The 72089-nt window shown below is 41.8% G+C and overlaps 1 protein-coding gene across 1 annotated transcript; it reads right to left on the bottom strand.

Annotated features, from left to right (window-relative positions):
- Positions 1–31581: 31581 nt before the first annotated feature.
- Positions 31582–66004, bottom strand: fbxl18 (F-box and leucine-rich repeat protein 18). Its single transcript, XM_072559328.1, has 4 exons — positions 65545–66004; positions 58115–59694; positions 51176–51394; positions 31582–32430 (listed from the first exon to the last, which is right to left on the bottom strand). Exons 1-4 carry the CDS (start codon positions 65776–65778, stop codon positions 32274–32276), a joined length of 2190 nt encoding a protein of 729 aa, XP_072415429.1. The 5' UTR covers positions 65779–66004; the 3' UTR covers positions 31582–32273.
- Between the last annotated feature and the right edge of the window lie 6085 nt (positions 66005–72089).

Below are 72089 nucleotides of genomic sequence, written 5' to 3'. Positions count from 1 at the left end.
CCCCCGCCCCATGGAAAAGACACCTGCCATTCACATTATCTATACCCCTCATGATTTTATAAACCTCTAGAAGGTCACCTCTCAACCTCCTTATCTCCAGTGGAAAAAAATGTCCCAGTCTGTCCAGCCTCTCCTTATAATTCAAACCCTCCATTCCCAGCAACATCCTGGTAAATCTCTTCTGAACCCTCCCCAGTTTAATCACATCCTTCTTATAACAGAGGTGCCCAGAACTGCACACAATGCTCCAAAGAGGCCTCACCAATGTCCTGTACAACCTCAACATGATGTCCCAACCCCTGTATTCGAAAGTTGGAGCAGACTTTGGTTTCCAAAACAAATTGTTTTGTGTGAGGCCAGCTGTACGTCCAGCCCTACCACCAACTCACAGCATGATAACATTTTTCTCCAAAAGTATATCCTATTCGTAGAATGTATAGAAAGGTTACTGAGACATTTTGACTCGAATCTTACAGAATTTGTCCCTTATATAGCATGTGGTGCTGGAAAAGCACAGCAGGTCAAGCATCATTAGAAGAGCAGGAAAGTCGATGTTTCGGGCAAAAGCCCTTCATCAGGAATGAACCTCATTCCCGATGAAGTGCTTTTGCCCGAAACGTTGACTTTCCTGCTCTTCGGATGCTGCAGCACCACACTCTCGACTCTAATCTCCAGCATCTGCAGCCCTCACTTTCGCCATATGCAGCATGTTCCATTCAATCAGATTGTAGTGATTTTGATATTAATAAAATGCATCTGCTGTCAGACCTACATATTGGGAAGCTGCTGCAGCAAGGCATTGGAGAAAGCTGAGAGACAGAGTGTACTGAGGGCCTGGAAACTGCAGAACCCTATGAGCTATGTGTTTTATAATGAATGTACATTGTCAAGCAATTTTATTGGAAATGTTTTGAGGCACATCAGAGTGGAGCATGGCGTATAGAGGAAATAGAAGAAGCATCTGTGAAGGAAAGGCTGCCAGCATTCTCAAAGATCCATCCCACCCTGGCAATGCTTTTCTACAACCTCTACCATCAGGGAGAAGCCTGAACACACGCATCAGCCAGTTTCAAAACAGTTTCTACTCTACTGTTAGAATACTGAATGGACTCACAATCTCTTAACATTCGCCTGTACCTGTGTTTTTGTTTTTGCCGCTGTTTACCTATCTGTGTTATTTAACTCTGTGATCTGCCTGTATCGCTCGCAAGACAAAGCTTTTCACTGTGCCTCGGTACACATGTCAATAAATTCAATTCAATTCAATCTTTTGATCACTGACACTGCAATGCCACTAGCGATACAACACCAAGGACCACAGACATAATCCCCACTTTAAAATCAAGCATTTTGTCTTTAGCTTGTGGTTTTGATCTTACATCTATTCTCTATACTGAAACAGCAATTTGCGAATCAAACGCTTTGAGGTGAATCTTACCAAAAGTTGGTCAAGTGTCAATTTCGAGCAATTTCCAGCCAATGAATGAACGCTATACCCAGCTGCCATGGTTAGGTCCTGCCTGTTTTATTCTGCCCAATGCAGCTGCACTCTTCCATTCTGATGGTGATGTCCTTCCTACTCAGTGTCCTCATTGTTCTCCTCGGAAGACTGCTGCATCCGTCACTCTCCCAACTCTTCAGTGTCTATCACGTGCCCTCTTCCCAGTAGAGAGCTGTACAGAGCATAGGACGCTAGGATTCATTGGCACACTTTGTCTGGAAGATACTGCAGGAGCCTTTCAGACCATTCCAAGCATCAGAATCTCATCTCCCGGAGGCATATTATCTGTGCCACGATGGCCCTGAGGGAAGAATGGGCTACACCGTAGCCATGTCTGACTTCAGTCAGGGGATTATGCAACAGGATCATCAGCCTTTGTTGCAGAATGTAGCCCCTGTTTACCAGTAACCAACATCATAAGGCATGAAGTCTTCATCCTTGAAATGTAGCAGGAACGTGAGAGACCTCAAGGTTATAAGCAGTCTCCAGAGAACCTGATGCAGACTTCTCAGGTGTGGTACCAAGAAGAGTTAAACATTAATGGAACAGAATCATTTTCTGTTGACGCAGACTGCTCCATTGTGCTATGATGCTCTCAACACAACATAGGTACAGTCTATTGTGCCCTGTACCTGGGAGAGGCCAGCTACTCTGGCAATGTCCACTGACCTCGCCCTGGAGAAACCGGATGAAGCAGTGTGATCTAACACAACCTGCGTTAGCAGCAGCCTTTATAGATGAGTGGGCTGAAGGTTGTGAGATCCCACACAGCTTGCCAGTTGGTCTTTGGAAGCAGCCAGTTGACTGAAAGATTAATGTTGCTGTCACCTTGACAGCCTCTGGAATACGATGGCCATAACCTCCTGCAGTTCCCAAGTACCATTCCAGCAGATGGCTTAGTTCTGTGACATTGTCTGGGGATGTCTCAGTCTGCAGTGAAGCAATGCCTTGGGCCTCCTGTACCTCCTCTGCACCCTGAGGGGACCTTCAGTTGCTATCTCTCCATATGAAGGCTGTTCAGCAACTACTGAAGGTTGCTGCTGGTGCTGGGTCTGCTGGCCTCAACCTGGTCCTCATCAATTTCTCTACACCTGCAGAGCACCAATGTTTCGACAAGGACCTTTTTGAAATAAGGGGCCTTATTCTGATGTATGTGCCACAAGCCAGTACAGTAGGAGATTGTGAGCGTTGCATGATCATTGATACTTTCTCCCCCAAGCCTCCAAATCCTACTTCACCCAAGAAAGGCAGTATTGCACATAAGAACACATTGGTGAATAGTTACAGCTTGACTTCCAGCACTAAAAAAGGCAGGGAAAGAACCGTGAGTGGCATTGCTCTGGTGCATCAGATGGGTACCTGCCCCAGCACCAGCATTACAACACAAATGGGGCAATATTGTTCCAAAGTATAGCATTAAAGTGGGTAAGTGACTGAGTCGGAGATGTGGCATGATGGTGTGAGGTCGGGCATGTCTGATGCCAATGTCTGTGACTGGAGGGTGCAGGTAGTCACTTACCCATGCAGCAGCATGCCCAAGACGGTGCGGACTGCTCTCTGAGCTGGAGGCCAGGAGGAGCAAGTGGCAAGTCGGAATCACCAGGAATTACACTCCAGGAATTGTCACTGTCTAGTTTCTCTCCAATGTGTGGGGGACTAAGAAATTGAATGTGAATGAGACAAGATTGGCAATGAGATGGTAATATGCGCAAATAGACCTCTCGCCACTCACTGGCAGGATTCTCATCTTCCGGTTCAAACCTTGGTGGAATATGGATTGGTCTTTCTTAATATTGAGAATCTCATTTTCCAACCTCACCATATTTTGCCAACTGGTTGACTGGAACCTATGCCATTCAGAGACTGGGAACATGCAGACCTTTGAGTTGTTTGCAGCTGATAAGTTTCTCTGTCATTACTGTTGAGGGGGCTGAGTGATGCAAAGTTGAGTGTTATAGTGCCTCCTTTATGGGTTAGGAGAAAGTGAGCACTGCAGGTGCTGGAGATCAGAGTCAAGACGTGTAGTGCTGGAAAAGCACAGCAGGTCAGGCAGCATCTGAGGAGCAGGAGACATTTCGGGCATAGGCCCTTCATCAGGAATGTTGAGGGGTGGTGGGACAGCTGAGAGATAAATAGGAGGGTGGGGGTGGGGGGTGAGGTAGCTGGGAAAGCGATAAGTAGCTGCAGGTGGGGGTTGATGGTGATAGGTCAGAGCGAAGGGTGGAGGGGCTAGGTCAGAGCGAAGGGTGAAGGGGTTAGGTCAAAGCGAAGGGTGGAGGGATAGGTCAGAGTGAAGGGTGGACGGATAGGTCAGATCAAAGGGTGGAGGGATAGGTCAGAGCGAAGGGTGGAGGGATAGGTCAGAGTGAAGGGTGGAGGGATAGGTCAGAGCGAAGGGTGGAGGGGCTAGGTGGGAAGGAAGAGGGACAGGTAGGACAGGTCAAGAGGGCGATGCCGAGTTGGAGAGTTGGATCTGGGATGAGATGGAGGGAGGGGAGATGAGGAAACTGGTGAAGTCGACATTGATGCCGTGTGGTGAGATGGTCCTAAGGCAGAAGATGAAGTGTTCTTTGGTGGTGGAGGAAGCCCAGGACTTGCATGTCCTTGGTGGAGTGGGAGGGGGAGTTGAAGTGGGCGGTGGGGTTCTTTGGTGCGTGTGTCTCAGAGATGTTCTCTGAAACTTTCCATGAGTTGGCGTCCTGTCTCCCCATTGTAGAGAAGACCACATCGACAACAACGGACACAGTCGATGAGGTGTTTGGATGCACAGGAAAATCCCTGTCGGATGTGGAAGAATTCTTTGGGGCCTTGGACAGAGTTTGTGGGTTCGCCAAATTATAGTTTGACAAGGTTTTATTTAATCTATTCTTCTTATCAACCAATTCAGAGATGTTTTTTCATGCCTCTGGAGCAGATGGGACTTGAACCCAAGCCTCTCTATCCTGAGGTAGGGACACTACCCCTGCACCACAAGAGGGCAGTTTTAATTCTAGAGAGGGACATCAACAAATCTAATGGGTAAAGGTAAAAGGACATGAATAGAACCCATCCATTATCACCATGTTTCTATCACTTGGCCTCTTTATCGTCTTTCCTGCCTTTCTATTCTAAATTCCTGTTTGACTTCTCCTCCTCTGTTTGTCTTCCTGCTTTACCCAGGTCTCCTTTAAGCTGGAGGGAGCAGGGAAGTGTTGCTCTGGTGTGCACATCACTGACAGCTCATCGCTGTCGATTGCAGAGAATATATGAATCTCAATCGCTCTCCAATCGCTTTTGGACCCCAGTGCCCTAATTTCCATTGTGTTCCGTATTCCTTTACCTTCTCACCAACCCTTCCAAACACTCACCAGACTCTTTGATTAACAGCTGCATCCCCCCCACCTCCTCACCGCCACTCCCGCCCTCGACTATTCACTCTGACAAAGGAAGATGGGAAGTGGCCAGGCATCCCTTCATCTCCAGTCATTTCTCTCAGCCCTCACTTCCTCGAAAAGAGGTATTGTTAGTTCTGAAAATTGAACTTTATCAACAAATCAAACTAAAGGAAGTAAAATAACTGCTGCTTTCTCGGTATATGTATCTTCTCTCTGTCATTCGCTATCTTTTCAATCGTGTCACTCACAATCTGTCTGCATGCAGGTTATGTCCCTCTCATTGATGCTAGAAATTAATATCTCTGTTTTCTCGGCTTCAGCTACAGAGAATTAGCAGTGACTGTTTTGCTGATTGTCAACTCAGGTGAGATGATTGGCAAGCATTGATATTCAGCACATTTTAGTGAAAATTAAAGGGATGCCCTTTCTTATCTGTGATCTTAATCTCTCAATCTATCACGGAAATATGCTTTCTGAAGTTCATAGAATACCAAATAAAAATCACAACATTTATACTGCAGTATTTTCTTTGATATTTAGAAAGGCCCAGTGATGAGCTGACAGTCTGGGACATCCTGCCCCACACCCAAAAACACACTGGAGTGCATTGCATAGGTGTGTGTGACCTTTGCCCCTCAACTTTTGCAGCTGCCAGCCAAACAGTGCCAGCAGCTGCAGCACCATGGCTCAGAGATGGACACTACCAGGATGACAGGCTGACCCAGGAATAAGGCCCCCTTACACCTGGCAGGTTTGGAGGCATTTGGCAGGTTTTGTCCATCTTGGAGAATTAGGTAAGGAGGGAGGGGCCTAGGTTTTTAAGTCCTTGGCGTGTCAAAGAGAGAGGGTGTGCTATCTTCTGGGAGGGCAAACGGCACCCTGTAAAAAAAGTACTCCCTGCCTTCCTTCCATCAGGAAATGAAGGGCTTATGCCCGTAACATCGATTCCCCTGCTCTCCTCGGATGCTGCCTGACCTGCCACACCCTTTGACAATAAACAGACTCAGACTGCACAATGTCTGGCACAAAGGAGAGTGGTTGATGGTTTGGAGACCAATTGTCTCAGTCTCCGGTTTTCAGCAGCTTCATCAATGACCTTCCCTCCAGCATCAGGTCTAACAAAGGGATGTTTTCTGACAATTAGTACCATTGGTAACTTCTCAGATACTGAAACACAGTGCCCACCTGCAGCCAAATCTGGACGACTTTCAGGATTGAGCTAATAAGTAGCAATTAATATCCATTCCATATGGTTAAGTAACCACCCCCAACTCAAGATAGTCGAACTACCTTCCAATGACATCCAATAGTTAACCTTCATTGAATTGCCCACCATCATTGTACCAAAGATCACTAAAGATCAGCAGAAATATTGTGACGACAAGAGCATGTTACAGACTGGGAATTCTACAGCAAGGAACTCACATCCTGATTCCAAAGCCTTTCCCTTATCTACAAAGATCAAGTCAGGAGTGTAATGGAATACTCTCCATTTGTCCAAATGAATGTAGCAACAATAATACTCAAGAAGCTCAACAAAATCCAGGATAAAGCAGCCAACTTGATTGGCCCCCATCGACCACCATAAACATTGATTTCTTCCACCAGCAGTGTCTACCATCTACAAGATGCACTGCAGTAACTCACCACGGCCCCTCTGAAAGTACCTTACAACTCAGGACCATGACCTTCTGGAAGGAAAATGGCAGCAGAGGCATCAGAACAAGTTCCCTCCAAGTCGCAGACCATCCTGACTTGGAACTATATTGCTTTCATTGTCAGTGAGTCACATTTCCTGATATCTGTTTCCACATGGATATCCTTACAATACCACATGAACTGCAGCTGTTCAAGAAAATCACTTACCACCACCCTCTCAAGTGCAACTAATGACGGATAATAATTGCTGGCATTGCTCGTGATGCCTACACCTGAAGAGTGAATGAAACACAAAAAAAAAAGTTGAGTTGAGAGAGTCATGGATTTAGTCAATAACATCAAGTTCAAAGTCAGGCCTTTGGCAGAGACTTGGGCCTTTGAGGAAATATTTTAATGTAAGCATTAAAGGCAATTCAATGGATCAAATCATATGGTATATCAAACTATTCTCATATTTTAATTTTTGTTGCAAGTAATATTTTGAGCATTGGGAAGTTTATTTTCAGAAACTGTTTTGGGTGATTTATGAGAATCTGCTCACCAGATGGTGCAATCAATGTGACAAGTTTATTTAGACACAACTTTTTATAAATGTAGACATAGGCATTCATCATACGGGATAAAAATACAAAACGCAACAACAGGAAGTTCATGTAGATTTAAGATTAGTGCAATATTTATCAAAAACTATAAAGTATATACATTTTCCAGTACAAAGTTTATAGTAGGGTTCAGGTTGGAGGTGGGTCAGTGATGCACTGATTTATAAGGATTATAGAGTCACGTTCCTCAAGTAGGTCATTGTAAGAATTACTCCCTGTCCATATTTCTCCCAGTTCTGGGAAAGATCTAGTTGACACTGGCACATGTTTTGTAGAAGCTGGCAATTTTCCAGGTTGCTTGATCTTATGCTTTATCTGAGGAAGCTTGCATGTGGGATCCATTCACCCCTGATAAAAGCTGTTCCTGCCATCCTGTGCTGTCAGTACATTCTGCTACAACCCTGGTAGCAAGGCTGGGAATTCACGTTGTCTTTTCACAGTCATCAGGGGCTTTGAGACCCTCTTTCATGTCCTCCACCTATGCCCACAAGTTGAGATCTGTCCATTCACATCTGGAGATTATGGGCCAGGTTTTTCCTGAAGCCATTTTAACTTGGCCAAAAAAGCAGAGACCTGGCTCTAAAACCCTTTGAGTGGTGCAGGGAGATTTTTCCCAGACTGGCTAACAGAGGGTATGTGCCCAGTTCAAATCACAATGACAAATGGACTCACCAAATGTAGAGCTAATCAGAGATCTCCCTGCTTGTGCAGCACCGGGCAGCAATGGAAAGTAAGTAAAGAGAAGAGTTCTTCAGAGGAGCTCTCTTTTCATTTCAAACAATTTTTAAAAATGGCCTTTGCAGCCAGGCCATCAGAGAGAGAGAGAGAGTGTGTGTTTGTGTGTGTGTTTATATGCGTGTATGTGTGCACGTGTGTTTCTGTGTACAAGTTGGTACTGATATAACACAATAGATCCATTCTTGCGTGCCATTAAATGTAATGGGCCTGGAGCTGCGTTATGGCTAATACACGTACGGAAAGTTCACATACGGAAAGTTCACGTTCTGCATATGATGGTCAAAGTTCTTCAATCGCGTTAAAGCAAATTTGCATCGAAGAAGCACGTGTTATGTCAGAGCTGACTATATGTACGTTTATGAGTGTGTATGTGTACATGTGTGTGCATCTATGTATATGTGTATATCGCTCTGTTCAGTGTATGTAGTTAAGTATGTTTTGCTCTGTTCTGTGTATGTGGATTGGTGTGTGTGATTCTGTGTATGCGGTTCTGTGTTTGTGGCTCTGTGTGTGACTTCAATCTGTGTACGACTTCATTCTGTGTACATGGCTCTATTTCTGTCGCTCTGTGTGTGCAGCTCTGTGTGTGTTTAGCTGTGTGCATGTTACTCTGTGTGTGTGGCTCTGTATGTAGTGCTGTGTATGTGGTTCTGTTAATGTAGCTGTGTGTGTGTAGTTCTGCATATGTGGCTCTATGTATATGGCTCTGTGTATGTGGCTCTTTGTACCTGGCTCTGTGTATCTGGTTCTATGTATACGGCTCTGTGTGTGTGGCTTTGTGTATGTGGTTCTATTAATGTGGCTCTGTGTGTGTAGTTCTGTATATGTGGATCTGTGTATGTAGTTCTATGCATGTGGCTCTGTATAGTTGGCTCTGTATATCTGGTTCTATGTATATGGCTCCAGGTATGTGACTCTGTACAAAGAACAAAGAACATTTACAGCCCAGGAACAGGCCCTTCAGCCCTCCAAGCCTGAGAATGTGTATGTGGTTCTATGTATGTGGCTCTGTTGTCGGTGGCTCTGCGTATCTGGTTCCAGGTATGTGGATTTGTGTGTCTGGTTCTATCTTTGTGGCTCTGTGTGTGTGACTCTGTGTATATGACTCTGTGTGCTTCAGATGGCCTGTGGCTTTGTAAGTAGAGCCTATGGGACTGGCTGGAGCATGGGCTCCCTATTCCGCCAGAGGAATTCCATTCATCTTGTGCCCACTACCTCCCCCCAGAGACCAACAGGAAAATACCAGTCTTCTGAGGCCACTCATGATTTTATATGAAGGAGATACAAAGTTGAAGCTTTTCATCCTGCACTCGTCAACACGAGGACACGAGAATCCAGACTTGAAAAAGGAACAGCAATTTACACAGTGTGAGAAGAGGGTGCTTTTCTAGGGTGGGGATGCGGTGCTGTTGGCATTAAGATATAGCAGGAATTGTTAAATATCAACCTTAATTCTCAGATCCAGCAGTTGGATTCTGACTGATCAGGGCATTGCCATGGGAATGCAGCAAAATTTGGCATTCTCCATGATTCCTGCTTTCCTGATGATAAAGATGTGTTTCATGTAGGAATTCCCATTACCTAAATAAACTAGGGTGCTGAGTATTCACAAATGTAGGTTCTGTCACTTGCAAACCCATCACATTGTGAATCTGACTGATAATCTTGAATTAGTTTCCAGTGTAATTCTTATCAGATTCAAATTATTAAGCAAAGTTGTCCAATAGCAGAATCACACTGAATACACAGTATGGTATTTGTTGCTAGGCAAACAGTCCTAGAGTACAACAAGGACACCCAGGCCTGAAATATAAGCAGATCTGGAACATGCATGTCCTGGAACACCTAAGAGATTTTCATATGCAGAACAAAACGTCTGGTAACATTGTGCAATTTCAAGGTAAATCTTGATATATATTTGTATAAACCCCACAAAGATACTGGAGTGTCAGACTCAACAAACTTGACTAATCATCAAGCTGGGCTTGAGGTTGGTTCTATGTTTATGTCTCTAAATGTTGCCACTGCACATGACCCGCAGCCCACTAGAGGGCAAAGGCTCTTGTTGGACTTGGATGAGGGTGGTAACCTGAGATTTTAGATACAAATAGCCCTCATGGCTCACTGCATCAATGCACCTGTAGGCTAAACAAGACACACAAAACTGCTGTCCATTTATGTGCTTTTTTATTGAGGCCTCAACTCTGCAGGACATGAATTGGCCAAATGGTTCTGTTGCAACCATTTCAAAAGGGTTTTCAGCCTGCACTTTAGAAATTCCCTGATTGTTGTGAATATCACATATTGAGAACAATCAGGTGTCTGTGTGCTCTTTCAGCATTGCTCTGATTTACCAATGTACCACTGAAGGAGGCCATTTGCACTACATTGTGACAACCTAGATGCGCCATCAGTGCCTGGATCTGTCATAGAATCACAGAGTCATAGAGTTCTACAGCACGGCAATAGACTGTTCCATCCAACTCATCCATGCCAACCAGAAATCCTATATAAACCTAGTCCCATTTGCCAGCATGTGGCCCATAGGCCCTCCAAACCTTCCTATTCATATACCCATTCAGATGCCTTTTAAACGCTGTAATTGTACCAGCCTCCACCCTTCCACTGGCAGCTCATTCCATACATGCACCACCATCTGCGTGAAAAAGTTGCCTCTTAGGTCCCTTTTAAATCTTTCCCCTCTGACCTTAAACCTATGCCCTCTAGTTTGGACTCACACACCCCTGGGGAAAAGACCTTGAATTTTTACCCTATCCATGCCCCTCATGATTTTATAAACCTTTATAAGGTTATCCTTCAGCCTCCAACACTCCAGGGAAAATTCCCCAGTCTCTTCAGCCTCTCCATATAGCTCAAACCCTCTAGTGCTGACAACATCCTTGTAAATCTTTTCTGAACCCATTCAAGTTTAACAGCATCCTTCCGATAGCAGAGAGGCTAGAATTGAATGCAGTATTCCAATAGTGACCTAACCGATGTCCTTTACAGCTGCAACATGGCCTTCTAATACCTATACTCAATCTGATTTGATCAAACCTATTAACTTAGCAACTTGTGCAGTTGAGAGTTCAGATTCAGTGACACCATGTGCACCTCTCTAGAACACCTCTTATTAACATTGTCATTGCTTATCATGAGAAATGTATCTTTGATAGAAAAACCACTAGCCTCCTGTACGTTGCACACTTCCAATATGTCAATGACATGGTAATAATTTAATTCATGGCTGCATCAACGATGTTTTTTACACTGTTCAATAAACACTATAAATTTATCATTGAAGTGGAGCTATCACTAAAGCTCCCTTTACTGAAAGTATTTAACTGAGAAATTTTCCAAAGGAACTGGAATGCGAGTAGGCAGGACAACTCCCACCTGCCTCTGTTCTCAGGTCCAGCACAGTCTTGAACCAGGTTGTCAGGTTGTGTTGAACCAGAAGATCACCAAGCTGCTCCCTACCCCTTCATTTCAATCATCCAACATTGACCCTGATGGGTTTTCAAACACGTCCCCTCTGTTGCCCATTCATCAATGGAAAAGTACATTAAATAAAAAAGACACAACAATGATGTAACAATAATATTCTATTAATTTAGACTGACCATTCAACTCCTGTTATTATTATTTGTCTTGCTGTGTCTCTTTTTGAAACATTAATTTCACTTTCTCTGGCATAATTTCTTTTGCCAGATTGGGAGATGCAAAGAAATGGTTATCTTGTCTCTTAAAGTGGTGCTCCATGCTGATCTGTAGTTTTACAGCAAATACGTGGATGTAACTGACTAACTGCATCTTTGACAGATTGATGCCTTCTTGGTGTGGTAGGTTAGCAGCTCTTGTGATGCCGTTCCAGTCACGGTCTTATTGTAAACTGGCAGCTCTACCATGTCTGGTTGAGCATAGGAAGCCAATCAAAATTATAATAAAACATGATTTTTTTTCAGAAGGAATTTCCTAGGTTTTAACAAATTCAGTTTTATTAAAAACAATCTTTAAAGCAGTTGTTTTTAATCATGAAAAGACCACAACTTATTGCCTTGCAACAAGAACCAACTTGTTCTCTGCCTTATTACTGTGTGAAGTGTACCAGATAAATGTAATTTGTCGTGTATAACAAATGCCAATTTGTCACACTAAAGCTTTGTCATATGGGAGTTTGTAAAATGGAGTGCTGACTATATCTTGTTTCCTGAATTTAACTGAAGTCACTGCTTGTATTTTGAATAGGGTGCAGATTGCAAACATGCAATGCAAACATGTGGCCAATGAAAAAGTAAGATTTTATTGCGATCACTAACTGTTAGGATGGTGAAGTAATCCAGAGTCTCTTCCACTGGCGTATTTCATATTTTATTGTTTCTTTGGTGTTATTGTGGGATAAATTCTGCCTTTTGGAACTACAAAACCTGCCTTGTAACTACACTATCACATTCCATTACAATCAGAATAAAGGAATTCCTGTCCGTGCAGTTTGCTCAAATAACTGGCTTTAATAACAGCAAATAAAGCAAATGCATAGGTATTTTTAAGGCAATGCTAGAGTGAACAAGAAGCTAGCCTCTGAATTGCCACAAAGAGTCACCTGCATCTTAAAACATGCCTTTCCCCACTTTTCATGTTCTGACGCATTCCTGTATTTTCTGTTTCCAAGTTTCAAGTGCTTGTGGCTTTTACGTTTGATCCCAGTCGTCAATCTAACACCTGGTACAGGGCATGGATCCAACTGGATTTATTTGTTTGGTGCTTGAGTAAACAGTTTCTCTGATTTCCTGTCACGGGTATCGCGGGACTGCAGGCTGACCAGTTTTGATAAACTACTTGAGGTCTTAGTTCAAAATGAAGATTAATTGTGAGGGACTTTTTATCCCCTGCTCCACTGTCAGACTAAGTCACAGTGTGAATGAGAGTTTGGGGAATGAACCTACTGATGGAGGCTTCCACAACACTGTCCATCCCAAATCTGGACTCAACTGGCTTCCGCAAATGTTTATGTAATAGGACTGGGCAGTCACAAGAGAGACTCTTGAACCCATTGTAGATAAAATTAGTTTCTTGCTGTGCTGCCTGTGGCCAGTTCCTGTTTCGGTTGTATCACTTGAACAGTTTCTGTCGCGCTCCTGGATGATGTTACAGCAACAGACAAGACATTCCTGTCCAAGAATATTTCTGTGAAGTTTCTAGGGAAGCTTCCACTAGGTTCAGCAAAATCTTTTCGCAACACCTTTTGTTGGGGTGGATCATACAGATTAGAGCACAGCAGTTCAAGCAGCATCCAAGGAGCTTCGAAATCGACGTTTCGGGCATAAGCCCTTCATCAGGAATAAAGGCAGTGAGCCTGAAGCATGGAGAGATAAGCTAGAGGAGGGTGGGGGTGGGGAGAAAGTAGCATAGAGTACAATGGGTGAGTGGGGGAGGGGATGAAGGTGATAGGTCAAGGAGGAGAGGGTGGAGTGGATAGGTGGAATGGATAGGTGGAAAAGAAGATAGGTAGGTAGGACATATCCGGACAAGTTATGGGGACAGTTACTGAGCTGGAAGTTTAGAACTAGGGTGAGGTGGGGAAAGGGGAAATGAGGAAACTGTTGAAGTCCACATTGATGCCCTGGGGTTGAAGTGTTCCGAGGCGGAAGATGAGGCGTTCTTCCTCCAGGCGTCTGGTGGTGAGGGAGCGGCGGTGAAGGAGGCCCAAGACCTCCATGTCCTCGGCAGAGTGGGAGGCGGAGTTGAAATGTTGGGCCACGGGATAGTGTGGTTGATTGGTGCGGGTGTCTCGGAGATGTTCCTTAAAGCGCTCTGCTAGGAGGCGCCCAGTCTCCCCAATGCAGAGGAGACCACATCGGGAGCAACAGATACAATAAATGATATTAGTGGACGTGCAGGTAAAACTTTGATGGATGTGGAAGGCTCCTTTAGGGCCTTGGATAGAGGTGAGGAAGGAGGTGTGGGCGCAGGTTTTACAGTTCCTGCGGTGGCAGGGGAAAGTGCCAGGATTGGAGGGTGGGTTGTTTGGGGCGTGGACATGACAGGAACTGTAAAACCTGCGCCCACACCTCCTCCCTCACCTCTATCCAAGGCCCTAAAGGAGCCTTCCACATCCATCAAAGTTTTACTTGCACATCCACTAATATCATTTATTGTATCCGTTGCTCCCGATGGGGTCTCCTCTACATTGGGGAGACTGGGTGCCTCCTAGCAGAGCGCTTTAGGGAACATCTCCGGGACACCCGCACCAATCAACCACACCGCCCTGTGGCCCAACATTTCAACGCCCCCTCCCACTCTGCCGAGGACATGGAGGTCCTGGGCCTCCTTCACCGCCGCTCCCTCAGCACCAGACGTCTGGAGGAAGAATGCCTCATCTTCCGCCTCGGAACACTTTAACCTCAGGGCATCAATGTAGACTTCAACAGTTTCCTCATTTCCCCTTCCCCCACCTCATCCTAGTTCTAAACTTCCAGCTCAGTAACTGTCCCCATAACTTGTCCGGACATGTCCTACCTGCCTATCTACCTATCCACTCCACCCTCTCCTACTTGACCTATCACCTTCATCCCCTCCACCACTTACCCATTGTACTCTATGCTACTTTCTCCACACCCCCACCCTCCTCTAGCTTATCTCTCCACACTTCAGGCTCACTGCCTTTATTCCTGATGAAGGGCTTTTGCCCGAAACGTCGATTTCGAAGCTACTTGGATGCTGCCTGAACTGCTGTGCTCATCCAGCACCACTAATCCAGAATCTGGTTTCCAGCATCTGCAGTCATTGTTTTTACCTCATACAGATTAGAGTTTCAATTACTAGGAGGGGGCAGGAATGGGTGTGGGCAGGTTGGAAAAGGGAGTATTCAGAGGCTGGCTAAGGATCCAACGCCTCAGGGACAATCTTCAACCTTCAAAAGACCAGCACAGGAGAGAGAGTGGAAAATCAACGCTTCGCCAATTAATGTGCTGGTTATAGAACCTGCGTGGAATCAACAGGATTTTAAAACTCTTTTCTCTGGGCAAAGCCAAATGGCTTGGTGTACATCCGGGTGGCACAGTGGCTCGGTGGTTAACACTGCTGCCTCACAGCTCCAAGGACCCTGTGTTCGATTCCAACCTCGGGTAACCTGTCCTTGCGGAGTTTGCACGTTCTCCTCCATGTCTGTGTGGGTTTCCTCTGATTTCCTCCCACAGTCCAAAGGTGTTCAGATTGTGTGGATTGGCCATGGGAAATGCATGGTTATGAGGTTAGAGTGAGGATGTCAGTCAGTGCAGACTCAATGGGCTGAATGGCTTCAATCTACATAGTTTCTCAGTTCGAAGCTCACTCTGAGGCAAAAGAAACGTTGCTTCCAGTTGTGAAATGTGAGAGGTTGATCAGCACCAGTTTGAGAACTACTCCTTGACCCCCTTACGGCCCATTGCAACTTTCTGCTAGCCTGGTACTGTTTTCAGCATCTGCCAGTTGTACTCAGCAAGACTGTCAACATGACTGTCACCGACACCAGTCAGGCAACTCCTCCCTCCCAGAGAAACTCAGCACCTCTCATTGGTTGTTGAGCTCGCCTCATTGAGCTCACCGTGTTTACATTTCAAAATAGTATTGTGCGCGTGGCACGGTTCAGGCGCTGGGATGGACACCTGAAGACCTGATCTGACCTCGAAACATTAGCCTGAGGAGCTCCCCATGTTTGATCTGGGGTTCCTGCCATATTAGGGGTCCTTATTTATACAGTCATAGAGTAATACAGCACGGACACAACTTCAGTCCAACTCATCCATGCCAAATACAGTCATAGAGTTATAGAGATGTACAGCATAGAAACAGACCCTTCGGTCCAACTCAACCAGATATCCCAACCCAATCTAGTCCCACCTGCCAGCACCCAACCCATATCCCTCCAAACCTTTCCTATTCATATACCCATCCAGGTGCCTTTTCATGTTGTAATTGGACCAGCCTCCACCAATTCCTCTGGCAGTTCATTCCATACACATACCACCCTCTGCGTAAAAATGTTACCCTCAGGTCCCTTTTAAATCTTTCCTCTCTCACCCCATACCTATGGCCTCTAGTTCTGGACTCCCTCAGCCCGGGGGAAAGACCTTGTCTATTTATCCTATCCGTGCCCCTCATGATTTTGTAAACCTCTATAAGGTCACCCCTCAGCCTCTGATGCTCCAGGGGAAAGAACCCCAGCCTATTCAGCCTCTCCCTGTAGCTCAAGCCCTCCAACCCCAACGACATCCTTGTACCCTTTCAAGTTTAACAACCTTATTTGTTGAACCAGGGTTTCCCACTACCCCTTTTTGGAACTAAGATGGGATCCGATATGACTTATCGTGCTGGGAAGGCTGCAGTCTGAGAAAACATGACATTCCAGTTACACTCAGTTTCGAGGTTGCTATATTTGTTTGAAAATATTATTTATGTGAAATTTCTACCAGATAAATATGGACAAGGCAATTTACCGGATGACGCTTAGCAAGGTTGGTCAGATCTGGGTCAGTGAAGCGGGAGTGAAGCTTACTGAATGAGTTTGGGAGTGCATTTTCAGAATCTGAGATAGCACAGAGCCAAGAAAGAAGAATATTCAACCTGAGTGGGATCAGTCATTGAGGCCATCTGCGATGGAATGGCACCTGAGAGGCTAGATTAACAAAAGTGAAGAATTGTGACTCCATGTGAATTTTGAGCAGATTCGAAGACCTGCTGTGTCATTAACATTTGGAGGGAACTGCTGAGAAATCGACAGGGTCTGTGTTGATTGCATTTGCTGTGTAATGTTCACCATGGAGTGTTTAATCAAAATCTATCACCCATGTTTATCACATGATAATTCTGAAATCAGAGGCCTATGCATTTTGGGTTCATTACTGCTCTAATATTGTATATTAAAGTTTATTGTTGTTTGTTCAAAACCGTGGAACCTAGTGGTGTTATTCTCTGAGTGAATCCTTTGGATGTCCCACTTTGTTTTCAAAACAGAAGTTATTGGTCCCTGGTCAGATTGTGACACGGACTTGGTGTCTGGTCCAGGATTGTAACACCACAAAATGTCTAGACTTTTTAAAAAAATGTATTCTTTCTCGGGATGTGGCTGTCACGACCAAGGTCAGCATTTGATACCTCTCCGTATTTGCACTTGAGCTGAGCGTCTTGCTAGGCCATTTTAGAGGCTATAGGTTGCTTTAGTCTGGAGTCACGTGTAGGCCAGTACAATCAACTTCTGTCCCTAAAGCACATTAGTCAAGCAAATGGTCTTTTACAACAATTGCCATTACTAAGAATAGCTTTTAATTCAGATTTATTAATTAAATTTAAATTGATCCCGTACTCGGTGGGAGATCTTTCCTTGCCCTCCCTGATTTCTGTACCCTCTATACCTCCACAGATATCTCTGCTGCTCCAATTCTGGCCTCTTGAGCACCCCCAAATTTAATCAACTCAGACTTAGTCATCGTACCAGCAGCTGCTTAGGCCCTGAGTGCTGGAGCTGTATGGCCAAGCCTTTTTCCCTCTCCTCCACAAAACTTACCTCTTGACCAACTTTTCGGCCAATACCTCACACGTCTCAATGTCCAATGTTATCCAGGAACATTCCTGTGGATGCTTTTGATGCATTAATGGCATTAAGCAGAGGATAAATCCTAAGGGGCTGTCAGGGCACTTGCAAAGTATCCCGTTAGAAAAGCCTGCCAACTAGCAGAGTTCTAATTTATTGAAAGAATTTATTTTTGAAAATGTTATAGACAAGTCAAAAGGTAAGGAGTTGGCTTTCCTCCAACTTGATATCATGTCTTAATAATTCTGGTGTTGCAGTTCCAGATTAAAGTGCAGTAATCAAGAGTATTCGTTTCTGAATGTATTATGCTTCATTAGCACAATTGGGGACATTTGCTGAGTCCTGACTATTTAAATGTAAGGTACCTTGCCAGAGGTCTGGGCTAAGAAGGTTAGAACTCACATCTACATTGTGCTTTTCATATCTTGACGACATTCCACAACACTTAACAACCAATGAATTCTTTTTGAGGTGTTCCCATTGTTGGGATATTGGCCAATGTGATAGCTCTGGGCACTCAGCAAGTTCCGACAAACAGCAATAAGATGAATGACCGTCAGTGCACTTTAATGGTGATGGCCACAGAATAAATGTTCGGAAGAACGCTGAAAGAACAGTCATTTCCAATGGCTGAGTGAGCTGTTAGGATTTCCACCACCCATTTTAACTATTCCCCATGTTTCCTCCTCTGTCACCTAAATTTACGAGGCCTCGGATTGACCCTGTTCTGGTCAACCTAAGATGCCTGTGAAGATAATTTGACAGTGTGACCTTTTGTGAGGAAGCCAATTGATGTAAAATCCACCAGAAAGAAGAGCTTGGTGGACTGAATGGTGCTTCAGTTAATGGGTGATTGGGGACGGGGGGGGGGGGGGGGGGGGGGGGGGGGGAAGGATAGATTTGGAATTCCTCAATGTGTGAAGCAGATGTTGAGGTAGAGAGTTCTGAATATTTATTCCTATTATATAACCCACCTGTCTCAGCAACAGAATTATAGAAAAAAAGAGAAAAAGCCATTTAAGTTGATGCAGAAATATACATGTTTCTAATTTAGCTGTTAAGTAATATAAACAATATCTGTGCTAGTAATATTTTAACAGTTGCATGTAAATATATATATACTTTTACTGTGCTTTTGGTATTAGTTTTTATAGTAGTTTTATTTTTCCACTTACTTTTCTCAGCTGTTGGATTTTTTTACATTTCCGTTTGTCTATTTGTATATTAATTCCTTATTCTACTCAGTACCCTTCCTGGCACTATCTTCTAACAGTGTTGAGCTATACTCCCAAGTTAGGTTACACAAACAGTGCTGGAAGAACATTTGATTAGCACAGAGAATGAACCACATTGAACTCCCAAGGGGTTGGAGCCCAGTTTACTCTCTCCATATCGCTGTCAAATGGGCTGTATATAACCTGCTCTCAAATACTCTGTTTAATCTATTTGACTTTTGTAAGGGAGCTGAATAGCCAGCAAGTACAACTTCACATCTGAAAACATCAGTCATGTATAAATGGAGAATGAACAGTTCATCACATCAGTGCAGCTTTCGCTTAGCAAGTCTAACTGCTTGCATTTGACATGCAATATGTGGTTGAATCTTATAATGGGCATCTTCAATTGAGTATGATTTCTGATGAAGGGCTTATGCCCGAAATGTCGATTTTCCTGCTCCTCAGATGCTGCCTGACCTGCTGTGCTTTTCCAGCGCCACACTTTTCGACTCTGATCTCCAGCCCTCATTTTCTCTTTATGGAGCAGGGATACCCAGTTTTTAAAAAATATATAGAGTCCCTACAGTATGGAAACAGGCCCTTCGGCCCAACAAGTCCACACCAACCCTCCAAAGGATATCCCACGCAGACTCATTCCCCTCCCCTATTGCTCTATGTTTAATTCTGACTAATGCACCTAACCAACACATCCCTGAACACTATGGGCAAGTTAGCTTGGCCAGTTCACCTGACCTGCACATCTTTGGATTATGGGAGGAAACCAGAGCACCCGGAGGAAACCCACACAGACAGTCACCCAAGGCCGGAATTGAACCTGGGTCCCTGGTGCTGTGAGGCAGCAGTGCTAACCACTGAGCTACCGTGCTACAGTTAACACTAGTCAGCAATTATTAGGATGCTGGGTGGTGTAAGTGCTTGGATATCCGATTAGGTTGGAGGCCTATCCAACAAAGAAAACCCTCACAGGTAGGAACATTAGCCAAGGTTTCTCCTCTCCCTGGATTCCACTCCAACTGCAGAGATTTAACTGAGGTCAGCTCAATTGGACCAGGGCAGAATTGAACTTGCCACCTCTGTCAGTAGAATGGTCTCTATCTCCTACTCTCAGCTGAGGACAGTTGACATAGATGTGCTGCTAGCTGGGAAACAAATGACTGGAGATGGGTGGGAGGGGAGGAGAGAGGGTAGGATGATGGTAAGAAAGTAAGGAGAGAAGAGGGGAGAAGAAGAGAGGAGAGGGCAGTAGGGCATAAGGAGGGGAGAAGGAAAGGGCAGGAGAATATGGGATGGGAGGTGAAGTCAGGGTATAAGGAGGAAGAGGAAGGTGGGGTTGGAGAAAGATTCAAGGGGAAGGAATTTGGGAAGAGGAGCTGAGTGAGAAAGGAAGAGTCGTACCAGGCAGTTGGACAAAAGAAAGGAAGACAGGACAGCAACAGAAGACAGAATGGGGAGGAAGAAGGAAGTAAGGGGAAAAGGAGAGCGGGTAATAGAGAGGGAGGGTAGATGAGAAGGGTCTGGAGCCCAGAGCAGTGAGGGGAGTACACAGGATTTGGGAAAGAAGAGGCGAGGAAGCAAAGTGAGAGAGTGGGCAAGAGGAAAGTGGGAAGAGACAAGTTAGGAGAGAAAAGCAAGGAGAGTTGAAGAGAGGCAATAGAAAAAGGTGCAAGAGGGAAAGGGGAAATAGAGGGAGTAGAGAAGCAGCAAGGAGTGGGGAGAAGAAACAAGGGAAGAGGAAGGGGGAGGAGAGAAAAATAAGAAGGGAACTGAAGGGCAGGCTTTCATTTTGTTATTCTGATTAGCACTCACAAACTCACTTCAAGTTTGTTGCGTTTATTTTTCCTTCTGCAGCCCTAGCAATATGGTGACTGTGTCTCTCCACAACACTTATCACCTTGATCTCGACTGCCAAGTTTATGTTTTGTTCTCATACAACAGATGCTAATTATAGGGCAACATTCAACTAACCCACCAGTATCATCCCGTTGACAAGTACCTGAACAATTTTCTCTCTAGTCATGGGAACAGCAGATGATCTGGCCTGGGTGGGGAGTCAGGGTGTTGACAGAGGAGTTCCTTTTAAAGTGAACAATACGGCTCCAACCAAACAATCGTCAGCTACGACAGATTGTGATTACAGAACATCAACATTTATTCTCCCCCTGAGAAAAATCATTCTTCCACTGCATGCACTTCTACCACAACCCACGACTGAGTTTGTCCCCTGCAATTTGTTCTATTCATCACCTTCCTCCATTTCGAGCTGTATTCTGATTCTTCAGTGTCTCAAATTGAAAATGCTCGTGTGTCAGGTTAAATCCCTTATTACCTTGCCTCTCTCTATTACTCGGATATCCTTGAATCCTATAATAACAGCTCCTGCACCCCAGATTCTCTGCTCCTCTGCTTTAAGTCTCTTGAGCATTTGTGAGTTCCTGTTAATTTCACTGAATATAGCCACCCAGATCTAACTGTTTGGAACTTCTTAAATCTCTCCAAACCACCCCATCCACCATGCACCCCCCACCCCCTTTATTCTCTGTCTCAGGTCTGTTGTCCTATGCACCCCCATGATGTGCTTTAAGACATTCTCCATTTAAGGCTATATGAACGCTAACTAGAAGTCCTGCGATGATTCGGTAGCCTCGTTGCCTCTGAGCCAGAATCTCTTGCAAGAAATCCCACTCCAGGTCTTGATGGCCAAGGGGATGCCTTCATAAGATGGCCAAACAGGTTTACTACAAATTCTTCCAACACATTGCCAATGACAAGTGGGAAGAGTGGGCAAGGTTCCTGATCAGCCATGTGATGGAAAGAAATTGCAATCGAAACCATCACCATCCATGACTCCAGACTGCATGCAAATAAAACTGTCATACGCCTTGGGGGAATGAAGTTGGGGGGAGCAGGGAAGGGAACGAGTTCCGTTTGTTGGACAGTTGTTGTACTTCAGTTTGGTGCCAACCCCATGAGATTTGGTCTCTGTTCTGGCTGAAATAGATTCAAGATCTCTACATTTCCCCACACAAGGGAAAGTGAGGACTGTTGATGTTGGAGATCAAAGTCGAAGAGTGTGGTGTTGGAAAAGCACAGCCGGTCAGGCAGCATCCGAGGAGCAGGAGAGTCGACATTTCAGCCATAAGTCCTTCATCAGGAGTAAGGCCCACAATACCCCACATATTTGGGTAAGGAGTCAGCGCACTATTGGTGTCATGTAATACATACCTAGCTATTCAACAGTTCTGGTAATGAGTACGGAAATAGGAACCCGGTATTCACGACATCTATACCAAAGCTGTTTCTGTGCTGGGACAAGCACATAGTGTACTGAAAGCAAGAAAAATTATTATTTTTGGATCAAACAGAATTATAATTACAGTCAAGACAGCATACATCCTCTGTAGTCTGCACATGTTCTTGGTAAGGAGCAGCTGCTTTCAGTGTCCAACACTCAATCCAAACAGAAACCTAACTCTGTGGAAAAATAATTTCAGAATAATGGATACCTGGGAATGATTAGAAGACTGTAATCTAATTGAGGGGTTAAATTGATGTCATTAAGCACAAGTGCAAAGCTCATACAGTTCATGAACATCACATCAAACCCTCAATTAGATTACTGCCTTGTAATTACTCCCAGGCCTCCATATATTATATACACACTGTAAAATTTATAGGGTGGTTTGAGTCAAATCTGACCCATTTTGAGTTTACAGTAACTATCACTGTGATTCCAATTGTTTGGATGCTTTTATATTATTGAGTTCCCATTACGAAAGGACCAACAGTTGCGTCATTTCAGTTGAAAAATTAAAGTACTAATCAATTGTTTCTGCTTCTCTTCAATGAAAGCAAGTTGGAATTTTTGTTCAACAATGCAATCCAATCACAAACTCATGCTGTGCTTTACTCAGTGACTTGGAGTCCAAACTATGAGCTAACGATACAATCTCAGAGTTATTGTAAGGGTGCAATCTATACTGTTCATGTAATACTGACTAAGCTTCAGAATTGGCAGATTTAAGAATTCTGTATGAGAGACAGATGCAGTTTTAAATCTTGTCAGCGTGCATTCTGCTCAAGCCTTTCAGAATCAAGAATATCTTTCGTATAGAGCTCAATCGCCATTTTTGTCAGCCCCTCAAAACAGGAATGACATCTGCCAGATTTCATGAACTGTATGACTTCAGATGACTCAGCTGGGCCTATCCTGGAGCAACAGGTCTTTCAGTAGAGCTGACAAGAATTGCCCTGAGGAAGAGGGTTGGGTAGGATGGAGTAGTTCTTGAGCTAAGCTTCTGCCGTTCCTTCCACTTTTGATAGTTCAATGCATCAGAGTTTAAAAGGTTTCAGTTTCCAACTGTGCTGCAGCTTATTGGATGAGGCCCTACCACATGGCATGTTGCTGGCAAATCCCTCCCATTCCCTAGATACATATCTAGCCACCAAATAATTTTGTTCGTTTCTTCCTAAATAAAATATGACCAAGTTGATGTTGACTATACAAGTCAAACGTTTGCCTGAATGAAAAGAAAGATGGAAGCAACAAATCAAAAAAATAAACACTGACAATGTGATTTAAATCTTTTATTTCAAATAAACCTATACATAACAAAAAAATGACATCAATGTGGAGTTACAACACTAATGACACAAACATTAATCTTATTGTGGTGACTGAGCTGTCAAAATAGTGCTTTGGAAAATATGAGTTTTATATTTTGGATAAAAGAACATCACAAATATCTTTACAATGCTTACTGCATGATAAGGATCTAACCTGATGGTAAAATGGAAATAGGGAAATCAATAGAAGCTAGAAAGCTGCAGGAATGTTTGATTACGTACCTGTTTTAAGAACATACATCTCCAAGCCGAGTTTTTATGAAAACATCCCATTAAAAATCTTTAGATTTTCGAGGTTGAATACTGTAGGCTTGAGCAGATTAAAAAGAAAGAGAATTTCAGTTTTTGAAAATTCTATGACTTCATATTTTGGAATTAAAGCCTTTATCTCATTTCAGTGAACTGTTGCATCTAAGTGATTGGCTGGACTCACTCAGAATTTGCTTCTATCCTGCCCACTATTGACAAGGTGTGAGTGAGGAATGTATTGGCATCTCCTTGACTTGTCTGGATGAGTGCAGCTGTAATCACCCCCAGGAAGCTCCTTGTCACCCAGGACAAAGTAGTCCATTGGATTAGCACCCCATCTACCGTGTTCAACATTCACTCCCTCCACAGCAGTGTGTACCATCTATAAGATGAACTGCAGCAATTCAGTGAGGCTCCTTCAACAGTACCATCCAGACCATGACCTCCAAGGTCAAAGTGAGCTATATACCATCCTGACTTGGAACTAAATCACCACTCCTTCACTTCCCCTCAGTCAAAGTCCAGGAATTCCCTCCCTAACAGCAATCTAGTTGCACCTACACCAGATGGTTCAAGAAGGCTCTTTACCAGCACCTCCCAAAGGCTGCTCACAATGTTCACATTCCCACGAAAGAATGAAAAAGAAAGTCACATTAAGATATTAAGGTCAAGTCTGTTACCACAAGGCAATAAATGAGTGAAACTTTATCTTCCTTAAATCCTTTTATGTCAAATGGATAGGGTAAACAGACAAAGTCTTTTCCCGTGGGTGGGGGAGTCCTAAACTAGAGGGCACAGGTTTAAGGTGAGAGGGGAAAGATTTAAAAGGGACCTAAGGAACTTTTTCACATAGAGGGTGGTGTGTGTATGGAATGAGTTGTCAGACAATGTAGTGGAGGCTGCTACAACTACAACATTTAAAAGGCACCTGGATGGGTGTACTAATATGAAGGGTTCAGAGGGATATGGACCAAATGCTGGCAAATGGGACAAGAATAATTTAGGATGGCTGATTGGCATGGACGAATTAGGCCGAAGGGTCTGTTTCCATGCCGTATGCCCCAATGACTATGACTAAGACAGTTGAACACCAACTATAGAATGTACGAGTGTTGACAAAATGAGAAAAGAAACAGAATATTGCTACAAAAATCCTTCAGGGGAACAAATCACCTTGTTGCAAATACTTTAACATCAAATATTCTACCTTCCCCCCAAGCTGAAGTTTTGCCAAATCATAATACTTTATGTTGCAACCAAGTGAGAAAGGGATCACACGGAGCATTGGAAATGGATCCTAACTGTAACAAACAATTTCTCAATGTTCAGCTTAAGAGTAGTGGCCTATGAAATTGCTCCCGAAAAGTTACTCAGCATCGGAGTTGCAGTGGACAGAACAGGAAGACAGGGAAATGGCTTTGCTTGTTTTCTTCTTTGCTGAAATTCCAACAATACACGGCTGTTCGCTCCAAAGTATCGGCAAAAATACAAATTTCCTCTCTTTGAAAGAGCTATCCAATTTTAGTCTCCCTCCTCTGCGATTTCCCCCACTGCTTTTTTTTTTAAAAAAAACTTTCAAGCATCTATCCAATTACTTTTTGAAAATTGCTATTCAATCTGCTTCCACCATAATTTCAGGCAGTGTATTCCAGGTCATAACAATTCACTGTAAAGGGGAAAAAAATTCTCATCTCTCCCTCTCGCCTGGTTATTTTGGCAATAATTTTAAACCTGTGCCCTCTGGTCACTGACCCTTCTGCCTGTGGAAACAGCTTGCCTCCATTTATTTAATCAAAAGCCATCATAATTTTGAGAAAATGAACTTGCTTTTCATTTCAAGGAAACAAATAGGGCTTTAGATTTAAGTGAGAGTGTTTTACTTGATCCAGAAGATATATATTTAGTCTGAAGTTACAGGATCAGGACTGGCATCAATTATGAAACAAAATCTCTCACTAATGTCTGTGATTTGCAAAAGAAAAGTGAGCAAGGAATTTTATCCTGGCAGGAGTTTATTGCCAGAGTTCAAGAAAACACTACCCAAAGAGAGGTCAGGGTTGACGTCGAATGAATATGAAACACAGCAGGTTTGAACAGTCAGATTAAGAGAAACTTAAGAACACGTGGAGCATTACAGATCCATCACAGGAATGTGCACAAACTTTCTGCTAACATACCTAATCAAACAGCTCTAGATTGTGTGCTGAGAGATTGTCAATGATTAAATAGTTGCTTCACATTCAAATTGATACATCTGGAAACAGAGGCTAAGGGACCTCTCAGGCTATGTGCAGGATTTTGGATGTGGGTCATCCTGGAGATTGATGATATTCTGGGGACATATGTTTAAAATTTCCTACAGCCATTAATAGCTAGAAGGATGATGAGTTCTGGATCGCTTCAAAGGACGGTGTCTTGATTCTACGTAACAACTGAATGATGTGAGCGACTTTAGAGAAAGGACAAGAACATAGGAAAGCTACCATTCAATGGCTAAGCAAAGGGGAAGCAGTCAATGGTCATGATTGATGTTATGGCCAATAACAGAAGCAGCAATAGGAAAGGAATCCTGCAATTGGATTTGCACAAGGCTCGCTGTAATACTAAGGAAGAGGACCTTGAGGTCAGTCATCGCTGGGTTACTTCCAGTGGCAGCATAGATCAGAACAAGAAACATGTTAAAACAGGGAACCATTCAGAGATTTTGTTAAATGGGATACTGAAATGCACTCAGGGATTGTGATAGATTGCACAAAGGGGATGGCTTTCAGCTGAAACCTAAAGGCACCAACATACTAGCTAAGAGACTAAAATGTCTGGGATACCAGCATACTTAAACTCATATGGTCAGGCAGAACATTCAATTAATGAAGTAACAATGACATTGCTTTGAATCATCCAGTAAGCACATTAAAATAATGAAAGTTGGCAATCAGCTGGGGTGGGATTGTACAGGAATGGAAGTAAGGATCTTAAAAATAATATGCACAAAAGCATTAGTAAAAAGTGCACAAACAGCATGATGTTAAATATTATGTTGTGGATAAAGCAAGGATTGCAATATTAAATCACAATACATCATTTTTAAAATAAGAGTGTAAGTAGGAGCCCATCATGAAGGATGTGCAAGGCTAGACAGCAGAGGTCAGGACAGCCAGTTGCATTTACTGTAAAACACGTTAAACTTCAGGAAATAAAACAGGAATTAAGATAAGGGATAATAAGAAAGCTTTTGAGGTATTGGTAAGGAGGTAAAGATTATATAAAATCTACAAGCACAGTGAAAGGTTATTTAGCCCAGCATGGTCTGTGCGAATGTTAATGCTCCAAATAAACATTCCAAATTCCATCCTACATCTTCTAATTGTACGTGATAATGATCAAGAGGATGTTGATGGACTGATCCTTAAGAACCAGACCATCCAGCAGCAACAGATGAAGGAAATAGGATCTTGAGTTTTATGACGTGAATACAGTAAGCATAGGATGTGATCCAGGGCAGTTCGCCCCACCAAGAGTTGCATGTGGAGTACTGTTTCTTGTACAACGAAGCACATCAGAAAGTCAAAGTAAAATCATAAAATTATGCAACACGGAAGGAAACATATCTATGCGACCTCCTTTATCAAGGTATCCAATTGGTCCCATTTCCTTCCTCTTTTCCTAATACCCTGTTTTTCTTTTGCATTTCAAGTATTTATTCAGTTCTGCTTGTACTGCCCTTTCGGACAGCGAATTCTAACTGATGATAACCCAGTGCTGAAAAAAATTTCCTCATCACACACTGTTTCCTGTGCCAAGCAGCTTAAATCTATGTCTCCTATTATTGACACTGGTGCCAATGGAAATGGCTTCCCCACACTTCATTAAAACCCTTCATGATTTTTATACCAAAAAAATTGAAAAATAAAACATGAGGCGAAAGGAGAGACTGGAGAAGCTGAGTTGATAAACAATAGGGAAGTCTGAGAAGGAATTTTATTGAAGCATCTTAAGTTGAACCTTAAGAAACTGGTCCCACGGCCCTGGGAACAGCACTGGGGGGACATGAAATGTAGTTCAGCAGAGGGAGGATCATAGAGAGGCTGGTGAAGGTTTGAAGTGATGGGAGGCTGACAGCATCGACAATTTTAATGGGGGAGAAACTTAAATGATGGTAATGTACAATGAATCACAGTCTTTTTTCCCAACAGTGAGCCCTGTCAGACGGACCAAACTGTCTTTTTCTGGCGCTGTACATTCTCAAGTAGCTTCACTCTATAATTTGGGTTATGATTTCTTTAGAAGAAAAACAAAGTAATGGCTTTCAAGCCTGCCACAGCAAGACAGAGATGTGCACATCTTGCTACACTTAGTACTCAGGCTTGCCCATGTATGGTATTAATGCACAAGCAGTTAATCTACTCCAGCTGAAACACCTTTACAGTTTTGATGCTGCCATAGATCATCTATTGGTAAACAGTTAAAGATGGCCACCTGGGATTGAACTTACTGAAACAGAGGCTTCGAACTTAGCTTCCAAATATAGTAGCCAAATTAGAAACAACAGCCTAGCATGGTCATCAAAGAGGATTTAACTAAGCAACGAACCTCCACATGGAATCTCTGCTCAGTGATAATAGACCACTGCATTTCACTTGATTCAGCAAATCTATGTTGCTAATAAACTCAATATTACTATTTATTTCCAGCAGGGTTAAAGTACCTTGAGTTAGACTAGAATAATTGCAATACTGAAGGAAAATAGTACATGTAGCAATAATAAAGTTTTTTCCCCCAGTCATGCTAGTGGTCAGAGTACCATTAAATACCACACGGAGATCAATCAGGGCAAGTGGGAACTTAATAGATACTTAGTCTTGGCTTTCACTTTTGAAGGTGATCACTAGACCTGATGCAGCTACAATTGGTTTAGTAGGCGTAATTGCAGATGGTCTTACCTAGGATTAAGACACTTAAAGCTGATTGTGCTGTTCAACCCGATTCCACTAATTCCAGAATGGAACAGGGGAGGTCATATGTGAATCACTGGCTCATATAGTTAATAACTTATTGAGGTCTCTGTTGGTTCCAGTGGATTACAGCCTCATGTGGTTTCATTATTTAAAAGTAAAAAAGCAGACCCATCAGCATATTCTTTGTTGTTCTTTGGATGTGGGCAACACTAGCAAGGCAGCAATTATTGTGGGAATAAAACAGAAAATGTTTGAAAACACTCAGCAAATTGGATACAGACAGAAAAACAGAGTTAAAGTTTCATCTTCTAAGGAAAACTCATTGACTTAATGGGTTACCTTTTGCAGAAACTGATGGCCAGACTGTGTTGGGATGGAAGGGCAAGTCAGCCATTTGAGATTTTACCATTAACTTTAAAAAGACTACAAAAGCTTATTAAATTCAATTTTACAAATGACTATGATGGGATTTAAATTCTTGAGCTCTGTCCTTCTATTCACATAGCATAAAGTACCATTCTACCATACCCTATAAGACATGAATAACTTAGGATGTCCTAGAACCATTATATAGGATGTTACTTTGTTTAAACTAAGACTATGTCCCATCATTATTAAAAAGGTTTTGGAATTTGAGGTGCTGCTTCATCTACTTACCCAAATCTTTGGAGACGCAAGACTAAGCCCTACCCAAGTGAATGCTATGTGTGAAAACTCCAGGTCTGTTTAAATGATGAAAGGGTATAAACAAATGCTAACTGTTCAAGCTAGCCATGAGATTATTGACAATTCCTTTATAGCACAAGCACTGTGGAGTAGTGATAGGGAGGTCACATAGTCACATCTGCTCCAGATATTGGTACCCATGGTCATCCCAGGCATTAGAGTCACCCAAAAGACTGGCCTTCTCTTCTTTTGGGATGGCAATGAGGTCTTCAAGTTCAAGGTAGGCATTTTCCTAATATCTTCATTGGAGTTAAAGGTTGGGACATGGGTACAGTGATATTCTGGTTATAAAGAGATCGAGTCAAGTCCTTCCTTTACACAACTGGGGAGTTCTAGCAGTGCATCCAAGACTCAAATCCCAATGGCAAAACTAACTCTATGAATAGAGGGTCAATGTCAATCTTTCCTTTCCAGTAGAAGGTTTCCCTGCCTTCCCCAGGAAGGCAAACTGCACTAAAGGTGATGATGTCAAGTTGGAGTCATGATAATCACAGGATATGACTGCAATTTTTCTTTCTTGTAATTGCTCAAAAGTGTTCTACCTTTTCAATCAGCATGATCTGATGTTTTCTTTCTTTGACCATAAAGGTAGTGACTGCACAGGCTGTAAGCGAGGAGGGAGGGGAAGGCTTGGCATCTTATTTTTAGGCATCTTTTATAACCTCTCTCTAAACAGGACAATTAAATCCTAGATGCTGCTCCCCAAAGGCAAATAGGAGCATCTAATAAAGCTGACACGTCACATGCATGCAGAGTCTTGACCAAGGATTGCTTATAGATCTAATCCATCCCTCATCACAGGACTTGGCAAACATAAGCTTGTAGAACCCGAAACATGATTTTATTTATTGTACGTACCTCAAAAAGTCATCATCTCCGTGGACTGCCACTTTGATGTGGTGGAGCAGCTTTTGCACAGTGAGATCCCAGAGATAATGTTGGGAAGCTCTTTACTCCTCAGCAGAGCTGCACGTAGGAACAAGGGCAGTGGGAGATGCCAGAGAAAACATGGTGTAAAAGTCCTCAACATCTCATCAGCTACAAAGGCAGAAGAAAGCTGCTGCAGCAAGGCAGTTCCATTGTGCTTTGACATCACCAAAATCTGATCACCAACTCATCAAGATTGTGGCACAGGAAGAAAAGGACAGGTAAGACAGACATTTGATTGGAGAAAATCACTTGAACTGCTAGCACTGATACAGACTTGTCATTCCCTAACTGAGGATCCTGGTTGTAAAACATTTTATCCAATACATCACAGAAGTGATGGATTTAATCAAAGAAATAGGAAATAGAACACAAATGTTTTCAAATCCCTATCCAGTTCAGTACTTATAATCAAGGTGGTGGTGCTGCTGTCACAAATGGATCTTTGCTAGCTCAGCAGTGCTACCAACAGGAACTTGGCAGTACTGCAAAAGATCAAAATCATTTTCTACTTTGAATCTTGGAAGAAATTTGACTTTTTTTGCATAACAATAGAGGACTGCAGCCAGATTTAGGATCCCCCCAGTCAGTCTACTCCAATGTATGGAAAGGAAGCCAGGTGCAGTGGGATGGGCAAAGTCCTGGCTGAGAGCAGCAAATGGAGCATGGAGAAGAGATGGAGCCCAAGAACAAGTTAGGTGATAAAAGGGTCTTCAAATTCAGACGCCACAGGAGTCATGAAAGCAATTTATCATTTGTCTGCATGCTATACTTCTGCTCAGCTCAAACTTAGAACACACTGATAGGCAATCTCACTTTATCTGAGTAAAGGCAGAATTCCAGCTATGACTGGACGCTTGAGGCAGAAGACACAAAGAAGGAATGCATATGACGTCTGCTTCCACATAATGGGATTGATAGAGGCCAAGGAATGCCAATCAGCAATATTAACCAACAGTAAAAAATCTTACAATAGATTTAAATCACCCCTGCCTCTGGCTATTCAAACAGTAAATACATTTAACATAGATAACAGGATTGTCCATATACAAGGAGGATAGATAACAGTCATAGCTGCATTTATGTAGAAGTTAGACATATAATGGTGAAAGGAAGTAATGGGAATGCTCTTAGGGTTAGTTAATCAGGTTGGGAGGAGGCAGCTCATACTGAACACGAATCCTGGCACACAGTGGCTGGGCCAAATGCTTGTTTCTGTTCTGTAAATTTTATGTTCAGTAATATGCATATATACACAATGAATTAGATTCAGAGATCTAGAAATGGAATTGAGAATGGTGGCAATATACCACAGCGTAATTTTAATGGTAAGACAAAATAGACTAGTGAAATCGTTAGCCAGAAGATACAGAACAAGAGCCAAGAGATTACACAAAAAAAAATCGGTCAGCTCACACTTGAAGAGATGCATTTAATGCCAGTCACTACATCACAAAGAACATATACAAACACCAAAGACAGTCCAGAGAAGAATGAGACTGCTCACAACTGTAACTTGAAAGAATTCAAGGAAGGCTAAGGATGATCAAGAATTGTGAAGTAAAGCAACAGTTAATCTTGCAACAGGGTAACAAACAAAAAGAAAACCTAGTCTAAACTTGGTTACTCTCAGTTTGTAAAACAGAAGCAAGAAAAAAAATCAAACCAGAGGATTTAATCTCATTAAAATGGAAGCAAGCAGCAAGTAGAGGCAAACATTAGGAATGCTTGCAACACAATGAATGCTATTCTGGGAGAGTTATGATATTAGTGGGATGAGAGTTGATAGGTTGTTACTTGTCCTTTGCTTCTCATGTTCTGATTTCCAATTATTGTGAAGACTACAGCAGGCACAACATAAAACTTGCCACACGTAAAATCCACCATTATTGGTGATAACCCAGATTCAATGGAATTTTGTTGCCTTGTTTTCCAACAAAAAACCTCTAATTTTCAAGCTTCAACCTTTTTCTGGTTTCCACAAGACAGTAAACGAGTGTATTTTATTTTAAACAACAATGTCATCAACAAGCAGGGGAATTTGAAGGAAATAGTCACGCATGGGGATCGCCACACTATTAGCTCGCTCTCTCTCTTCTTGGTAAGAATGTCACCACCAGAGGTGCAGAGGGTCTTCTGCAACACGGCTTTTAAACAGAGTTATTTCATCCAAGTGCATCATTGGAACATCTCGGATGATGTCAGCGAGTCCTTCATGAAGAAGTGGGAATATAGCCACATTCAGTGCAGGGCGGTCAGTCTGGAAACTGGAGAACAACACAAGACAACAAGTTAGAAAGATGGCTTGTGGACAGAAAAAGAATTAACTACTTCAATGATGTCTTCAAGTTAAAGATTAATTCACAATGTTTCAAGGACAAGTCATTGTTATTTCTTTTGCATTTCATTTTGAAATATAAAGCAGCACCTTCAAAAGCCGAGAAAAGTTGTTACTCCCTGATAAAATGGAAACCTGACTGTAGAGGTGGGAAAGATAGCTTTATTAAATTCCTAAACTATTGCTATTCTCCCTGTTCCTTCTAACTCACGTCAGTGGAGCTTGTCATGTGTACCAGTAAAGTGCTGAATGAACTCCGTCATCAGCGTGTATTGAATACTGTATATGTGACCATAGTAAAGATCTTAGTGTTCCCTTTCGGTCTGCAGCAAGGAAGAAACTGGACATAGTAGGTGAGGTAGAGAAGGGAGTGTCTGTTGCACATCTTGATCTGAAACTGGCTCTTACTTTATAGCACATTTAGTTGTGATGGCGACATTGATTCAATAGATTGCAAAAATGCAAATGAGGGTGAAAAGGTACTGCAGCAATGTTGGAACTGTATATCATTACAAGTCAGAACCTTCAAGGAGACACACAAAAGCACAATGAAGGGGAACAAAGACACATATTGCTTTTGGATAAACAGATAGAAAATTCTAGCAAGTAGAATCCAGGGCAGTTTTTCTCTACTTTACCAATAATCAATTTGCAATAATCTGAAAGGGACCTGGAGAGGTGAGGTCAAACAAAGGTTGATTATGTTATGTAGCTGCAAAATTGAGAGATTGCAACAAAAAACAGGAACAAGGAATATAAATGAACCAGCAATAAGATAATAGAAACCTACTGGGGAGGGGGAGAGGAATTTGTTCAATAAATTGTTAAAACCTCTGAGTGACTTATAAAACCAAGAAGGTGCTGCTTAAGTTGGAAAATTGCCTCACAGAAAGCTCGCATCCAGAGTCAAATCTGTAATCTCTCCCAGCCCTACAACTCTGAGAGAGTCCTATACATTCCTCCAACTCTGGCCACTCAATTCTAACCATCCCACTGTAGTTGGGCTCTAAGACCTGGATAGCTTTTCTCAATCTCTAACTTTCTCTCTCACCTTCTCTTGTCCTCAAAACCCTCTGAGAGTGTAACCTCATCAAGTTTTTGATCATATGCCCTAACATTCCCTTCCTTACGACCATTCTCTCAAGGGTAATTAGGACCAGGCAGTAAAGTTTGGTGTAGTCAGAGACAACCAAAGTCCATGAACAAATAACATGTCTCCACACACAGTTGGTATTTCAGTCTGAAATTTTCAACTGATAAATTCGCCTGGTGATTTCATATGTTGATTTCATATGTTATATTACACCTTCAGATGTTAGTTTTCTATTCCAGAAAGCATTCTTGGGTTCATGTGAACTGGACTTAAACTTGCACTTTCTTGGACGTTACCTTGTCAAAACGTATGAGTTGACACAGGCACTCATTATGGAGAAAAGGAGATTTTTAAAATTTAGATCAATTACAATTTCTTTATTGTTTTGGTTTTAAGTCAGAACAGCAGAGGCAAAATCAATTTGCATACTTTGCTTGGCACCAGTTCTACAATTTTTAATAAAATGAATAATTTATTGAATTAATGCAATTGACAAAGAGAATAAAAGCCTAAAACATCAAACAGTAATGGAAATAAATTGCCTGGGGTACCAACATTCCCTGTACACCTGCTGAGGTTTCTTTTTAAAAATAAAACTCTACAGTCATGTTCACCAACTTATTACGTGCATGGAAGGTGTTCCTTACCTGCAAGCTATTTAGAAACACAAGTTCACATTTTTGGAAGACCTTCAAAAAGTGATTTGCCAAACAAATGTTTTTTTTTGTCCCAAGTTTAGGCTGCCATTTCCCTTTGGGCTCGGAGGTTAACGTTCTTGGTGCTTAGTGGAACCATTGAATTACATATTGTTCACATTTCCATGTTGAGGCAACACACCACCTAACTTGAAATATGGTTGGGCTTATAAACAATGCAATTTTGCCTACCATTCCATCCCCAATATATCTTCGTCCCTCACCTTCCTCAAGTAAACCCTGTCCACTGTCCCCTGTAGTATTTTGATTTTAAAAAGAGTAATACAATACAAGGAACACTGGTGACATAGGTTGGGATAAAGAATATCACTGCTTCATAGCTGCAGCTGACTCTTGAGATTCACCTGATTTAATCTAGGCAGCAAACATTTACAACCCATTGGACTCTGTGGTACCACATGCCAGCCCTGTTCATGTGCACTTTCCAGGTAGCGGTAGTCACTAACTAGCAAATACTGGCTCTTACCCCGCTCCGCTCGCTTCACTCCACTCCACCCCCCCCATCCTCAAACACAGACTCAAAAGGATTTAGGATTTACAGATCAATTATAGGATCAGTATGCCAGCTGAGATCAGCAAATTAAATCCCTGGCCTTTTCCTGGTCTGTTATCACTGGTAGTGCATTTACCTACTAAGCTAATCAGGACATTTATTTAATGGAACTGAATGTAAATACTGCAAGATTTACACAGTTTTTCTATTCCCTTTAATGAAAGTCATGCTGTCTTCCGAATCAGCTTGACTTTCAACTACAGCTGCAGAAATGTTCATCCAGGGTCATATGTCCACATCAAGTAGGGTAGGTGTCGAGCCAACAGGCATTAACATTTGCTTACTGTTGAGTTTGCCACTTTCCTGTTTTACACAGCTCAATGCAAACCTTCATAAAGCTCAATTTCTTGTCTCTGTAGAGGTTAGGAAGTCTAACCTCAGTATGATATCTAAGAATCACAATTGTCTCCCTCCTCTATTTGGATAACTCACTTTGTAGAAATCAAAAGAGTCAGAAAGTGACCCAGCCCAAGCAAATCTCTCACACTCGCACACCAAAGTATCGCTCCAAAAATAAACACATCCTGCTAAATTCTCCAAATTGTCTGGAGTTTGCTGTTTTGTAATTGGTAACATAAATTCTGCTATCAATATGTATTGCTAATGTGGCACATTACAAAATCACCAAAACAAGCATACAGCAAGAAGTTACTGCAGAGTAAGAGTTCAAAATCATCAAGTTTATGACTTAAAAAGCAAGATATTACACATGCTGAAAAATCTAAAATAACAGCAAAATGCTGGAAAAATCCAGTAGGTCATCTATAGAGAGAAACAAAGTTAACTTTCAGGCTGGTGACTTTTCATCAGAACAGAAGACAGAAATGTAAGCATTTTTAAGCTGCTGGAGGTGGGGGAAGATGGCTGGAAGAATAAAAGGAGATCCTCTGCGATATGGTGGAGGCCAGCTGAGGTTAAATAACAGAAAGTTTCAGGATACAACAGTTAGTGGTCATAGAAGTGGTGAAATGGCTGTGTCTAATGAGGTAACATGAAGGATAAGGAAAGAAAGACCAATCCAGCCAAACAATAAAAGAATGTGTTTTATTCTCCTGCCAATGCACTTGAATAGTAAGTCAAATATTGTTAATGCCATCATGGAGTCCATTCCACAGTGGAACAGAAACTGGAATTGACAATGTGTCTGTTGTAGCTGTCTCGCCCTCACCTACCCCCTTGTAAACTGCCCAGCTCGCCACTTCACTCAGTACTGGGGCACTGAGTACGGTTCTATCCGAGCACTCTACTGGATTTTCTCACTTATTCCAGAGGCACAGGAAATAAAATTTAAGTATGAAACCATTACCCATGTCCTGCAGCACTGCTGGCAGTAATGGTACAGGCACTAGAACTGCCTGGGAGGGCAACCACTGCAGCTGAAATGTCAACATTTGGAACCAAAAAGGGAAATAGAAACAAAAGTGCAGATCAAACTGGGGACAAAGGTTATGATCTAAAGTTGTTAAACTCGATGTTGAGTCTAGAAGACCATAAGGTGCTGTTCTTGGAATGTGTGTTGAACTGCACTGGGTCTGGGCAGTAGGCCAAAGACAGGAAAGGTCAGCATGGAGCAAAGTGAACACCACAGTGGCTGGGGCAACATAAATTCAGTTACTAAATCTTGAATAAAAAGCTAGGCTCAGCAGTGGTGACCTTGAAACCTCCGTTAGCGGTTATAAAAGCCAGTCTTGTTCACTAATGTCCTTTGGGGAAGGAAGTTTGCCATCCTTACCTAGTATGGCCTATGTATGACTCTAGACCTACAGCAATCAGGATTGACTCTGAAAAAAAACCTAGCAATATCCTCAAACTGTTTCAGAAAAGTCAATCAGGAATGAACCCAGGCAGACCACCCTCCAGTGAGCTAAGCACTAGAAGTAACAACCGGTCAGCCAGCCTTGTCAATGCTGTAAATCCTACCTTACTAACGGCTAGGGTCAAGTACTAACGTTGGCTGCAAGATAGTTGACTCCAACTATCTTCAGCTGAGTAAACAAAGACCTTTCCTACATTACAGGGTCAAAGTTGGAAATATTTGCGGATGATCATAAATGTTCAGCCTCATTTGCAAATCCTCAGATACTGAATCAGCCAGTCTCTAAATGCAGCAAGATTTGGACAACGTTCAGGCTTGGACTGATAAGTGGCAAGTAACATTTGCATCACTCAGTCTAAGTGGTGGCAGTGTGGTGTAAAGTTGAAAGGGAGTGGCCCTGGGAGCCTTCCATGTTGATGCCAGAAATCTCATGGCACCAGGTGAATTACTCCAGATTACCTTGTACCATTCCATTCCCTTGCTGGTGAATCGATACTACTGCATCAGCAGGTAATCAGGTTTATTAAACAAGCTGGCACAGGCAGTGGGCTGAATGGCCTCCTTCTGCACCATAAATTCTGTGATATTGAGATTTAACATCTATCGTCAAGTAGATTCATTTCATGTGATATCAAAGAAATGGATAAAAGCACTGGATACTGCAAAGGTTATGGGCCCATGCAACATTCTGACAATGTGGCATGTCCTATACAGGAAAACAGGACAAATCCAACCTGGCAATGACTACCGTCTGTAAGTTCTCTTCCAATCCGCACACCATGCTGACTTGGTATTTTATTATGTTCCTTCTCTGCTGCTGAATCACAACTCTTCCTTTCCTCTTAGCCTTTCATATTCCCACAAGTGTCCTTGCCACTGGGGGTGTACCCTACTACATAAACTGCAGAGACCCACCAAAGCCTTCTCAAGGAAATAAGTACTGGCATAGCCAGCAATGGTCACATCCACAAAAGAAAACTAACAGCAATGAACAATTTGCATTCATAATGTACTAAGACTCGCAAACAATAATTTGTTTAATCATTTCAAAGTTATCACTTGAAGTTCTACTTTGCTAAGTTTAAATTTTGCATTTAACAGCAGTTATTACATAAAAGTGGGACACTGAACTCTTCACTGGAAAAGTAAAAATCACTAACTAACATCCAGACATCAAAGGGTTAAAAGGTGATAAAAATCCAAAATAAAGGACGTCAATCTGAAGAAAACAGATTCATAAAAATTTGAGTATTTCTACAATAGGGTTAGAAGAAAGCTTTACATGCTTTAAAGCCTTTGTGACACAGAAATGCTTTGATGTTCAAAGGTTTACTGAAAGCAACACAATCTCCATGAAAGTGCCAATCCCCAGCAGCTCCAAAGTCAGACATTGCTCTTCCACAATTCGAATATGATGGAATGTATATCGCCCACCTGTGCAAATTGTGAAGCTTATTACAGTGGAAGGGAATGACATTTATATTAAAAGTATGGCACGAGATGAAGGTAGTAATGATTAACTAGAGGAGCCACGACTTATTTCGTATATGGACATTAAACAGTCTTTGACAACAGCAGTTTGCTTACTTTTCACTTAAAATTTGCTCAAAAGTTTCATAAATGTTTCGCAGAATAAAAAAAGACAATTGAAGTACATTACACATTGCATTTTCTCATTCAAATTAGCAAAAGAGCTCAATCAATTTACTTCAAAAAAAGCTTCAATTATTAACAATATAAATGCAGCTGACCTCCATCTCTGAAAGCATCTCTCTCCATCTTTCCCTTTTCTCCATGACAAGCTTCAAAAAATTATCAGCTATCCAGGAAACATTTCTCAGGTGGTGTTTTTTGGAGGGTGCAAGTACAGAGCAAGAGGGGGCAGAATATTTACATATTTGATACTGACTGCAGCAAGTCCTGTATCTTTCCCAAGTATGTGACTACTTTCTTACACCAACCCAACTAATTAAGGTATTTTTGCATAATCATTCTTAATCTATTCGTAAATAATTGTCAAAAGTCTGGATTTGCACAATTCTCCTTTTTTTTGACAACTCAATCCATAATACAGCCGTGCTTTATAAATGAAATTCAGCAATACAAAGCAATAACATGAAAGTATGTTCACACGCACTGATCAGAGCGACAAAGAAAATAAATCTGCTAGGGTGATTCCTGACAGAAGGATTACTGGCATTCAAATAGGTTCATACCTGAATAATACTCACTTGGAAAAGGTACCAGAGGGATATCTTGACTTGTGGACCCCACCCCAACAAGGCTCACTGATTTCATGGTGGTACAAACATTAAATAAAAAGGAAGCTCCAAAACAGGCATAGACAAATCTTAAAGAATCACAACCCTGCAGCAATCACAGCTGCAGAGGATGGTCCCACCTGTTATTGAAAGGAAAAATGCAACAGCCATAAAAGAAAAACATTCATTACAGAGATGTCGGAGCAAAAAGAGAGGGGATAACAAACAGGCAGGACAGAGAAAGAAAAATAAAATATCTTGCTCAAGTGACATTTAATCCAACTGACAGTCTAAAAGCTTGAATTGAAAAGATGTAAAGATCAACAAAAAATGGCCTCGTCTGTTAATATGCCTTCATTCCAACTGTTCCCTGCTTTGTTTACACTGCATACCTGCTCCAACTGGTTTAAATTCAATCCCTCCATTTAATTGTCCATCACCTCAGGGTAGCTCAGTCTTTAATATATAAGGATGCTTTGCTCCAACTAAAATTACCTTTTGAAGAAGTCTCAAAATGGGCTGCAAACAAATCAGAGGAGAAACCAGAATATCTCCTCCACCAAAGTAATTTGAAAGCTGGACAAACAACCAGTCAACATTCATTACCCATGTACACACATGGATCAAACAGCCATGACAGTAGGGGCTAGTGTGCAGACAGTAACACTGGATGAATACTCCCACCAAGTCATGTCCACACCTTTAGAATAAGTGAAACCTGGAAGGAGGGAAAGAGAGGAATGAAAGCATAAACTAGTCAACATACAATCACTTAATTATGACAGGTGCCTTCTCAGAAACTACCTCAATTCAGTTTCTGGAAATTACTAACTTTGTTAAGGGCCAAACATAATTTGTTTCGTTACTGCAAATTAAGCATTCTAGCACATGATACAACACAGTGCGCACAGCAAACTGTGGCCAGAATGCTTTTGCTTGACGAGTCCCAACAGGAACACAGATGGAAATCTTCTTGGCCCACTGCACCAACCTCCTGGTGGGTAATTACAGAGAGCACTGGCAGAGACCTGGCTGCAAGCCACTTGGCTACCCTCTTGGATGAAGACTTGAAAAAGAGGAGAGAATAGAACTGAAATAGAATTCCACAAGAGATTTTAATCACTTTTCAACAACAGGCATTTTTGAGGTAGGGAAACATTAACTTTTGATCATCATTTTCATTTCAAAAAGTACAGGTTTTACTCTTAATACAGTGACAATGTTTACTTCCATTAGCTCTGCTTCCAACAATGGAGGATGTTAATTTTTACATAAGTCTATGTTTCAAATGCTTGACAACTTGCTAACAGCTTTCTAAATTACTGAATTATATAGCTATTCATTGAGGAGTATTGCGACTAAATTGTATATGATGTATGAAACAATTATCATGTTATTGGTGAATGAGTTGATAATATTTACAAAATCAACAAGTTATAGGAAGGGTTGGGTTTCTAAAGGTACATTTTAATGAACAAAATGTTATTAGTGACTAGCAATGAGGGAACAAATTACGGTAGTAAAAGTATTGCATGATGTTTAAGCGGTCATACTGGAATTGATGCTCTGTTCTAAGTCTTGTTGTCTTTGCTTTTCAAAACGGACACAAACAATCCCAATAATATCGTGAGTTGCCCACTACTGTTCTTCACCATATAGTGTTCTCATTCACACACCCTCCCCAACACCACTGCTGTCAGTTCCTTTGACCATCTGCCTGCATATCCAATGTACATGCACTGATGGGTGGAAGTAAGCATCACCATGACAACTGCAGACCCACCAGAGTAATTAAAACAGACATTACATAATCCTAATTGAACACTGATAAAGCATTTCAAGGAAAAAAAAACACATCAGATGAGAACTTCTTTTGCAATTTTTAGATTAGAATTTTTTGAAAAATGAAGTTCATTAACATAATCTTCATCCAGTGAACTGCACAACCTATACACCTGCCATGCTAGGTAAACACAAAGATTAGCTCAATTGGCTTCTTATTTCTTTATGGCTCCAAATATTTTTTTTAAAAATGTTTTTTTTTGCCCTTTTTCCACAGTCTTAGGACGTTCCAGAGCACTTTGCAGATTATTGAACATTTCTGAAGTTAATCACAGTTGTAAAGAAAGAAATGCACCTGTCAAGTTGCACACAGCTGCAGAATAATAGCAACCAGATATATTAACTTAAGAATAATCGTTTTAAACATTTTTGCAAAGTTCATATTTAAGACAGTTACAAAGACTTTGATTTGTCCTCTACTACAAATTCAATTCTAAGAAGTGCTGCAATGTCCCAAATGTCAGACTCCACACAAACACCAGTGATAATAGTTAGCTAATGCAAGTTTACCAACAGCTATAAACGTGCACTCCTGCTGAGTTTATTCAACAACAAAAAAAGTGGTTCAAGACTGACATATTATTTGAATATTTTGCAAATCATGATGCTTGACATAGTAATAGATTATACACAGATGAATTTAGTATGAAACATCTTGAGCCAACATACCATACCAGATCCTTATTCAGTACTATCCCACCATCGGCTTGGTAATTCTGCCAAAGCCAGTCTACAATGGGATCAGTGGATAAATAAATGGAAATCTTATTGTCCTTTGGTTCCTGGTTCGGTACCTACACACTCTAATGGTCTGACAGACGACAGTTCTTTTGAGTAGCTGGTCCTGCTATTGCCCAAATAATAACTATTGTAAACTAAATATTGATGTCCTGTTTTGCTGGGTGGCTCAATGTAATCTGACACTAATTTGGGCAGTTAAATGCCAGTTTAACAGATTTCATATAGGTCAGTCAATTTATTTAGTCTGCATGATCTGGAAAGCTTGGTATGATTTATTTTCCAAAACATGATCAAATATCAGCAACTGCTTATTGACAATATTGAGAAACCAACTTACATGATCTAGACTAAATTTATATTCTTACAATGTAGGCCTGAAGTGAACAGTAGACCCATTTCTCCAAAGCATTTCCGTACAAAGGTTTTTTTTTAAAAAAGCACCATTTTAAGTTTTCAAATTTGTGATTCCAGTTGAAAAATTACTTCTCAACATCAACAGTGATGTGGAAAAAGAAAGCAACATTTTCCTCCTGTTATAGATATTTATAATCAACCTGATCAGATGTGTTAGGAAACACTTCTGGCAGAACCTGAACTTCAGCTTCTGGTTCAGACATGCTTCAACAAAGTGCTTTTAGGATTGGCATCAGCTGTAGCTCAGTGGTAGCACTCTCACTTTTGACTCAGTCAGGCAGGTTCAGTCTCACTCCTGAGTACCAAATTTAGTTGGAGGTGCTGCTTCTTGATAAAATGTTAAATTGAGACTTTGCCTTCTCAGGTGGATGTAAAGCTTGCCATGACACTATTCAGGAGGATGATTTACGGTGGGAGGGAGGGGGGTCTACCCCTGGGACCTGGCCTATATATGCCCCCCAATCAAAGCATAAAAAGGGATCTGATCGTAACATTGAAATCGGTTGCCCCGCCTCCCAAAGTAAAACACAGGCGACACTTCAAAAGTGCTTCATTGATTGTAAACCATTCTGGCATATCTGGAAGTCAGGACATGTGACATATAACATTCAAGCCTGTGTTTCTTTTAATTAACTCGCTTATTGACATAGTACTCAAACAAACGGCAAGCCATACAGACCAGCTAGTAGGTATTACAAAGTGTGTTGCCCACTCTGACTGCCTAGTGTAGGTGTGTCAGAGGGATTTACAGATTGATTGATTATCAGTCTGTTTGGCTGTGTTAGGCCACACCTTCCATGACCATCAAATCCTGATGTGGGACTTGGACCAAGAGTTTCTGACTCACAGACAGGGACAGTACCAGTGTGCCACAAGACATCAAGGCCAAACTGGAACAAACTACAATCATGAGGTGCTGCACTTGATAAACTGGGGAATGAAACAGTGCTAACTTTTCAAATGGAAGATTTCAGATACAATTAGAATCCAGATTGTGATTTTTGACTCTCCTCCTCGAAGCCAGTCCTTCATACCATTGAACTCTCAATCATGTTTACATCATTCTGCCCCAACCTTATTACAATATGCTTGCAGGTGGTAGGTTTGCAAGATTACAACATGACCCTCCTCACCAGCTTGTGGGCCCAAACTCCTAAGCTGTATTTGACAATAATTATTGTTACTGAGCTAATTAGGTGGCATTAAGAGTCCATCCTCTTTTAAAAAAGATTGCGAAAATTTCTTTGTGAAGATTAAGTGCACAAAACACAATCAGACCATATATGAAGAAAACCATATCCTTCTGCAGATCTAGGCAGCAATAGAGACAAATATATAGTGGTTAGCACTGCTACCTCACAGCGCCAGAGACCTGGGTTCAATTCCCGCCTCAGGCGACTGACTGTGTGGAGTTTGCACATTCTCCCCGTGTCTGCGTGGGTTTCCTCCGGGTGCTCCGGTTTCCTCCCACATTCCAAAGATGTGCAGGTCAGGTGAATTGGCTATCCTAAATTGCCCGTAGTGTAGGTAAGGGGTAGATGTAGGGGTATGGGTGGGTTGCGCTTCGGCGGGGCGGTGTGGACTTGTTGGGCCGAAGGGCCTGTTTCCACACTGTAAGTAATAAAATAAAATAAAATAAATAAAAGAACCAGCTCCTTAAAATATAAAAACGACTGAATTGTCAATTCAGACATAACCAGTTCAAAAACTTGATAAATTACAGTCAAAAGAATCAAGTACCTCAGTCTGTAGTTTACAAGATGAAGACAATTCTCCGTTTGCTGAGCATAGGCGCCTATTTTGCACTGGAAAATTCATACAGCTCAGTTACTCATAAATGAGTTGCCTGCGATGTTAGCACTGCAAAACAAAGGCTGCTCTATTTTCATGCCTATTCTCATCTCGCTGGTGAGAGTGCAGTTGGCAGATAGTGCTAACTGGGCTCAAAAATCTACCCTTCATTGAGGGCGTAATGCATGATTAATGACTGAAGGAGTGCATCTGTGCTTTTTTGTCAGGATTCACCCTATTGCACTTTGGTTCTTTCAGGCTTCACACCCACATTATATGCACAGATTTACTCCTGCTCGTGCACATGCACAATTTCTAAAACAAATATTTATTTCTACCGATTTTTGGCATAACATTAAAACTATACAAGTTGAACTAGAAGGTTATCTCTGATAGTCCATTTTTTTGCTAAACGTGCTTCAAGACAAAAATCAAGGGTTAATTGAATTGTTAAAAAGCAAACTAAATGTGCTTCACTAAATTGAACTGCTTTATGATAAAAGAAAAATTGTGTTTGAATAGTGTTAGGAATCAAGAGAGTTTTAAATCTGCACCGTTAGTTTCTGTTCAAAGAAAACAAAAATGGAACAAGGATGTCAGCAACATACCTACAATGTTGTAAATAGGTCAATACAGGCTGTAGTTAATTCATCCTCTTTCCTTAAATTTTTCTTCCTCTTCTGGGAGCAATTTAAACAGACTTAGGATTCAATGTGCACCAGCAGTCCTTCTGTAGCCCATCTCAGCCGCCATTTCTGTAGCTAGGACACAGAGCTACTGCAAAGTTCAAAGACTCTGTCACTTGTCCACAGAGACTGCAAAAGCATCATAGAACACGGATCAAAAATAATTCTGCCTTTGAGCCATCCCAGCAGAGATACCCGATTCCACCACTGTTACTCTCCCCTTCACCAATTGGCAAAGTCAGTACAGAGCAGGGATCCAAACCTGGGATGGAAGGGCACACTATCACTACAAAATCTGACGCTGATATTTCAGACAAGATGTCTTTGATATGAAATATTTCTCTCCACAAATGCTGCCTGACCTGATGTGTATTTACAGCTGATTTCATTTTGCCACAACAGCACATCCACCTAATGAGTAATCAGGAAGCTTTTATACTAAGGCAGTTTATGTATGAAACAATCACTCTGTTTTAAAAAAAACAGATGAATGAAAAATAAAAATGAAACACTGAATACAATGAGCTGAGCAAGCAAAGAAAATATTAACAATGAAGCTTTAAATTGTGTAACAAGCAATAAGTTTCATTTGGTTGTGATTTCTTCAGTTATTGAATGGCAATTTTGCTTTCCTCTTTGACGTCAAATGTTACAGGCTGATTAACACCTAGACATCCAAACGGATGGAAAGATTTAGCCTTTTCATTCCCAGCCAAATATGTTGGTCTTCTCATAGTCTCGGCTTACACACAATGGAAAACAGTCAGTCAGTCATTTGGGCTACAGAAAAATCAATTAATAACTAGAACCATTCCTCAGTCAACACATGACGTTAGTAAAGAGACAGAGAAATTAACAGAAAAAGGAGTGTGAAAAACTACAAAATACTATATCGGTGTCCTATTCAACCAAAATATAGAAGCAGTCAATAGCAAACAAGTTAATATCATTAGCTATATGGTATATGGCTCCAGGACAGTGTGTCGGGAAATTCTCCGACCTGCCTTCACAGATGTAACTTTGCTCGGAAAACAACAAATGCTGGAGATCACAGGTGGGTCAGGCAATATCCATGGAGAGAGGGCAAGCTAACATTTCAAGTCTAGGTGACTCTTGATCAGAACTGACGTGAAATACCAAAGAGACATCTAGACTCGCAACGTTAGCTTACTCTCTCGCCATGGATGCTGCCTGACCTGCTGAGATGTCCAGCATTTGTTGTTTTCAGTACAGAGTCCAGCATCTGCAGTAATTTGCTCCTACATTGTGCAACTTTGCTCAGTTTTAGCTGAGCCACTAGGTGGAGTGCTTGTTCAACAACAGAATTTAAATTTGCAGAGAGATAGGGGGCCCAAATAGTTAGCGGAGTAGTGCAGACTGGAGCTGTGCGTCAGGATCATGCATAATCCCTGACACAGCTGATTCAATGGGAATTGCCTGGGAAATTGAAACCTCTGATGGGCAATTCCCTCAGTTCTGGAATTCTCTAAGAAAGCTCCTTGAAAAGCAAAAACCTTGGAGGTTGCAACTCAATTAGTTTTATTTTTATTCATTCACGGGATGTGGATTGGCTAGGCCAGTATTTATTGTTCAGAGAGCAGTTGAGAATCAACCATGTTGCTGTGGGTCTGGAGTCATATGTAGGGCCGACTGGGTATGGATAGAAGATTTCCTTTCCTAAAAGACATCAGTGAAGCAGAAGGTTTTTCCAACGATTGGCAATAGTTTCATGGTCATCATTAGACTTATAATCCCATTTTGATTTTGTTGAATTCAAATTCCACTATCTGCACTGGTGGGATTAGAATCTGGGTCCGAAGAACATTACCTGGGTCTCTGGATGAATAATCTAGTGATAATATTACTAGGCCATCAGCTCTAAGAGGATTAAAAACCTTCTTTAACATCCCTGGCTTAGTCACCACTGATCCCTTGGCCCCACCAACTATACCTCTTTGATCTCCGACAACCTCAGTCCCACCTGCCCAACTCAAAACATACTTGTACTATTCCTGACTTGACCCTGACAGCATCCTGTCCCATCTCTGATTTACCCCTACCCTCAGGCCCAATCACCGCACATCCATAGCCAACTGGCATTTCCCTCACACAATCTGAATCAACAACTCAACACCCATTTTCCAGACCCAGTACCCTGCCTTGATCTAATCACACACCCCATCCTCATCCATCTTCCAGAACTAATGCCCTGTCTCAATTCATCTAAACCCCCCTCCCTTACCCACCTTACAAACCCTGCCTTGATGTAACCACACACGCCTCCCTCACCCATCTTCCAGACTCAGTATCTTGCCTCGATCTAACCACAGACCAGATGAACTACCACCACCAGACGACTCTCATCCACCTCCATTGAAGATCCAAAGCCCATGACCTTTCAACATGACCCCAAACCCACCCCTCCCACAGGTCCACCCAATAAGCAGGCTCCCTAGGTCCCAGTCTGACCATAAGCACTCATTCACTTACTCTACACCCTACACAGTTGGTACAGTAACCCACTCACCTAACTTCCCACCTAAGCCTGCACTACCTCATACAGTTTATCCTTTACACTTTCACAGGAACTGTCAAAGTGGCTGTCAGTGCTGCTGGACATTTAAAACCACAGAACACAGCTCACTGACTGAGTGTTAGATTAGATTAGATTACTTACAGTGTGGAAACAGGCCCATCGACCCGCCGAAGCGCAACCCAACCAGACCCATTCCCCTACCCCTAACACTACGGGCAATTTAGCATGGCCAATTCACCCAAGCTGCACATCCCCGGACTGCGGGAAGAAACCGGAACACCCGGAGGAAACCCACGCAGACACGGGGAAAATGTGCAAACTCCACACAGTCGCCTGAGGCAGGAATTGAACCTGGGTCTCTGGTGCTAACCATGTTTGGACTGTGGGAGGAAATTGGAGCACCCGGAGGCACTGAGGCAGCAGTGCTAACCACTGCGCCACCGTGCCGCCTTGCTGAGTTACAAAGATTGCAGATCACACAGATAAAGCATTGCACGATACACTGACTTATTCCGAATGACTGGAGAAACTAAACAAGAAATACTCACTGTATTGAAGTATAAGCTAGTTAGTGGCTATAACAGTAGGACATTGAGGCACATGACCAAAGGAAAAAGTGTAGGACTGACTACTGAGTGTTGCAAAATGGGGCTGTGGTTTGTAAAAAGATCTCCTTTGCTGCTGGATTCATAGGCAGGTTCATCATAGGAAGTTCCTGACTGAAATTTCCAGCACAGAAGTCATCTAGAGGTAATTTTTAATCTGTTCAGGGTCAGATATATGAAGTGCTGATGAAACTGTTATAACGCGATAACCGTGATTGGAACCTGTACACATCAGGGCGATAATAACCAGGTAGTTTGCTTTTTGGATTTGTCCCTTAGGGGGACAAATATTGTCCAGAATAACAGAGGTAACTCTCCTGCTCTTCTTGATGTATTACCAAGGGATATTTCACATCCACCCAAGGAACAAACAAGCCATTAGCATTACAGCACATTTAAAAAGCAGCAATACAGACATTCCTTCAATACTCCATCAACACTGCACTGGATTGTTGCATTTCAGTCTGTGGGACAGTGACTCAGGGTGCAAGTGCTACTCACTAAATCACAGCTGATATATAATCTACTACTTACAGGTCTTATTAGTAACAGGGAGCTGTCTGGGATGTGGACCCTCAAGCTAAAAGTAATTCATAAGTATTTTGAAAAAAACAAGTATGAGGGATTTTGGGAAGACTGCAGAGGAAATCTAGCAGGGTATAGACTGAATTAAATCATTCACTGCCGACTTGGAAGAAACAAACAAAAAAATTTCTTAAGCAATATTAATGCCCAACTCAAGTCTGAAGATAGGAATTAGTGGGTTTGGACAGGATCCAGTCCCTTCGATTCTGGAAGGGCTACCACTATTTGTTTTTAATTACCATCGAGCTAAAATTCCTACTTTAACACTTCATGTTTTTATTCGGAATGGATCATCAGCAGTTAACTTAAACTTAAGATTCCAGGCCAGGTCATCACATTGAAATTTAAAAAAATATATTGGAGTCTGAAAATAAAAACAGAAAATTCTGCAGAAGCTCAAGGCTGGTAGGATCTATGGAGAGAGACTCAAGAGTTTGTGTCCAATATAACTCTTCTTCAGAATTAGGAATGGTAACAGATTGAAAACCTAATTCTGCTTCTCTCTCTACAGATGCTTCCAGACTTGCTGAGTTTCATCATAGTGAAATGACTTGCCAGATCCACACACCATGGCTAATGGATGCACTAGTAAACATGGAAAACATGGCTGAATAGCTCCTCCACATTTTACCACCACTTGGTCTGAAAATAATGGAAATGGAACTTACATCCTTATGTCACTGGAGACTAAAAGAATAGTGATTGACAGAGGATTAATCAGCAGTGGAAAGATTCATCCAATATTCACTAGGAGTGAATATGATCGATAGGGCTTTTTTTTATCTCAAAGAGATGTTCTACCTTTTCCAAGATGCTATTAAAAGTTGGATACGGATCCATTTTGTCTTGGCATAAGGACATCCACAAACAGCTGACTGCAAAACACTACAGCTAATAACTTGCTGTCAAAGAACGATTCTCTGCTACTTGACGTGATCTCTAATCAATTTTAAACCAGCAAAAAGTATGAACCAAGAATGATACAGGCTTCAAAAAGGCTAGGAAGGACACACTTGTTTCATTCCATATCCCTTATTAATCTCACTAGGTCTTACATGATTAACTTCACTGCACTACAAATATAGCATGGAATGGCAAAAGTGGGAGAAAGCTAAACCTCCTGCACAATGACCTACATCATGGTGACATAGGGAAAATAAATAGGTCTTCGCTTCAGGCCATATTTTTCAGAAAAATGACCATAACAGAATCAGCAAATGAGCAGCAGTGGCCACATACTTTAAAATCCAAAGCATCGCCTGTAAATGGACTGGCATTATAAGAAATCTACCAGGAACTCAAAGCATGCATTATAAAAGCTAGTGGCTCATAGGGGAAAAAAAAAATCCACTCAACTCAGCCCTTTGGGCAATAACGTAAATTAGGGAGTGACTGCATATTCCCACTGTCACTTTTCAATGCTATTAATTTTTTTCCTGATATCTTTCCTTCTGATTGTAATTTTTACCTTTGCTTTTTATACTTCAGTACTCCTTAATTTGAAGTTGTGCTTTTCCTCTCCCATCCTATTTTATCATTCCAGAGGGCAGCTACCTTCAAACACACATACATCATACACAAGAATGGAGATTACAGATAACATTTTCAGGAAATCCAGAGGGATTAAGTACCTCTATCCATTATGAAAAGGATAATGTACACATGAATCATTTATGAGTCCACATCGACCATATAAATCAAACAATCCACTAATAACTCTGCACAACTGCTGCTCTTTTTATTCACACCAAACGTGCTCGAGTGATGCAGCACAAGAATATGAGCAGGAAAAACATTCTAAACTATTTGTAACCTTTCTGCTGAAACACCATTTAGAGATGATATTTTGCATGTCACAATATGGTTGTAAAACACTTAGAATACTTTAGTCCTATTCAATTCCATTATAGTGTTTAGGTTACAGAACACTCTTCACATCGCCCAAAATGGAAACTGGAGTCTGATACCTCTTACAAGATCGCCCCCTACTGAAAGTGTAAAGAAAGCTCTGGAACCTTAAAATGATTTAATCTAGAGTTAAAGCCCTGTTATATAAGGAGCAGAATTACTCTTGCTCTGCTTAGATATGTAGTAAAGTCAAATCAGACATTACCTGTAAAAGGATGCAGCACGGAATATTATGCCACAGAAGTCAACTACTTTAATGCATCTGCCCAGTGCTATAAAGTGAGCTACACGTTCCTATTGTTACATACACAAGACACTGCATTTCAAAGAAACCTGCTGTGCTGAAGTATGGAGTTTCTATTAACCGCAGAATCCACAATCAAGTGAACAGCAGTATTGACAACCCCCATTCAACTTTAGAAAGAAATGCAAATCACTTCAAAATCACAAAATATTTCTTTGCTGTGTCAATCTCCACATTTTTCCCTCACCCTGAGAGCACAAATTTATTTTGAAATGTGGTGCACTAGCCCTGATAGCCTTCTGGTATCTTCATGGGAGAGTTCGACAATATTTATAAGTTATGTGACCAAGAGACCTTGGGCTGGGATGCCAGTTGTTATCACAATCGATGATGTGCATCCACACATGCAAACTTCCAGCAAGAGACATGCAATAGTAATCAGCAATGCAAAGGCTAGCTGCTTAGTGTACCCTTCCTTACCAGAGTAACATTTGAGGCCAATTGTAGACTCTCTAATGCCACACAAGGCAAGCTTAGTTAAACCTTACAGACCTGCATTGTGGGGTGGGAGCAACGATAACAGTCTTAGGAATGCAGTAAAACCCGAGCAAGGTACCAGGCACTTGGCAGTAATGGTTTAAAATAGGTTTTAAATATGAAATCTTAATTTATTTAAATAACATTTTAAAACCCATAACACAAATGCATTGATGGGACAGAAAGACAACTGGTTGTTATCTGATGCACTTTATTCAGTATTTTTTCGATCCATTGAAGTTCATTGGTGTACTTCCAAGGCATTAGCATCTTGAGCATTGGTTCCTTTTACATATCACATCTGCAACTTGCTGCTTTTGTACTCAAGCAATTTCCTTCCACTTACCCTGTAATCAGTGTTTGCTGAAGATTCTTGCAGGCCACTAGAGTTTCTCCTGTAAACATGTGACACATGACGACATTCGAGCACTTGGTCATGAATGATATCACTGCATCATGCTGGAAAGTTCCGTGCCGAGAAACTATGCAGAATCGCTCCAGTGATGAGCAATGCCCTAGTGCTTGAAAGAATTGTGCACTTGCTGACAAGTACGGCTGTTCTAGCCTGCAGTAGGAACAAAATAACAGAGTGCAAATCTTAACAGTGTGTTCTACAACCTTGTAAAGTATCAGCTTTCAAAGTAGATCTGCACTTTTCATCACATCCTACAAGAAAGTTCAAATAAAGATGAATTGAACAAGAATAAATAAGTGGATATTTTACCACTTTTCCAAAACCTCTCAACTTTTATTTCTGTCTGCTTAGAATGTGCCAATTCTGGCTGGTCACTCCATCAGTACTAAGTTAATTAGAAGGAACTATATCTATAATTAAGAATGTTGTTTCTCTCCACATTGCCTATCAATTATTTGCCTATTATAAATTCTTATACCCATTTTTATAATGAAATCTGCCTGTGTGAACTTGCCATGCTATATTGTCACTTTCTTGACAGCCAGGATTCAGTGTTGCATTCTCAGCTCCTACCTTGTGTGTCATTTTGTAACTATCAGGATGGCTGCCATATGAGTTCAAAATTAGAGACTGGCTGGGCTGCGTCGCCCAGTCAAATAATCTTCTGGCAACAAATATAATAACATGATGCATCTATAACCACTTGATCACAAAAAGGGACTTTGTTAGTATACACCAAAACTATACCTCACTACATGCCAACATCTTTAAGATACATCTGAAGGATGTGTGAAGAGAGAGGAAACTCATACAATTTTGGCAACAAACGTTATGACTTTCTTTTTAAAATTGTTCATGAGGTGAGAGTGCCACTGGTGAAGCCTGCAATTGTTGCTTTAAAGACTGTATAGGAACTTACCCAGCAACCTAATACAGGTTGTTCTGTTTAACGCAGATTTCATTAACACGACTTTGTGATAATACAATTAACAAACTGAGGACACTGCTTCTAAACCATGACGTTTTGAGGCATGTATTGGTATAAATGGTGCTGCCATTACACAGTTTTCTTGTAACAGGATTGCATGAGAACAGGACCACCGTGTTACAGACTGTATTCTAAAAGAAGAGAACAGCCAATTTGGTCATCCTGCTGGAAAGTGTATGCTTGGATCTGGAGCGAATGTGTGACTTTGTTATAGCCAAAACAGCAGCCAGCCAACTTTTACTGTCCAGACCCAACAATAGAGAGCAGTCAGATTGTGAGTATATGTGCTGTTTCATGTTATCAAAGTATTTCTCACGTGCAGAAGATATTGAGCATGATTTATAGTTAGCAGGTATGGGGTACTCTAGATGTGGAATAAACAGTAAGAGAAAATAGAAAAGGGAAGGACTGATACAGAAAGGAAAAGTTGTTTCTGGTGGATCACTGCTGAACATCATAAGAGTCCAGATCTGATAAAAGGCTGCAAGATTTTCAAAACACATCTGAAGGCTACTTAAGTATGCCTTGTTACCTCCTCCCACCTTGCTTACCCAAGCGACTCAAACCCCAGATACCCAGGCTCAAACCACAGACTCTTCTTTCCCGGACACTGCCAAAACAAAAGTCATTCTTTCCAGATCCTCCCATAAAAGTGTAGGATACCTGCAATTACCCCAACTAGCCAAACGTACATGATCCAATCCTGCTAACGAGCCCACTCAAAGCTTCTGACATGCACCCAAACTTCAAAATCCCTTCTCTGGTTTCTCAAACTCTCTTCCTGATACAATCTAGCCCCACTACACCCTTGCCTATCAGGACAGATCAACCTCCAGCTTCCTCTGTATAACATTAGCCTATTTGTACTTCCTATCCCAAATGGGAATGACTTCCTTGCCCAATAATTCCAACATCACCATGTTTCCTGCAGTCCCAATTCTCTTGTTTCCTCCCTTGCAATACATTTCTCCCATTAGCGCCCTGACAAGTTCTCCCTGTTAAAGCTCAGCACTGAAATATGTCACGTTATTTGCTGTATATGATGGGCTTCAAAATTCAAGAAATAGAGAAACAGAATATGGAGGGGGATTGGAACATGTGCGGGAACTACAGTGATGAATTGAGGAACACACCAGTGAGAAACTTCTACAGTGATAATAGAAAAGAGTTCAGAAACAAAACAAAATTGACATTCCGAGGGGAGAGAAATAGCCACAATTTGGGATAGATAATGACAAAACTAGAAATATGGACAGTTTCAGGACAAAGAAAAACTTGCATTTATGTCACTGTTTTCACAATTACTGAGTGCCTCCAAGCAGTTTACAGCCAATTAAGTATTTTTGAAGTGTAGTCACTGCTGTAGTGTAGGAAATGTAACAGCTAGCTTTTGCATAGCAAGCACCACCAAAAAGCAATGCAATCATGTTTTGGGTGTGATACATGGCTCAGAAACAGGGTCATTTGGTCCAACAGTCCATGCCAGAGTGTATGCTCCATTGCAACCTCTTCCCATCTTATTCAAATCCACCATCTTTATCTTCTACTAGCTTCTTAGATTCCCATCTCAGCCATTTATGCTGTTCACTTCACACGCTTCCTGAGGTAGCGAGCTCCACATTCTCACCACTGTGGGTGGAGTTGTCTGCTCCGAATTTCCTTTTGGATTTCTTGGTAACTGTTCAATATCACTGAGCTCTAGTTTGGCTCTATAAAAACCTGTTTTTATGTATGCGTCTGTTGAGACACAAAAAATCGGTAAGGGCACCAGAGAAAACTCCTTTCGAATTAGAATTCCTACAATGTGGAAACAGGCCATTAGGCCAACAGATGCACACCAACCCTCCGAGAAGTAACCTACCCAGACCCATTCCCCTGACTAATGCACCTGACCTACACATCTCTGAACACTATGGACAATTTAGCAATTCATCTAACCTGCACATCGTTGGAATGTGGGACGAAACTCTCTCAGCCACGGGGAAAATGTGCAAACTCCACACACAGTCACCCGCTGTTAGAATCGAAGCCGGGTCCCTGGCTGTGAGGCAGCAGTGCTAACCACTGAGCCACGATGCTGTCCCTTCGTTTCTTTGAAGCTATGGTATGGATTCTTTCTCAGAGCAGACAGATGGGATGCTGCTTTAACATCTCATCTGGAAGACAGCACCTCTGACCTCTGTACTGCACAAGTGTCAGCTTTGATTGCTGTGTTCAAGCCTTGGAGTGGCTGGAACACTGAACCTTCCGACTCAATGCTATCAATGGCAGCCATTCAGCAGAGAAGAGTCTGGAAGAGAATTAGTTTTTACTTTTCAGCATGTGCAACACAACAGACCAGGTGACATGCTACATCCCGATTACTTTAAAGCTGCACCTCCTTCAACTCAATGTGAGCTGCACCACAGGACTGTGACGATCCAGCATTAGTCTATTATAACAATCTTATATAGACACACACACAAAGTCTTATTCCGAGGTAGCCCCTCAGCATCAAAGATAACTCTATTCTATGGCTTCTGAGGTGGCTGGTAAGTTCAATGCATGCTCTGTAAACTTAGCCACATGATGATGGTTGAAGAACTGGGTGGATGGGCTGTTTGGAGGTTTAGACATTCCTTCTGATGTCTTGACTTTGCCCGTGTTCCCAACAAAAACCTCTTGATGTGTTTCCAAATGAAATTTTCCCATTTTGGTCAGTTACAAGCCAAGTACTCCCAAGAGTTGGCCACAGTATATGATTTTTTTAGGCATGCTCAGAGGAGGTTCTTAAACCTGTCTACTATCATCACCGAAGTCTCCTGTCATGACCAAGGTCTGAGTAGACCGACTGCTTTGGAATCTGATGTCAGCCACACAAGCAGCATGGCCCACAGAGCCGATTCTACACAACTAACTCCGCTGTGCTAGGAGTGTTGGCTTCGGGGAAGGAGCTGCTGTTGGACTGCCTTTCCTGCCACTATGTTTGAAGGATTTTGTGAAGGCGGTCCTGGCGATATTTCTCTAGTACTTTGCGGTGTCTGCTATAAGTTGTGCAAGTCTCTGAAAGATATAACAGAATGGTGATCTTTGCTGTCCAGTAAACTATAGCATTCAAGGGTTTGAGACACAAAATGATCTCTGTCTCACCCATCCACAGCTTCATCCTGATCTTCATGCCATGACCAGGGCCATGTTTCCTCTGCCTGCACCACTCTGTTTGCTTGCTAGATCTTTGCACACGTCAGTGCAATGCACCATCTACATTGCCTCTGGCTCAAAAACAACACCATGGTGAATCTAAGCATTCACCTAAAAGAACCCATTTTTCCACAATGACTGTACTTGCAGAATTCCCATCATGAGGCTTTGATATTCCACAAACAGGTGGGTACACAAAAGAAATTCAAATGTTGCACTTGGAATGTTTTTCAGATTAACACTCTCATTCTACGACACATATCCAAAATCCTTCTCAAAAAAAAAACTAAAACCTTTTGGCTATGTATGCTACAGTATCACCATAAAGTATCACCATACTTCATCGCCTCTGTCTCTTCATCAAGATGTCATTTCACTTGCAAAGATTTCAAAATGTAACATCTTTAGTTTGGAGGTTTTATTAAGTCACAGTGGGAGGAAAACAGAAAGGTGGTGGGATTGTTGAAAACAGAATGGTGGGGCTGTGGAGGTTTGGGGAAAGTGGGGGTGATCAGGCCTAGGGGTTTCAGGGAGTAGGCCAGAAGGGATAAGTAAAAAGAGGAACACCGAATCGGAATGAAAATGGGAGAAGCAACAGGAAGAATACATTGAAAAGGGAAGGTGGATGAGAAAGAGGAGAGACTGCAAGGGAGAGGCTAGGTTTGCAAAAGACGATCAGGAATAGAAAGAAGGCATGAGTAGATATGCAGCAAATACATTGAGGAGCCACTGGCAGCTGCCTTCTGGAATCTAACATGGAAAGAAAAAGGCCCAGAGCGTACAGAAAGAAAAGAATAGAGAAATAGCAACATGGAGATGACAGGTAAGAGACACAGCTGTGTGATATTTAACTAAAACAAAGCAGACAGGAGAGAAGTCAATCATCTCAGTTCCAGGACATAGCTGCAGTTGTTCCTCAGGTTAGTGTCTGACTCATAAGTAACTTTATCAAAGATCCTCTTCCCATCATAAAGTTAGCAGTGGCTCCAATCACAATCCCACACATAATAAAGTAGCCATGTAGCAAAGACTCAGTCGGGTTTGGGCTGATAAATGACAAGTAACATTCACAGCACACATGTGCCAGGGCAGTGACTATCTTCAATAAGTGAGAACTTAACCATATAGCAGTGTTGAAGCCTTACCAATGTACCGGGGGGAGGACAGCAGGAGAATGTTAATTAGGCCATTAACTTGCAAGTTAACTGGGCTATCCAAATAAATATCATTGCTACAAGAGCAAGTCAGACCCTGGGAATTCTGTGGCGGTTAACTCACCTCATGATTCTTTACAATCTGCCCCACCATCTACAAAGGATAAATCAAAAAGGAGATGGAATACTCTGCACTCCTTCAACAGCATCTTCCATGAACTTTACAGATGGAAGAGCAGGTTAAAGGAATACCATCATTATCAATAGATCCCTATTCTGGAACGCCCCTTCATAAGAGCACTGTGGGTGGATCTACATTCAAAGATCTGCAATGGTTTAAAAGGCAGATCACCACAACATTCCCAAGGGCAATCAGGGACAAGGCAATAAAAGATGGCCTAGCTGGTGGAACCCACATCCCACACAAAAAAAAATAAAAACATAGCAGCTGTAAGTCACATCCACCACTAAATAATTGGTACCAGCTAAATCCTGTAGATAGTGATGCAGAATTCCCTGTAGCCTCAAATTCAGTCTAATCACATGAACCTTATAATGAATAAGCCTTCGTTGGGTCAAAAATATTACCCTCAAGATTTCTAGTATTTGTCTCAAAAACAAATCGAATTGTACAGATGAACAATGTTGCACTGATCAAGGACAGAGAATCTGAGTGTCTGTCCCAGAAAAGGAAACTCCTCCATTATTGCAAACAGTCATAACCTTTTCTCCCCCAACTACAAATGAGTAAAATTAACAAAACAATTAACATTGTCACAAAGCACTGCAGCATATAGCAATCAAACTGAGTCTTGGACAAGGGGTTGATCACGCGCAAGTAAGCAGTACAAGAAATGTGCACCACATTATGAATATAATGTCACTTGGGAGCAGTGCAACACAGTCACAACTGCTGAATGAGTGACAAAGCTACTTCGACAGGATTGTTGGCCTCACTCCACACCTTCAGCTGGAAGCATGGTCCATAGCTGTTCATGATGCTGTCAGTAGAACCACAGTGGTTTTATACTCAGCTACACTAGTGAGCTGCTCAAAATTGGTAAAGATGGCAGGTTTTTTCCAACAAATGAGTGAATCAATTTGTAAACATTCTTCCAACAACGCAGCACTTTTACTGAACTGATACCAACTTTTTTATTTAAAAATAATATACTATATTTTCATCTCATAAGAAAAGAAAATGTTCCTTCTGAAATGATGGGATTTGATGTCAGGTCATCTGGATGATTTATGGAGATCCTTGAATTGCTAGTATAGAAACATAACCACTACACTACCATCACTGGTCAATCTTTGCTCTTTGAGAGACTCTGCAGGACTGTATTTAAACAGTTCATTGACTCTGAGCACTTTGTGACATCCTGAGAACTTAAGAAGGTGCTAGAATGATGATGCTCTCTTTATTGCCTTGCGATTTACTGACAGCCTCACATGAAGATGCAAAATGCTACTGGCTTATAAACGGTGAATCCTTTATTTCCAGAGTACACGTGAAAACTTCAAATTCTAAGAAAGACATGCTCTCACCTCAAGTCCTTCAACTGTTTGCAGTGCTTCAGCATTTCACACAAGGCTGGCATGTAAGCCACTTTACCCAGCAGACCAAGGTTTGCCAGAGATAATGTCTGTAGCTGCTGACACCTCAGTCCTATACCAATCAGCCCTGAGCCAGTCAGAATGCCAGGAAGCTGGGCCAAGGTCAGACTGCGCAGGTGCTGCAGATGTCCAATGAGCACCAGCTCTTCGTCTTGGATCCGCTGCGCTCGGTCACAGGGTGGCTGTACGTTTCTGATGGCAGGCTCATTCCGAGGTACGTTCGAGGAGAAACTGGACCCAATCAGCTCCAGCTCTTCCAAAAAGGGAACATTCTCCAGTAGAGTCCCAAACACAGTTGCTGGCAAACTCAACGACAGCTGCTCCTGAATATTCCTTGGATAGGTCGGCACTCCAATTCGAACCTTCTTTCCGAGACCCCGGCGCACAGACTGGGCCTGCAAGGCAGGCACTGCGTGATTGGGCAGCTTGTCAGCGCTTTTGGTACTTTGCGCCACGCAGCACACTGGGAGTGATAACGAACGCAACTGCTTCAACCTTGCTAGAAGCAAGCACAAGTGCCGTCCGGTGCCCTCAGGGCTGTGGTGGTGAGCTGCAGATAGATTCAGGTGCCTCAGGTTGGGGCAACAGTTTACCAGTGCTTCCACTACATCGAAATCAATGTCATCTTTGGCCTTGCGAAAGACAGAACAGTCTGAGAGCAGGCAATGGACACAACCGCTGAGGTTCAAACTAACCAGTGACTGGACGTTTCTGCCTCCATTAATGATTTGATGGCTCAGCTGACAGCCAGACAGGATACAGTGGCTGAAGTTCAAATAGACAGGGTTGCTCAATGTAATGGTATGCAGAAGTGAGGAATGTAGAAGCGAAGATCCATTCAACCAGGATCGAGGGAGCTGCAGCGCCTCCAAGCTAAAGTTTTTAGTCATACAATCAAGAAAGTTCCGTGTGGAGCACCCGGTGTCTACAAAAACCCCAGGGACAGATAGAATAAAGGCACGCAGGTTCTCAGGAGTCCGAATGCTCAGGACTGACAGGTAAAACCTCCCAACTTCCTGGTTAACATAGCCTGGTGACAACCTTGCATAGAATACCTTGAGATTTTGATAGTGGGGAATGTTGCTTTGCCCAACCATCAGTTGGCCCGAGAGCATTTCCCCCTCTCGAGTCCGATCTGGGATTTCGAAATAAAGCAACAGCCGCTCCAGATTGGTACAGCACGGAACAATGCCATAAGAAGGGGTGAATAAAGTCTGCTTTAGTTCAGTTACTTTGCCAAGTGTTGCCTTACATTCACTGCTCAGTTGGCCCACGTCAAATCCTTGGCTGACGTCTAAAGCAAGGGAGCGCAGGTTACGGAGTACAGACAGCATTCTGGAAAGACGCAGTGATGTCATGCGGCATCCTGTCAGGTCAAGCTTCAAGATGTTTTTACATTTTACCACCTGATCAATAGTCGAGCCAGACAACCAATAGCAGCCACTCAGCTTCAGTTGTTGAATGTCACCAGCTATTTCTTTCAGCAGAGATGTCACTTTTGTGTCACTCTCCTGGAAACAAAACAAAGTTTAAGTTCAAAGGCTACGAAAGCAAAAAGTCATTTCAGAGAAAGCTTTGTTCTATAATAACTATGAGCAGCACATTTACACTGATGCAGACGAATCAGTGGAATCTTTTACTTCCTCTCAAAACAATTGCTGCTTCATAACTTTTAGGACTGAACCTCCAGTAGAAAAAAACTTGTCAATGGATATGAAGGCTCAGTAAATGTGGTAAGAGGTCCAAAATCAAGGCCAGAAATTCCTGCATCATTCAATGGACCATACCTCAGATCTCAAACAGGGTGCTGTGCTCCAGTCTAGGGACTTGGGAGCAGAGAAGAGATGGAGAATTGAAAAGGCCCCTACTCAATTATATTTTACAATGAGAGAGTGGAAATGAGTGATAATCAGAGTCCGCCGATCAAGATGTGCTACAGAATTGGAATATGTCATCAATTACATTGCCACATTAAGAATAACAACTGGACAAGGTACTAGAGTTTGATTTGACAAGCAACATAAGACAGCCAGCCTGTTTTGGATTGATCAGCTCGTGTGGAGTTACTTCTGCAAAAGAAAAAAAAGCTTTAATTATACAGCAATTCATGGTTTGTATCTCACTGCTCCAGCTTCAAAGGGAGAAGCACCAAAACAAGAGATACGTGCAACCTCCAACCAAGAGCTTTAGAAGATGGTTATGCTTTCAGACAGCGTCTTTAATTTAGGGATAAATAGGAGGAACGAAGGAACTTATGTTCTACAGACAGCAGGTTTAGGTGTTACAGATTAAAAACGGGCTTGCATGTTATTTCACAGGAGATACAGTGAACAGGCTATATGTTTCCAAAGTCCCAGGAAGGTACTCGGAATATCATGTTTAGTAAACTATTACAATTCAAGTTGCCCACTTAACTTCAAGACAGAATGAAACAGAAGGTCTAAAGGATGGCTAATTAGCATTTCTACCTGTATGTGAGGTCCATATGATTCCTGTTGCCATGGAAATAAGTTTAGAGAGGGAATGAATTCATAGGAAGCCATTGTGTATTTTCTTAACCAGGCCACACAGATGTCAGGCTGAGAGAGAGGAATGGAGGCAGAGGTTCTGTGTACAGTTCACCACACAAGAACATAGGCAGGAGTTCATGGTCAAACTCAAAGGACTGACTCATGAGGAAATAAACAAGATTGGAAGATTTGCCTAGCTTTGGCTATAAGTAATCTTCATTGCTGAAGTCAATTTGAGGATTAGGAGTTATCGAACGGGAAAACAAAGAGAAGGGAATCAAGTCCTCAGGAGTCAAGAATCACACTGGAGTAGTTTAAAAAAAACACAAAAGTAGGCCATTCACAAGCCTGTTCCACCATTCAATGGCTGACCTGTGGCCTAACTCTATATACCCTGCCTTTGGCCCATATTCCTTAACACCTTTAGTTAACAAAAGTTTTAATCTGAAATGGATAAAGTTAACAACTGATTCAGCACCCACTACCATTTGTGAAAGAGGGTTCAAAGTACTTTCTAACATCTCTCCTAAATGATTTGTTCCTAATTCTCAGACTGCAGCCCCTAACTCTAGAATCCCTCACCAGTGGAAATAATTTATCTTTATCTGCTCTCCCTTTTACCATTAATATCATAATGTCTTTGATCCAATCAACCCTTATTCTTCCAAATTCTAGAGAAAACAAGTCTCATTTCTCGTTATAATTTAACCCAAGTCCAGGTATCATTCTTGTAAACAGAAGACTAGAATGGCTGCTTACACATAATATGAAGAAGAATAAAAAAAAGGTGATCTTCAGTGGTTCAAAACTTTATTTTGTTTTCCTTTAGTTCAGAGTATAAACTACCCACTGAAATACTGTTCAGCAATAGTTGCTCTTAGTTTGTGTAACAGTAAAGGTCTCAAACCTTGAATTCTTGTTCTGCAATTCCTTTATGTTGGCCACTGGGAATTTGAATTTCCTTTTAGAAACTAGTCAGCCTTTACAGGGATCATAGCAATACCCCAGGTGAAGGAAAACCTGGTGCAAAAGGAACTACTGCTGTGTTGAAAATCAAATTCAATTTCAGTGGAGAGTTCTCCAGTTAAGCACTTTAGGCTTATTCTACTGCCCTCTAGTGGTTACTTTCCATCCTAAACTTCATCATTTTCAATTGCGAATGCTGTATTGCCCTGGTACAGAAATAAAGGACAAACTTCCAGCTTTACAAGTGGATTCCCTATTGATCTTTGGGCATGTATTATATTTAATGCACTTTTGTTTTAATAAAACCAATTGCTTTCAGGCTTGCTATGCTTGTTCCACTGATTTTTATGCCGTTCATTAGGTTTAATCTTACCTTTAAAGGCTCAATGTTCAAAGAAAATATATCCTTTCACATATTCTCTTCGCCATGGCAATACCATGGAACAGTCTATCACCAGAAATAGTCTGTCCCTCAGATTTGAACCAACTCTTCTGAAGAAGAACAGTTAGTCCCACTCTCCCATTCCTTACCCATAGCCCTGTAATTTTTCATCGTTCAAGTATTTAACCAGTTCTCATTTGCAAGCTAACACTCAATCTGCATTTACTATATAGATGGCAACACATAACAGAACATTTTAAATAGTTGCTGCAAAACATTTTACAGTCATCTGCCTCTGGTCCAATTGCCAACAGCTTAAATCTGCGGCCTCTGGTCATCATTTAGAGTCAAAGAGACAGAGATGTATATCACAGAAACAGAACCTTCGGTCCAAATTGTCCATGCTGACCAGATATCCTAACCTAATCCAGTGCCATTGGCCAGCACTTGGCCCTTATCCCTCTATACCCTTCCTATTCATATAACAATCCAAACACCTTATAAATGCTGTAATTGTACCAGCCTCCACCACTTCCTCTGACAGCTCATTCCATTCATGCCCCACCCCCTGCTTGAAAATGGTGCCCCCTGAGGTCCCTTTTACATTTTTTCCCTCCCACACTAAACCTATGCCTTCTAGTTCTGGACTACCCCACCCGAGGAAAAAGATCTATTTATCCTATGTCTGTCATGATTTTATAAATCTCAGCCTCCGACGTTCCAGGGAAAACAGCCTATTCAGCCTCTCCCTGTAGCTCAAAATCCTCCATCCCTAGCAACATCCTTGTAAAAATTCAGTCACTGAAAAATATTGCCCTTTATTATCTAATTCAAATTGTTAAGTCCAGCAGAATAATGGATACTTCCACTCTCCCCTGCCCTTTTCCTAGATTATACATTCAAGGTCTTAGAGTCAGAAAACTGAGCAAATGTGTCCAAGCTGAGTCCAGCCCCATCGCGCATTGATCTTCATACACCTGTACACCCTGCTCCACAGCTGGTCCCTGTATACCTGTACACCCTGTCCCAAGGCCGGTCCACATACAGCCCATCCCACAGCCAATCCCCATACACTTGTACTGTCCATCCATGGACAGGAGGAGAGCAATAATGCCTCTTTCCGAGCTGAGAGTTGCTAGGGTCAATGGGAGCGCCCTCTGCTGGAGATCAGCTAACTCAGAGGAACCTGGCACTGGACCTGCAATCTTCCACCAATTAGATGGAACACACTTTTGCCATTTGAGAAAGGTATGGACTATCTATGAAACCTGCCAGGAGTTTTTATTACAGTAAATCAACTATAAACATATATCTAAGTAGCTGTTGAAATTATGGAAGACAGAACCTCTGCTTCATAGTTTAGTCGTTAGTCATGTAATAATTGAAACATACAGAACTGGAAGATTGTGCAGAAATACATCATCTTTGCTGATTTCAGAGATTATTCTGGGTTAGCAGCACAGTTTTTTAAAAATTCAGTTCTTTTAGCTTTGTGGGACGTATGCTTTAGGCTGAAGAACTGTGAATCTCAAAACTTTAGTAAGGACAAACTCAGTGTCCCCTCCCCTGAGGAGAACAGGTTCACCCTGAAGTTCCACATTGAACATGAACATTTGCTCTGGGTATCAGAGGGCACCTTGTCTATGACCACCAGGAAGGGAGAAAAGAACAGAGAAATATTTTGCAGAACCATTAAGTCAGGAAATAGCTGCACATAATTTCCTGACAGAGGCAAAATGGGTCAAAGAATTAACAGAGTTGCCAAAGCTTTGTCCACATATGACAGACCTTCAACTCACAAAGATGGTTTTATGAAAATAAAGAACTACACACCGTCTCAACTCAGCATGACAACTTAATGAAAAGATGCAGTTGGTCAACCTCATGGTTCTTAACATTTTAATAAAAGCACTCGCTTCACGACTCACTTGGTTTGCAAAGATCACAGATCAAACATGGTCACTGTCTGTACATGTGAGGTCCAGTCTGGACCAACAACATAGTGGATTAAGAGTGAACCTTTAAAGATTTGATTATTGGTGAATTAACCTGAATAATGCAACTATTGCAGGAGATCACAGCTACAGATAGGGCAATTTAAAATTTGCATTTAGGCTTGTGCATTACACAGCTATGTGAAAGTACAGACAATCGAGTGGTACATCACCGAGTCATCAACTTATATTGATATCAACAGAGAAAGAGAGAAAAAAAACCAAGCATCATTCTCAGACTTAATCAACTGAGCTCGGTTGAGAGCAATGAAAGTATTTCATTAGAGTGAATGAACAAATTTCGAAGGGAGGTTGTTTGAAATCATTATGATACACAAAGAAGTAGGGGAAAAACACAAACTAAAATGCTCTACAGGCATCTTAGTGCCAGAATGTTGCTTGAACAAAGTGGAAATAACAACGAAGTTGATGTCCACATATGTCCTTTACAGTAAACTGGCAGTGGAGAGCAGGAAAGCAGAGAATTAAGGTAATTCAAACCTAACAATCTTTCCTGAAGAGCTAGCCTACTTCCATTAAGGCTGATCAACCATTGCTTTTGTTTTGCACAAGATCAGAAATTGCACATACTGGGGTAAACTAGCTGACTTCGCAATCAATGTACTCACTAAATGAGTTGTCAGAGTAACAAAAGTCTTTCTATTTTGTTGTGGCACATTTCATAAGAATCACATTCTGCACTTTCTAAATACTATTCATACAGAAACAAAGTTGGTAGCTAAATGGGATTGTGCAGCAATACATCATCTTTGCTGATTTCAAAGTTTCAAAATCAGGTCGGCACCAAATAGACTGGGCACTTTTAAAAATTAAATCTCTCCAAAAAGGAACAGTAAATGTGGTGCAAGGCGGGGAGGCTGGTTAGCAAAGCTAAGTAACTCTAACAACGTGGGGGTTCAATTCCTGCACTGACTGAAGTTAGGATGAATGATTCTCCTTCTCAACTTTGCCTGAAGTGTGGTCATCCTCTGATTAAACCACCAACTTGTCTCTCTCTCTCTCTCACTCTCTGAGAGTAGCCCTATGGTCTAGTAGGACAATTGTGACTTTTTCAGTACATTATAGAACAGTCGGAATATTTGGCTGCAATATACTGGATTTGGCCTAAATCTGAAATTAGCTGAGAACTGGGGAAAGCTAATGCATTACCTCCCAGCTCCCAATTTATTTTCTTTTGCTCCTGGAGTCAGAGGTGCTGGCCAGATCAGATTGAAATTTATTTTGTTGCATTCCAGGTCGATGTTGAAATGAAATAGATTATCCCACCAAATGTAAACGAGGTGAAAGTCAATTAAAGGACTTCCACCGTCCACATTCAGATGAAAAGTCACAAAACTGAAACATTGGCTCAGCCTCTCTGACCCTCTACCTGGTCCTAAAGACTTCAGTGCTTTCGGACTGTATTCCAGAGAGATCAGGCTGCAGCTATTTCCCGTTGTCATAAACCGTTAGTGCGATGCACAGAGCGTCAGTCGGTCGCTGATTTACCTGATACTCCTTGTGCAGAGTGACGGAGCTAATCAGGCTCTTGTCCATACACAGAGCCGCCAACTTTCTGCTCACTTTCCGGACATTGAGCAGGAGGTCGCAGCTGGGCACAAACCTCAGGATGGTCAGCAGGATCTCATCAGAGAAGTCGGTCAGGCTCAGGCTCAGGGGCTGGGGCTGGGTCAGGGGCTGGGGCTGGGGCTGGGCCTGGGCCTGCTCCTCCCCGCTCTCCATCTCCACAGGCACCGGCTTCGGTTAACCGCTCACTCGGGGGGCAAGGCGGCGCATCCAACAACCAACGCTACTCAAAACAAATAATCAAGTACAAACGGAAATGGCTTTAAATTCAAAAACAAAGATGTAACTCCCGCCGCCGGGCCGAAGCGGGACACTCAGCAGCAGCAGCAAACCGCTCCCGTTCACTCAGCCCGCACCAACAAGCTGACGGCGCTGCTCCGGAACTTCATTCCGACTTCCGCCCCGCACGTGCCAACGACTTCTGCCTCTCCCGCACCCGACTTCCGCCCCCTCCTGCTCCCCCAGAGTGCGCACTCCACACGTGCCACCGACTTCCGCCCCGCACGTGCCACCGACTTCTGCCTCCCCGCACCCGACTTCCGCCCCCTCCTGCTCCCCCAGAGTGCGCACTCCGCACGTGCCACCGACTTCCGCCCCGCACGTGCCACCGACTTCTGCCTCTCCCGCACCCGACTTCCGCCCCTCCTGCTCCACCACCCCCAGGTTCCGCCCCGCTCACACACCCGACTTCCGCCCCGAGCTCAGGGTCAACCGCGATATGCAGCGGGAGGCTATTCAGCCCGCCCCTCCTTTACTCGAATCCGGGAGACTGGATTTTCTTTCCGATACCGGTGGCATCAAGCGTGAAGATTTTTTCAAAACTGCCCTACCCTCGTTTATTTTTTGGAAGCTTCCAACTCTTAATAATCGCGCAAATCATAAAAGGAAACTTGTCATAATTAAATGATAAGTGTTTGCAGGACCAGGGACACAGTCCTGTGCAGAGGAAGACTCAGACATCGTGTGCCATGATGCCTGTCCTGTAGCTTTATAAGAGCTATTCAAACAGACTCACTCCAATTCCCCAGGTCTACTCATAAAGTCTTACAGCACAGAAGATCATTCAGCCCATCGTGCCAATGCTTGCTCTTTGAATGGTTCTCCCATTAGTCCGACTACCACTGCCTTTACCATATACTTGTTCATTTTTCCTTTCTGAAGTATGTATCTAAATCTACGTCGAAAGTTTCTGTTGCTTCCATCCAACGTATTCCATACCATGGCTTGCTATGTTAACAGCGAATGGATTAGGGTGCTGGAACTGTTTCTTCGTGATTCTCATGACGTTATTATTAGTTTTTAAAAATACGTAACAGAGGCTAACCCTAGTATTGGCTCGGTGTGAAACATATGTAGTATCAGAACACTAGCCTCCGATTCAGGCCTGATTCAAGAGGGTTGGTTGAGACATGAATGCAGTGCTGAGGGGGTGCTGTACTGTCAGAGGTGATGTTTTTTGGATGAGACTTTGGCCTTTCATATGGGTGTAAAGACATGTATCCCATGGCACGACATGGAAGAGGTGGAGATTAGCAACTCCCCAGAGTCATGGCCAATATTTCTCTTTTGGCTGACGTAACTAAAATAGATTTTATAGTCATTATGACATTACTGTTTTGGGACCTTGCTGCATTCAAATCAAAATATTCAAAACAATATTACAATAGTGAATGCACATCATTAGCAGTATAGCACATTTTAGAAATCTGAAGGTCATAACTCATGCTGAGTAAATGCAAGCCTTGTATTTCTTTTCATATGGATTTCTGGTGTTCTACTTCACCATTCCAATTGGTCCCAGTTTCCTAATTTTTATGTCTCAGTGTAGTGCAATGAGCTATTGGGGAACAGGTGGGTCCAAGGTCTCACTTTTGAACATTTCTGAGTTATCTTAAGTTCAAGCATAGTGAAGATAGGGACCCTTCTATACATCTCTGTATTCCACAAGAAACAAACAGGATTTGTGCTTCTGTTTAAAGGGATTCCGATGTTTGTATTGAAGCAAAAGATGACCGATTGTACTTGAAGGTTTTCCTGATTCCTGAATCATAGAACCCCTACAGTGTGGAAACAGGCCCTTTGGTCCAACAAATCCACACCAACCCTCCAAAGAGTATCCCACCCAGACCTATTCCTCTACCCTATTACTCTACATTTATCCCAGACTAATGCATCTAACGTCCACATCCTTGAACACCTTGGGCAATTTAGCATGGCTAATTCATCTAACCTGCACATCTTTGGATTGTGGGAGGAAACCGGAGCACCCAGTGGATACCCACACAAACACGGGGAGAATTTGCAAACTCCACACAGTCACCCGAAGCTACCATTGAACCCGGGTCCCTTGTGCTGTGAGGCAGCAGTGCTAACCACTGTGCCAACCCTTTTTGTTTAACATATTGGCAAGAACTTTATTACTTTTAAAGTATACTGGTTGCAATACACAGCCTCAACAGGTGCAATATCCAATGCACATTATTAGCAATGGGTATGTGACATGAAAAACCAGTTGAATTTCAAAACCAGTTGAAAACAAAAGTAGACTCAAAATATCATGTTAATTATGACAATTGTTTTTTTCTTTCAACCTGTATAACTCCAATGGCATTGCTTCATGTATTTTAGGATGGATCCTGAGCTGCAGTGAGAAAAGAAATATAACATTAAAAATCTCATCATCATTAACATTATTCCTCTGTTCTATTACAGAACATTTATGTTTGGGCAAACTGAAATGCTTGGTTACTGTGTAATTCTGGTTATTTCCAGCACAAGGAAGGCAACAACCAACAAGGCAAGTTGTACATTAAAAAGCATTTAAAAAATGATGCAGCTAGAATTTTTAATCACTAACATTGCTTTCTGCAGTCAAATAATGAGACAGGGATTCTACAAGGATTTTTCCTGCATTAAAACTGTTACTTTTAGAGAAGAAAATTCAGGGGCTCTTATAACAAGGTTCTTTACTGCAGTGCTCCATTCTGAATTGCTACAGACACAATCCACAATTTTTCAAGTCCACCTGATGTAGCTGCTGGACATCTGACACATGCCTAAAGTCCACCTTCCTCCTTACTAATGGAATACAGTAGACTTGTAGTTCACTTTGGTAACAGCAGTTGCAAAGCTGAAGTTTTGCAATATCCTCCAGTACCACATGGAAACTCTTCATTCTGAAAGGCAACATCAGCATGAAAAACATTTGGTCACCACGGGGCACAAGCGATTTGTTCCATGGTACACACAAATCTTTCCATTAAGTGAAAGTGCATAAAGGAGTGAGATTCTGCTGAGTGCTAGAATCCTCTCACAGTATTAAGGCCTTTAAACAAGGAATTATATCAGCCTCTGGTGTCAGCAGAGTGAGGCTTTAACATGTTGTTTAATTAGTACTGCATCTTCTTAGCACTGTCTCTCCTCCCCTTGTGGTCACTCTTCCTCTTCTTCGATTACCTGGATTTCATCTGAAGTTTGAGATAAAGATGAGTTATCTGTTTAACTCTGACTTGCATTGCTGTTCATGTTCCTCCTCTTCAATGACTTTCTTCCACAAGTTATGATTTTCTGTGAGATGATGCATAATCGGACAGAAGATTCTCCACCTTCCTTTTCTTTTCCTCCCCTGCCTTGTTGGAAGATCACGGTCCTCATCATCTATTTCATCTTCAGTTTCTACTGTCCATGATTGTCCTAAGATGTGGAAACATCATTAATGCTATCAAAGCATCAAAACATGAAAAAGTCTGATAACAGCACCTCCTACAGGTATATCAGTTATCAGCTGTAAATTAGAAAAAAAACCAGCTATCCATGGAATCAACTCAACAATGGAGTTTTCAAAATGCTTTTTGAAATTGAATTGTTAGAAACTGATTATTTGCAATACTAGATGTGCTATCTATTCCTCAAATATCAATACTATTCTTGAAATAATGTGGTCATATGTTCTCCATAATGTGTATGCAATCATAATTAAACATGCACTCACAAGACAGCACTTACAACCAACAACTGGAGACTCAAAGATGTTTCAGGTCTGAGATCTGTATTTAGAACAGAGTAGTAGAGTAGAGTAGCTTTATTTTGTCATTTCTACCATATACAGCTAGTACAATTAAAACGAGACAGCGTTCCTCCTGGACAAAGGTGCTATATATACACACAGACTACACGAGAGTACAGTCAGGATGATCAAACATTTACAAATTCAAATGTTCACTATAAGCATTTCACATTTCTCTACTCCCACTACATTACAATTCACATAATTTCTACATTACATGAACTCAAGGAAGTGTAACTGTATAAGCAGAAACTAGGTAAGCCAACGCCTTTACAATAGCTGCAGATAATAAATTAGTTTCCTCAATAAAGAGTTCTTTCTCCACTGGACCAACCAATGATCAATAAGAGTTTGTTATCAATAGTTTTGCTTTTGTTACACATAATTGTTATTCAACCAAGTTAAACATTATCTTTGATTCTTTCGGCAGAAAACAAAATTAAATTGATATTTAGCCAAATATTTTCTTTCTGTGCATCTCTGAATCTTAGAAACTAATATACAATGGCACACATTTAATTGAGTCCCCCTCTTTAAGTAGGTGCTCACTTTGGAAAGAAACCGTTCCAGTCTGTAGGGTCATCTCAGCTCAAAGTTTACACCATGTTTCACCATTTAATAAAGGCTAATATTATTACAATATAAACAATTAATAGCAGTGCTACATCAGCAAGTCAATGTATTAATCTTTTCCCTTAATATTACAGCCATTCCACATAAATGATATGCTTTTGCTATTTATTATTAACTTGAGAATAGCTAACTTAAGATGCAAGATAAATTATTTGAGATTAACTTTTCAATCCTTAAATTCCATGGAGATCTCCAGTTTTCCATTGTATCTTAGTTGCGAGAGGAGGAGAACCACTTCAAGATTTCAGGGCTTTGATACTTATACAATATCAGATAAAGTAAATGGGATTAATCTGCGCTTGGGAGCAGTCCTGCACTATGACAGCATTGAGAATAACATTGAACCACAGGATATCCTTGGTATTGGTGGTACTGGCTCTGGGGTCATGGACTTTAGAATCTGGTGTTTGGGACGGCCAGATTTTCTTGCATACTTTGGAGGAGGGGACTTGGGATTTGTTAGAATCGTGAAGAAAGTGGGTGATCTATGTTCAGTGGAGCTTGAGAAGATGTTTGGCATGACTCACTATTAGACTTGTGGTTTGACATTTGTGGCAAGTGAGAAAACACAGATCTAGCAGCGATAGTTTATAACTTTCTAACAAATCTTTAAATGTCAAATTTGATATTTGTGTTGAATTCTAATGTGTACCTTTATGTCTGATTCTTACCGAAGTCTAATTTAAAATGGCTATATTTTCATTGTGACAGAAGTGAGAGTTTATGGACTGGAAGTATACACTATATACAATTGTTAAAATATATTTATTACACATTTCAATCAGAATTTTAAAAATACATTTTCATTCACTTCCTATCTGCATAACTGTACATTTTGTTGTCACTTCTATGACACCTTTTTCCATTGTGAATTCCCATATCCTCATTTAAATTGTAGAAGATCAAAGTCATCAGGCTCCTTCTACCATGCAAAGACCTGACTATTATTGCTACAGGATTAGTGGTGCTGGAAGAGCACAGCAGTTCAGGCAGCATCCAACAAGCAGCAAAATCGACGTTTCGGGCAAAAGCCCTTCATCAGGAATAAGGGCTTTTGCCCGAAACGTCGATTTCGCTGCTCGTTGGATGCTGCCTGAACTGCTGTGTTCTTCCAGCACCACTAATCCAATATTTGCTTTCCAGCGTCTGCAGTCATTGTTTTTACCTCTATTATTGCTACAGTATTGTCCTTTTCCAAAAACATTATTCAAAATGCTTTTATAAAGTGTTGGTAGATAAAAAAAACTATTGCTGCCAATCTTCAATAACCTCACTTCATTACTACCACCACTCTCACCAATACTTACACTCCAGATCTAAGCATGAAACTATTCAAAATCCAGGACCATACTCAGGTGCAACTAAATGCTAATCCCTATTCTGATATCTATCATCTATGTACCACATAAAATCACAAAATGCCACTTAAGCTCGATTGTTCTTGTGTCATTATACCCTACAAAGCATAAACATTTTCTTTGTTACAAAACTTCTGAACAATGTCATCGAAGATAAGTAATTATGAAGGAGAAAATAAGTCCATAAAGAATCAGAGGCCTCTCCATGGATGCTGTCTGACCCGCTGTGATCTCCAGAGTTTGTTATTTACAATACAGGTTCTAGCATCTGCAGTAATTTACTCCTCCATTGCGTTTAATCGACTGCCATGTCTCTTTGCCGACCCTGGAGAGGTTTTGCTCTTTCCTCCAACAGGAATTCAGGTTATCTTTTTCACATGTGTATACCTTCATTGCTTTCGATTTCACTA

The sequence above is a fragment of the Chiloscyllium punctatum genome, chromosome 40 (genome assembly GCF_047496795.1).
Source record: "Chiloscyllium punctatum isolate Juve2018m chromosome 40, sChiPun1.3, whole genome shotgun sequence".
Lineage (NCBI taxonomy): Eukaryota > Metazoa > Chordata > Chondrichthyes > Orectolobiformes > Hemiscylliidae > Chiloscyllium > Chiloscyllium punctatum.
The sequence above is the reverse complement of the archived record's forward strand: the minus strand, read 5'-3'. Positions and strand labels throughout refer to the sequence as shown.

What these genes read in the sequence shown, in the direction of transcription:
- fbxl18 (XM_072559328.1), bottom strand. Translation starts at nt 65,778, where the DNA reads ATGGAGAGCGGGGAGGAGCAGGCCCAGGCCCAGCCCCAGCCCCAGCCC. An exon ending in CTCTGCACAAGGAGTATCAG is followed by an intron (nt 59,695 to 65,544) that starts GTAAATCAGCGA and finishes TTTTGTTTCCAG; the next exon opens with GAGAGTGACACAAAAGTGAC. An exon ending in AAACAGTTGAAGGACTTGAG is followed by an intron (nt 51,395 to 58,114) that starts GTGAGAGCATGT and finishes TTCCTACTGCAG; the next exon opens with GCTAGAACAGCCGTACTTGT.